Source organism: Pseudophryne corroboree (assembly GCF_028390025.1).
Source record: "Pseudophryne corroboree isolate aPseCor3 chromosome 3 unlocalized genomic scaffold, aPseCor3.hap2 SUPER_3_unloc_52, whole genome shotgun sequence".
NCBI classification, from domain to species: Eukaryota; Metazoa; Chordata; class Amphibia; order Anura; family Myobatrachidae; genus Pseudophryne; species Pseudophryne corroboree.
In genome coordinates, this window is record NW_026967544.1 from 416746 (window position 1) to 488834 (window position 72089).

Consider the following 72089-nt stretch of genomic DNA (forward strand, 5'->3'; position numbering starts at 1 on the left):
ACGTGTGGAGTGTATGCCATTAGTCATTACAGAGAAGGAGGTGTGAGAGTATGAAGCTTTTATAGCGTGTAAAACATATCCCAAAGCTAAACGTGTGGAGTGTATGCCATTAGTCATTACAGAGGAGAAGGTGTGAGAGTATGAAGCTTTTATAGCGTGTAAAACATTTCCCAAAGCTAAACATGTGGCGTGTATGCCATTAGTCATTACAGAGAGGAGGTGTGAGAGTATGAAGCTTTTATAGCGTGTAAAACATTTCCCAAAGCTAAACATGTGGCGTGTATGCCATTAGTCATTACAGAGAGGAGGTGTGAGAGTATGAAGCTTTTATAGCGTGTAAAACATATATCCCAAAGTTAAACGTGTGGAGTGTATGCCATTAGTCATTACAGAGAGGAGGTATGAGAGTATGAAGCTTCTATAGTGTGTAAAACATTTCCCAAAGCACAACATGTGGCGTGTATGCCATTAGTCATTACAGAGGAGGAGGTGTGAGAGTATGAAGCTTCTATAGCGTGTAAAACATTTCCCAAAGCTAAACGTGTGGAGTGTATGCCATTAGTCATTACAGAGGAGGTGTGAGAGTATGAAGCTTTTATAGCGTGTAAAACATTTCCCAAAGCTAAACGTGTGGAGTGTATGCCATTAGTCATTACAGAGGAGGAGGTGTGAGAGTATGAAGCTTCTATAGTGTGTAAAACATTTCCCAAAGCACAACGTGTGGAGTGTATGTCATTAGTCATTACAGAGGAGGAGGTCTGAGAGTATGAAGCTTTTATAGCGTGTAAAACATATCCCAAAGCTAAACGTGTGGAGTGTATGCCATTAGTCATTACAGAGAAGGAGGTGTGAGAGTATGAAGCTTTTATAGCGTGTAAAACATATCCCAAAGCTAAACGTGTGGAGTGTATGCCATTAGTCATTACAGAGGAGAAGGTGTGAGAGTATGAAGCTTTTATAGCGTGTAAAACATTTCCCAAAGCTAAACATGTGGCGTGTATGCCATTAGTCATTACAGAGAGGAGGTGTGAGAGTATGAAGCTTTTATAGCGTGTAAAACATTTCCCAAAGCTAAACATGTGGCGTGTATGCCATTAGTCATTACAGAGAGGAGGTGTGAGAGTATGAAGCTTTTATAGCGTGTAAAACATATATCCCAAAGTTAAACATGTGGAGTGTATGCCATTAGTCATTACAGAGAGGAGGTATGAGAGTATGAAGCTTCTATAGTGTGTAAAACATTTCCCAAAGCACAACGTGTGGCGTGTATGCCATTAGTCATTACAGAGGAGGAGGTGTGAGAGTATGAAGCTTCTATAGCGTGTAAAACATTTCCCAAAGCTAAACGTGTGGAGTGTATGCCATTAGTCATTACAGAGGAGGTGTGAGAGTATGAAGCTTCTATAGTGTGTAAAACATTTCCCAAAGCTAAACGTGTGGTGTGTATGCCATTAGTCATTACAGAGGAGGAGGTGTGAGAGTATGAAGCTTCTATAGCGTGTAAAACATTTCCCAAAGCTATACGTGTGGAGTGTATGCCATTAGTCATTACAGAGGAGGAGGTGTGAGAGGATGAAGCTTCTATAGCGTGTAAAACATATCCCAAAGCTAAACGTGTGGAGTGTATGCCATTAGTCATTACAGAGGAGGAGGTGTGAGAGTATGAAGCTTCTATAGCGTGTAAAACATTTCCCAAAGCTAAACGTGTGGCGTGTATGCCATTAGTCATTACAGAGGAGGAGGTGTGAGAGTATGAAGCTTTTATAGCGTGTAAAACATTTCCCAAAGCTAAACGTGTGGCGTGTATGCCATTAGTCATTACAGAGGAGGTGTGAGAGTATGAAGCTTCTATAGCGTGTAAAACATTTCCCAAAGCTAAACGTGTGGAGTGTATGCCATTAGTCATTACAGAGGTGGAGGTGTGAGAGTATGAAGCTTCTATAGCGTGTAAAACATTTCCCAAAGCTAAACGTGTGGAGTGTATGCCATTATTCATTACAGAGGAGGAGGTGTGAGAGTATGAAGCTTTTATAGCGTGTAAAACATTTCCCAAAGCACAACGTGTGGCGTGTATGCCATTAGTCATTACAGAGGAGGAGGTGTGAGAGTATGAAGCTTTTATAGTGTGTAAAACATTTCCCAAAGCTAAACGTGTGGAGTGTATGCCATTAGTCATTACAGAGGAGGTGTGAGAGTATGAAGCTTTTATAGCTTGTAAAACATTTCCCAAAGCTAAACATGTGGAGTGTATGCCATTAGTCATTACAGAGGAGGAGGTGTGAGAGTATGAAGCTTCTATAGCGTGTAAAACATTTCCCAAAGCTAAACGTGTGGAGTGTATGCCATTAGTCATTACAGAGGAGGAGGTGTGAGAGTATGAAGCTTCTATAGCGTGTAAAACATTTCCCAAAGCTAAACGTGTGGAGTGTATGCCATTAGTCATTACAGAGGAGGAGGTGTGAGAGTATGAAGCTTCTATAGTGTGTAAAACATTTCCCAAAGCTAAACGTGTGGCGTGTATGCCATTAGTCATTACAGAGGAGGAGGTGTGAGAGTATGAAGCTTCTATAGTGTGTAAAACATTTCCCAAAGCTAAACGTGTGGCGTGTATGCCATTAGTCATTACAGAGGAGGAGGTGTGAGAGTATGAAGCTTCTATAGCGTGTAAAACATTTCCCAAAGCTAAACGTGTGGCGTGTATGCTATTAGTCATTACAGAACCTGTCCACACATTAGTATTTGCCAGTGGGAAAGCGGACAGAGACAAGGTAACCCCAGGGTATTTCTTTCAGTTACCATATAAGAAGTATGCATTCCTAGTAATGCCCCTAGTAAAGATGAACTTGGAAATGTTTGATGGACCATGTACAGACCCTTAATACGGGATGAGAAGGATTGAATGAATACTTCACATGACCTAGAACAGGGGTGGGGAACCTCCGGCCCGCGGGCCGTATAAGGCCCGCAAAGCCGTTTGCTCCGGCCCACCTGCTTCTCTCAGTGAGACACGGCGCCGCTCAGTCCGGCGGCAGCATGTCTCAGCTGTCAGAACTGAGAGCGCGGAGGAGAGTGCGGCTGTCGGGTGGGAGCGGCGACGTGTAGGACTTGAAACCAGCCGCCGGTTCGTGAGCCAATCAGAGCTCGCGGACCGGCAGCCAATCAGGAGCCGCGGCTGCCGGTCTGCGAGCTCTGATTGGCTCTCGAACGGGCGGCTGGTTTCAAGTCCTTCACGCCGCCGCCCAACATAGCCGCGCTCTCCTCCGTGTCCCGCCGAAAGGAGCGGTAAGCAGGATGGGACGGGGGGGGGGGGCATCTATACCTGGCACTGGGGGACATCTGTATACCTGGCACTGTGGGGACATCTGTATACCTGGCACTGTGGGGACATCTGTATACCTGGCACTGTGGGGGCATCTGTATACCTGACACTGTGGGGGGGTATCTGTATACCTGGCACTGTGGGGACATCTGTATACCTGGCACTGTGAGGGGCATCTGTATACCTGGCACTGTGGGTACATCTGTATACCTAGCACTGTGGGGACATCTGTATACCTGGCACTGTGAGGGGCATCTGTATACCTGGCACTGTGGGGCCATCTGTATACCTGGCACTGTGAGGGGCATTTGTATACCTGGCACTGTGGGGACATCTGTATACCTGGCACTGTGGGGACATCTGTATACCTGGCACTGTGAGGGGCATTTGTATACCTGGCACTGTGGGGACATCTGTATACCTGGCACTGTGAGGGGCAGTTTTATACCTGGCACTGTGGGGGCATCTGTATACCTGGCACTGTGGAGGCATTTGTATACCTGGCACTGTGGGGGAAATTGTGGATCTGGCACTGCACTATTGGGGGCATATGTGTATCACGTCCCATTTTAACTGCCCACACCCATTTTTTTGGTGCGCGCACACACAGTACCTCTAAGGGGCAGACCTACTGGGGGGCAGGGTCATTTTTTAAGTTGAGAATTTTTGTATGGCCCCCGAAGGATTTTATAAATATCCAAATGGCCCTCGGTAGAAAAAAGGTTCCCCACCCCTGACCTAGAAGCTTGTTAAACTTTTTTTTGTTTTTGTCTCTTGCAGAAATAGAAAACTCTCCATCTGGATAAGACCACTGGTAAACACTAATTCGGCAAATGGGAGGTGGCTGTCTCTGTGCAAATGGACGGGCTCAATAAGGCATTGAGTGTCAGGGTGCAGACTTCTTTGCAAATTGGAAAGGTCATAGTAGCTAATCTTAGAGAGTGTGCTATTAAACATCACCAGAATAGTGCTAGGCGCAGAGAACAACAGGTGGAGAAGTTGAGGATGGCAAGTATACTGGCACATACAGGAAAGACCCATCAGTCCAAACCCCAGATCCCTAATGGTCAATAATATGTTACACTTGTAGGAAGAAGGGCATTTTGCCAGAGATTGTTGGAGTAGTAGGACACATAGTCCATATAGATCCCCTAGACAGAAAACACAAGCCACATTATTAAACACATAGACAGGACCAAGGGACATATAGTAAGGAATCATAAGCCATATAGAAAACACAGATTCGGGTTAATGGGAAGAACAGAATAACACTAATACTAATGTTACATTTCGCTGTTCTAGATGCATGTCCATCACAGGTAGAGGAAAAAAATTAACTCACAGATACCGGGTTCCCTATGAACTTAGGATGGACAGGACATTGGATTGATGGCTGGGATAGTCCCAGTAGAGATAAGACACACAGAATTTTTTTTAAGGAGTAGACCAAGTAGAGAATCACTTCCCCGTAGTGCCCAATCCAGTTGTCAAATTTTTATAAAATCTTCTTCACCTCTACAAACTCATCTGTCACCAACCTCTATTCTGTTTCTCTACAGTTTCCTCTTCATCTTTTGCGTTCACACAGGGTGTATAATACATGGACCCAAGTACAGTTCAAACTCCACATGCCCAGGTCCTTCAGAGTTCTGCCCAAACCCAGTATATCTCAACAGCACGATGACACCAGTATTACTGCAGTGTGCCTTGTCATGCACAAAGGGTGGAGAATGGGAATACTGGTGAAGGGAAATTTTGTATAGACACTGATATGTGTTGGTGAATGGCAAACCTGACATTTTCTTTTTCATTTTCTTCTTCCTTCTCTCCTCTAGAGATGTTTCTTTTTTCTTTTTTTTTCTTTTTGAGTTATGCTCATGTACTCTACATTGCAAACACACGATAGTTAAATTAAGATACAAAAATTTGTGTTCCCTGCAGGAAGAGGCAGTCTGAAGGACAAAGGGGTATGGCCAGGAGTCCACAGGACTGTGGGCAGGTGGACACGGTACGCCAGTAGCCCCCAGAGCATACCTTCCAAGTCTAGCTGAGGTGGCACACAGTCTGACTCATCTAGGCAAAGAGGGTAGGTAGAGGCTGATGAGAGCCTACTGGTGTGTGCCAGGATTCTATTCTCATGCAGCTAAGAGAGCAATGACCTGTCTTACTTGCTTGAGGAAGAATATTGGTAAAGCAATACCAACAGAGCCATCCCATATCCCTCCTGCAGATGGTTCTTTTCAGGAAACATAAATCGACTTCGTACAGTCAGCACCCTTTTAGTAATTATTGTTATGTATTGGTGTGCACTGATGTTTTCTCATACTGGGTAGAGGCATTTCCTGCAGCCACGGATGCTGCTCTGTTTACCGCAAATAAAAACTGCACAGAAATTTGTGTGTAGATAATGGTAGAAGTAGGAGCAAAGCTTGAAATTGTACTATTGTGATCATAGATACTGCCACTAGTATTATGTAGCTTCAGAACCACTCCCAGATCTTCACTCGACGAATCACCCTCTTTGAAATTTGTTTTTGTTTTGGTATTTGTGTCTTGTTGGGTTGTTTTTGGAAGACAACCTCATGTCATGATTGATCCGCACAATGATCAGAAATACACCAATGAGGTGACAGAACAGTACCTTGTTGAGATGAGCCAGCATTTGAGAACTTGACAAAAGAACTTGAAACTGTTGATTGCTGGTATGCCAAATGCTAACTGTATTGATTATGAACCAAGAGACTGTGTGATTGTTCTTACGCTCAGGTTGCCTAATAGACAGGTGGGAAGGACCATACCAAGATTTGGTGACAGCACTAAAGGTTCGTCAAAAGAAAGACTTGGGTCCACTCGTCCCACTACAAGAAGGTCGATGATCCGGAGAGAACTTGTGACAAAGTAGTTTATTGCTCACATTCATCGAGTTTGGGAACTGTGTGTTTGAAGTGAACTGTGTGTTCAAAGAGCAAGGCTGAGAGCAAAGTGAACTATGTGTTCCAAGTGAACTGTGTTTTCAAAGAGCAAGGCAAATAGATCGCAAAAGTATCACCAGAGACTCTGTTCCGTGAAGATTGAGAGACGGCACTGTTGGACACTACCTGAGCGTACTAAAGGACTGCAGAAAGACCAGTCATTGTAATTGATTTGTTATGAACAAGAGTTGTTTTGTTCTATTTCTCTTTTCTTTCTTTCACACTGACAAACATTTTTTTTCAGGACATTCTATTTTTGCGAGTTTTTTTTTAATGAGGAGTCGAGTGTGGGACTGGAACTGGTTCTGTAGGAAGGAGTGATTTCCTTGAAGGATCCCAGGATTAGCCAATCAGTTTGTTAAAATCAGAGAAAAATCAAAGGTCTAGTAGTTATGGAGTTCAGAGGTAATCAGGAACAGACCATGGCTATTCACACATTGCAGATAAAGAGCTCATTAATATATGTGGAAGAAAGGTTTATGAGTGGCTCTCCCCGAACTCCGAAGGTTTATGTTATTTATGTTATTTGTCCAATGATTAAACAGAATTGACATACGTTCCAGAAATGGAAACAATGTTCAGAAAATGATAGGAATATGTAGATCATGAAAATTTTATATGTCACTGTCACAATTTATTTGTGTCTTTTTCACCTACCTAGCAGAACCTCAATCGAATCCAAACATCAGTGTACAAAGACGTAGGTACATGTATGTGTGAAATGTTCAGCGCAAATCAGACATTATAGGCCAAAGCACTGTCCCAGCATACTCTATAGGTTGAATGTTATCCCACACCCAACCAGTGGTCCCGTGACCGCCGAGTGCATATAGAGAATGTCTCGTCCTCCTCCCTGTCTTCCCCAAATATAGTCAAGCGTCTGATTTGCGAAATGCATACATACTTGTGTCTAGGTCACCGATTATGGTATGAAATATATATTTTTTAGGTTAATAATTGATGGCAGTTATTGTTTACTGCCAAAGGGTGGACTGTCAAAGTCAAAAATATTACATAAAGAGAACATACAAACTACACACATTTAAGTGGCTATACTTGCAAATATGCGCAGCGAGCACAGCAATATATGGTAACACATGCATTTACACGGACATGCCACAGAGATGGATTTGACACTTATTTCATACAGTACATAATTATAATATCAAGCGCCAGACATCATGGTGATTTAAAATCACCTAATGAATTAATGTCATGAATGTGTATTATTTGAACGAAACCAGATACACCTGTTATGGTTACTTTTAAAACAACCAGCTTAATGTGTAAATTAATTTGATACTTGTTATGAAGTTGTAGGACATTGCAGCGAATAGTTATGATTATATGTATAAAAGCTAAAATCACTTTGTTAGAACAATGAATGTTACAGTGGAAAGGGAACTCAGGCCAGCCCCTTTTGTCCATCCCCAGGGCTGAACCTGTTCAGCATATACAAAGAAACTAGTGACTGAATGAGAGAGAGTCCGCTGCCCCAGAAACTAGATAATACTCTGCTGACCACACAGGAAAGTTAGTTCCTGTTTCGCTCTAAGAGTTGCTGTTGCCTTTTGGTCTCAGGGAATGATGGAGGAGTTATTGCCAGATCAGTTCCTGTATTTATTTGCAGAGAGAGAGAGAAATTAAGAGGAGGATGCATTGAAATATATGGTATAGTATCGCTGGCATTTAACTGTAACTATATGTAACTGTGTTTTAACTATGTTCTAACTGTTTACTGTGTGAGTTGTATTCATGAAACTATAGGTATACTGTACTTTGTAATATATATTGAATCCATATCCTTTTAACAACAAATATATACATCAATGAGCTTTGGATCTCAGATAATGTGTGGGTATATTGTTTTCTCTTCTGGGATACAGTGTTTTAAGATGTACAGCGCACTTTTATCGTATATGGTAGTAAGAGGTGCAGGCATTTACAATATATATTAGAGCGGGCATTTTAAATATTTGTGAGAAATCAATTTGACATTGTTACCTCCTTTTGAGTACCGACATCCAAGACGGTTTCAATTAACTCACCTTCCACCTCATCCATGACAAGACCCTCCTCTGACTCTTGTAGGATGGGGAGGGGTCTCTAAACCGCCTTGTGCACACTGTTATCTGCTTGCGCAGGCGGTGTTTATTTAACCAGAAATTCCTCCATGGTCTTTGAAAATCCTGCAGCCCATTCTGAATGCTGCTTGCGGGGTTCCACCATCTCCTAAGAAATATCTGCCAGGGCCTGTTCCCCTGACACAGATGGAGCACTGCTCCCGGGTTGTGCGTCCCTTCCCAAACATGAATTGCACACCCCAGAGCTGCCTACCCATGTGCTCTTCTTACTACATTTTGTGCAAACATAATAAGTTTTAGTGTTCTTGGTTGGTGCTTTTGACATGTGGAACCGCACCCCCACAGAGCATCCGTAGTGCTTTCCCCCTTTACTATAGGAAGAGAAAGACCGTAACGGATGATGGAAGAAAAGGTGAACTGGAGTCGCCTGGCTGGATCTCTCTATATAACAAACAAAAATTCCACCAGCTCTGTTGTGACCCTCGCACACCCAACTGTGATTCAGCTTTGATGTCGGGGGGTTGACATCCAGTCGCTTCCCTTTATTTTCTCAGGGTCCTTTTAGTAGAAGTCCCTTGAAAATATAAAGCATAAGATGCAGATTTGAAAATACAGGAAGATCCATTTGCAGCAGAGACCACTATACATATTTTACCAGTAGAGGGAGCAACTCATCTCTTTTTACTAGAGATCCCTCCCTCTGTTTTACCAGGCCAGCTATCTGTCTCCCCACTGAGATGGGCGTACACCCTTCCTACCTCAGTATTGGCGCCTCGTATCCATATTAAAGATGGCCGCAAATGAACATTTTCATAAGCATCATGTTACTGTCCCCCAGCGCATCATGTTTCTGCCCCTCCCCCCCCCGGCCTTCTCACAGACCCAGTGCTCCGCTGCCTGTCTGCATTGTGCTGCTCCACGTATGTACCGCTGCAGCACCTGTGTGGCTGCTATATTACCGCGCAGCACGTCCTACCTACACCGCTGCCGGTCCCAGCGCTCCGCTGCCTGTCTGTATTGTGCTGCTCCACGTCTGTAACGCTGGAGCACCTGTGTGGCCGCTCTATTACCGTGCAGCACGTCCTACCTACGCCGTTGCCAGTCCCAGCGTTCCGCTGCCTGTCTGTATTGTGCTGCTCCACGACTGTACCGCTGCAGCACCTGTGTGGCCGCTATATTACCATGTAGAGCATCCTACCTACACCGCTGCCAGTCACAGCGCTCCGCTGCCTGTCCCAGCGCTCCGCTGCCTGTCTGTATTGTGCTGCTCCACGTATGTACCGCTGCAGCACCTGTGTGGCCGCTATATTGCTGTGCGTGTCCTACCTACACCGCTGCCGGTCCCAGCGCTCCGCTGCCTGTCTGTATTGTGCTGCTCCATGTCTGTACCGCTGCAGCACCTGTGTGGCCGCTATATTACCACGCAGAGCATCCTACCTACACCGCTGCCGGTCCCAGCGCTCCACTGCCTGTCTGTATTGTGCTGCTCCATGTCTGTACCGCTGGAGCACCTGTGTGGCCGCTCTATAACCGCGCAGCACGTCCTACCTACACCGCTGCCGGTCCCAGCGCTCCACTGCCTGTCTGTATTGTGCTGCTCCATGTCTGTACCGCTGGAGCACCTGTGTGGCTGCTATGTTACCGTGCAGCACATCCTATCTATGCCGCTGCCGGTCCCAGCGCTCCGCTGCCTGTCTGTATTGTGCTGCTCCACGTCTGTACCGCTGGAGCACCTGTGTGGCCGCTCTATTACCGCGCAGCACGTCCTACCTACACCGCTGCCGGTCCCAGCGCTCCACTGCCTGTCTGTATTGTGCTGCTCCACGTCTCTACCGCTGCAGCACCTGTGTGGCCGCTATATTACCACGCAGAGCATCCTACCTACACCGCTGCCGGTCCCAGCGCTACACTGCCTGTCTGTATTGTGCTGCTCCACGTCTGTACCGCTGGAGCACCTGTGTGGCCACACTATTACCGCGCAGTGCGTCCTACCTATGCAGCTGACGGTCCCAGCGCTCCGCTGCCTGTCTGTATTATGCTGCTCCACTTCTGTACCGCTGGAGCACCTGTGTGGCCGCTATATTACTGCGCAGCACATCCTACCTACACCGCTGCCAGTCCCAGCGCTCCACTGCCTGTCTGTATTGTGCTGCTCCACGTCTGTACCGCTGCAGCACCTGTGTGGCTGCTATATTACCGCGCAGCACGTCCTACCTACACCGCTGCCGGTCCCAGTGCTCCGCTGCCTGTCTGTATTGTGCTGCTCCACGTCTGTACCGCTGGAGCCCCTGAGTGGCCACTATAATACCATGCAGCACGTCCTATCTATGTCGCTGCCGGTCCCAGCGCTCCGCTGCCTGTCTGTATTGTGCTGCTCCACGTCTGTACCGCTGCAGCACCTGTGTGGCTGCTATATTACCGCGCAGCACGTCCTACCTACACCGCTGCCGGTCCCAGTGCTCCGCTGCCTGTCTGTATTGTGCTGCTCCACATCTGTACTGCTGCAGCACCTGTGTGGCTGCTATATTACCGCGCAGCACGTCCTACCTACACCGCTGCCGGTCCCAGCGCTCCACTGCCTGTCTGTATTGTGCTGCTCCATGTCTGTACCACTGGAGCACCTGTGTGGCTGCTCTATTACCATGCAGCACATCCTACCTACGCTGCTGCCGGTCCCAGCGCTCCGCTGCCTGTCTGTATTGTGCTGCTCCGCGTCTGTACCACTGGAGCACCTGTGTGGCCACTCTATTACCATGCAGAGCATCCTACCTATGCCACTGCCAGTCCCAGTGCTCCGCGTCCATCCCTCTCCCCATCTGTACTCTTTCTCTTCAGTAACCTTCCCCGGCCTTCGCCGCCGTTGGTCCCGCTGAACACTGCATTCTCTGGCCGCGTGTGCCAGCGGAGGGAGCGGGGCGAGCAGGGGATGGCTGCACTTGCATAAAGAACCACTGGGAGCCGGGAGGAATAAAGTGGTGTGGGTGCCGGTTCATGTACGGTCGGGACCCCCTTGTAGTCTATTCCTATATATCCCTTCTCCCTAACACTAGGGCTCTGGATACAACCAGCACTTACTCAGGGTTGGCTGCTGCATTAATCTCTCTGAGCTCCTGGATCTCCTGGAGAGAGATGCAGATCCCTTCAGATGGGATCGTTGTCTCTCTAATCTTAAGGCTTTTGTCCCCCTTGTAATTAGGGTGACGCAGCCTCAGTACTGTGTAATGGAGCAGGAGCTGCTTCTCAGTGCTGTGCCTCCAGCACAATCTTTCAATCTGAGGGATGAGGGTGCGTGAAGGGGGAGGAGCCAGCTGTGCATAACATTTTTAATTTTAGATTGTGCCACACCTCTGGTTGCTAACTTCAAACCCTACTGTATAAGCTGTTCCAGTGCCCCCTAGTGGATGAAAGAGAAATTAAAGTTTTTGAATGACCATATAAGGAGAAATGTGTTTTAGTAAGTAATAGAGGGGACGAGCGGGGGGAGAGCAAGTGGTATTCTCACCCTCATTACACGTAAGCAGTGTGTAACTACTCAGATAGCTAAACCATGTCCATCTCTCAATGCACAGACGATGAGATTTCTGGAAGTGTAAACCTTTTATTAATACTGAAAGAGGACTACTCCTGATTGGCGCTTGTCAGATAACACCCACATAAAACATTATGATTGAGCCATGATTGGTAGGAAATAAGGCATGTGTCTAGTGTTATGTAAAAACAATCTCTGTTTTAATTTAAACAAACACTTAAAATCAAAACACATATAAAATGGAAGTAGATAACACAGAGAATCCTACCAAGATGGTGGCCGGAGCCGCAGGTGTTATATGCAAGGTATACCCGGGAAAGATACCCTGCATAAGGCTCCGGAAGGCGAGATTTTCCCTGTGGTATAAACTGAGTCCAAAAACGTCCTTGGAAGTCCAGAGCACTGGTAGGCAGACACCTTGCCTTATTTCCTACCAATCATGGCTCAATCATAATGTTTTATGTGGGTGTTATCTGACAAGCGCCAATCAGGAGTAGTCCTCTTTCTGTATTGCATATATCCATTTCTATTTTTGGGCTCAACAGGGGAGCTCTGTGACCACCCCTAGGCCAGCTAAAGTCTATACAGCGCATTTTTCTACCTCAACCCCATTTTGACAACTTTTATTAATACTGACTGGAATGATTGTCCATATAATATAGCTGTAGTTCTGCAGAATAGGTCACTGTACATGTAACAGATAAGAGAATAAACAGTACACGGAAATAAGATGTAAGACTCTGGGGTAGAGGAGACGTAACGCAGCTTGTCAGCAACTCATGCGCACATAACGGAGTAGTAACAAACATGGAGGATGAGGGGGGATTATATCTGGGGGCTAATATGAGAAAGTCCATCCAATCACAGGAGAAATATGAAAAATATTCATTTCTAAACCTTTTTTTATATTTTCAGTTTTTTATTTATTTTTGTAAATAAAAGTAATTCAAATTCAAAACAAAAGTTTGTTTTATTTTTACATGCAATAAAGTTATGAAAATAGGGAAATTTTCTTAAAATCCGTAATTTCATTCCGGTAGCTACAAAAGGAAACTTTTTCTGGTAAAATTATTTTTTCTTTAATTAGTAATGTGGAAGAAATAAAAATCAGATATGCAGAACCCGGACTCACAATTTGTGCTGACCGGTGTTATGAAACGACTGCGCGTGTGTACGGAGCATAATGTGCAGGTACAACGCCAAATTCCCCAAATAATCCTGTGCCCAAGCGTTTTCAGGGCAGGTGTGTGACGTCCGCTCCAGCCCCGATCAGCCTGATTCTATCGCACTGTAGGAGTAAGTCCTGACCAGAGGCGGATTTAGAGCTCATGGGGCCCTAGGTAAGACACTGGTGTGGGGCCCCCTCCCTCACACAATCTGTAGCACTATATTTTCCTTCCTGATTCACGCCAATTGCATTATCTGTCACGCAGTTTAGCTGGTGCCATTTTTCTCTATGTAGTTGATCGCGGCTGAAGACAGAAACACGCCCAAAAAAGTCAGTGACACGCCTGCGTTATTGCTCGCCACTCCCTCTTATCTCCCCCAAATGGTCTCTTCCTGTCAATCATTCTACATTGGAATTCTCTTTAAGAGCAGGACAGCAAAGTACCTTGTGCATGAGCAGTCTACAGATAATCACTCAGTTGTGTGAACATCGAAATTGCATACAAATCTGAATCAGGATCTAGGTCTTTTGGAAGTAGACTTAAAGCCTGTCCCATTTAAAGTAAACGGACCTTGGATGAAACCATTTTTTATTTTTGACCAATCATTTTTAGTACAATATTGAAAATGGTTCATATAACGTAATGCACAATACCTGTGATATACACAACCACAATGTAACAGTGAAAAAAACAAACACCGTATTGTGTGCAATAGCGGCTCTCCCCATGCTAGTACACCCCTGTACCAGTTTCCAGTGTCTCCCGGATCTCTGGAGGAGCTGTGTGTCCTTAAAGCTGCTGCTTACGCAGAGGAAGGCGCCAAAATGCCTCTGGTACCGCTCTGAACATTCGCCCCCTATAATGGTGCCGGAGCCGCTGACAATGTTTATACTGGCCAAGTCTCCCACAGTGTGCAGACCTCACAGATTAGCTAGTTTGTACAATCGCTGCAAGTTCTGCACAGGGGGGCTGAAGCGGGTATCCCCGTGGAGGGTCCCGTCCGCCGCCGTGTTGGACCACACCAAGACCCGGGGGCACCGTTTTTTTACTCACCACTCTTCTCACCTTCAGGCAGCATTAGGGGTGTGCGGCGTGCTGCGGTTGTGACCGCCAAGGCGCAGTACCCCACAGAACAACATCCTCTCAGGGCGGTGGTCATGCAGAGGGGAAGTGGCTCTGACACCTTACAGAGGCAGGTAACCGCCCCCCCCCCCCCTAACTCCCACGGTGCAGGTATACTGTTGTCCAGACAGTATACCTAAAATAACAACGTTTAAAACAAAACTGAAGAAAATTTCTCCATAGAAAAGTAAAAAACATAGAGGACATGTACTCAGCACAAAAAATTACCACAGGTGTACAAAGATGGAAAAAGGGGGTGTTTGGCGTTCCGGACTGCCCACTCACCAACCACCTAGCCCAGTACGTGTCCTCTATGTTTTTTAACTTTTCTATGGATGTTTTTTTACTTTGTGCTGATTTTTAATAAACTGTAACCCCCTTTTCTATGGACTTGGAATCTGGTACAGGTTGAGTATCCCTTATCCAAAATGCTCGGGACCAGAAGTATTTTGGATATGGGATTTTTCCGTATTTTGGAATAATTGCATACCATAATAAGATATCATGGTGATGGCACCTAAATCTAATCACAGGATGCATTTATGTGTCATATACACCTTATACACACAGCCTGAAGGTCATTTTAGACAATATTTTTTTATAACTTTGTGCATTAAACAAAGTGTGTGTACATTCACACAATTCATTTATGTTTCATATACACCTTATACACACAGCCTGAAAGTCATTTAATACAATATTTTTAATAACTTTGAGTATTAAACAAAGTTTGTGTACATTGAGCCATCAGAAAACAAAGGTTTCACTATCTCACTCTCACTCAAAAAAGTCCGTATTTCGGAATATTCCGTATTTCGGAATATTTGGATATGGGATACTCAACCTGTATTTGGTTCTTTTTCCTGTCTCCGGTATAAAGAAACCTTGATGTGAGTGTAACAGCTTAAATCATTGTTGAAAAACCATCACTAGCTGATTTCAGTTGAAAGATACCTTTATGTGTTTTCATCTACACTGATAGTGTGAGTTTGGGTACGCACATGTATATACCCACAACTACATCATTTGGGATTTTTCACTTCTAAACTAGGATATATCCATTCAAGAGTGGGTTCCACATAAATATACCATTATATGTTTTGTTTACCATTTCCACGGAGTGAGTACGGTACGCCATCTAGAACCTCCTGATTCACTTCATTCAACACATTTTTTGGAGTCACATCAATCTCTATTGTGGACGTATTACACCATGATGTGTTTTTGTTCTGTTTTATGTTTCCTTTGAGCGTTGATGATCTTACTCAAGATTGAAATCTAGCACAAAGAAGGAACATCTTCATCTCACCTACATTGCTTCCGTCTTACAAGAGGTAAGTATTATTCATTCAGAGCGCTGTGACTTATCTGTATCCACTACTTTTGTGTATTTCGCTGTGGTATTATGACCTCATGAAATTCACTTTGGAGCAAGAGCCAAGGATAAGGTCACAGTGTAATCTGGATCCGGATTCTCCCACTCTTGTGGAAGAGGATGCATTGGAGAGTCTGGATCTGGTAAGTACACACACATTTGTATTGTACCCACACATTATTACATGGAGTTCATTTTTGTTTTATATTGCAGGATATTACACAGGACCTGGAAGTAGAGCCTTCCATGAGCGAGGCAACTGAAGTGGATGACCCAACCCTAGAGCCACAACCCCCGAAACAGCGGAGGTCATCCAGAAACCCACTTCTGCCCCAGCCCAGCTCACAACAGTTTTTTACTCACACCGAGGAGGTTCTTAATAGGCCCCCAGACTTGGAGCAAACATTTGGCAATTACATCGCAGCGGAGATGCAACTGATGAATGAGGATCAAAAGATCTTCAAGCGTCTGGTTCTTGATGCTACCTCACACGTAAATTAATAATCTCTTGATGAGGCGTGTCAGATAACACCTACCAGGCGCTGTCTCCTTATGTGGCAGGAAGCCCTCAACAGATGAGCTGTTTTCCACTGGGACCCATACAGCCCACCCCCTCTTACCATTCCAGCGCGTCGTCCAGTGGTATGTACTTAGACATGCTGAGTACACAGTCCTCTGTACTGGACCATCCTTGTTTTTTACATTTATAATTCTTTTTTTTTTTTCAAACTGTTTTTTTTTTCCGTTGTTTGAAAAATTGTTGTTGCCCTTACCCCAGTCTCTTGCTCCAAGTGTCCTGTATTGAGGTCATTAGTACCACAGCGTTGGTTTCTTGACCTCATTGTCCCGGACTTCTGATCATTGTGATCTATACACTCCTTGTGTTTCTTCTAAAAGCACTGTTCAGAAATCTGCACTTTATCTTCTCTCCCCAATGTATGGTGGCAGCACTGATATTCTGTGGGATACGCCTGATTCCTCTACTAGTTACTGGTGGCATAGTCCTTGCTAAGAAGTCTCTTGTTCTCCTGATAGTCAAAGAATGAAGACCAGAATTGGTGGTTTTCTTCTATTATTTATATATAAAGTTTTGGGTATTTTAAAATTGCGTTGTGTTTTCTTGTTCAATTAATGGCTGTTAATGCAATTGTCATTTTGTGTAACATATTTTTGTAAGAATCAGAGGGTCAGCGAGACGTTATGGAGCCAATGTATCATTTACTATTTGCTGCTAATTCCCCCAAAACAACCGGACCTCCCAAATGTAAGTAGAAGGGACTGCAGCAGGTATCTCCCATACCTTCATACATGGACATTTCCCGGCGAGAGTCAGGTAAGTTGTTTTGTTTTTTTAAATACAACAACCCTAATTCACCTACAAGTAAAAAAAAACAGAACTTTTGAATAGACATAAATTTATTTGAATACAACAAATGATAAAACTATTTAAATAGGCAGAGAGACCCCCCCGTAACATAGCCAAAATTGCACCAGAAATCTTTTGCTTTTAAACGACTTTATTTCATATCTTTAATACACATATTTTATCTATATTTTTAACTTAATAAATACTTTACTCTGCACAACAGCCTATGGGGGTCATTCAGACCCAGCCGCAATAGTGGCCCGCAGCAGTTTACCCGGTGGTGGCAAAATGCACACGCGCAGTGGCCACGCAGACACACACATTGCGGTCACATCCCTGAGGGCTGAACGTGGGCAGGCCGGGAAAATTTTCCGGGGGGATGGGGGGCTGCGTGATGTCACATCTGCGTTCATCTTTGATTGACCCCCTATATTCTTCCAAAGTGCACCTCATATCTGTTACGATCCCTGGTGCTCAGAACACGGAAGATGTTATGAAGTGAGTCCGGAGCACCAGGACGTAATGCTGGAATTGGTGATATAGAACAGGAATAGCCCCTGGCACCCTGCCTCCGTTGTTTTACCCGTGCTGTCAATTCACTCTTGCAGGACTATGGTTTCTTGGGCCCATGGCAGCCGCGTTTGAAGGGCGGATTAGGTCTGCCCAACTCCGATGCCCCCTCAGGTCTTAAAGAGAGACAAAGCGTGAACTGAGACAGGGTAATAACAAGGGGACCTCTAACTGAAACAACTAAAGCCAGGGGCTACTGACTAGCCTAAAACTAAATGTATGCGCGGCTTGCCGCCAAAGGAAGAGAACAACCAAAAGATACCACTGTCCACTCCCGTACACGGCACCGCCGAGTTCCGGGGAGGACAGTGGAAGCGGAAACCTCCGCAAATACACCAGTACAGAATAATGCAATACTAAAGCGGGCTAGGCCGCAACACGCGGCAAAGCCGCCACTCACGAAACCGGGCGAGAACCCCAAACGACAGCCACAGGTTCACGAGGACCAGAAGGATTCCCGGGATCGGCTAAAGAACTCCTGGATACAAGGACACAGGGAGCAGGATGGACCGGATACAGCAGACCCTGAACAGACGTTCACCAGACATAAACAGCATACAGGAAGCTATCACCGGCGTTAGTGTGCGGCACTGAGGAGGCATATAACAGGGAACCCTCCAATAGGAATACAGAGCCTAATTAACAAATGTCGTGCAGCTGCCTTGCTGCACGAGCAGGGGAAAAACAGGTGTGAATGCTTCATTAATGCAACGGAGAACGCGGTCCGCCTGTGGCGTCCCCGTTGCTATGGACCCGGCTGCCCTGAACGCATGGCGTCCTAGCGTTGCCAGGGAGCCGGCGGCTATCGCGCACCCAGCGTCCCGGCGTTGCTAGGCGCCGGGCGGAGACGGACAGGGAGAGAGGCGTGGTGGTCGTGACCGCTGCTGTCAGAGAGCGGGCGAGCACCGCCGCGCCTAACAATATCTAATCTTTTCCAAGTTAATTCAAATGATATGACATCGGTAGCACCAGGATTATCACACAGAACACACATAAAGGCTGACTCAGTAAAATAACAATAACACATACAAGGGAATAATTAGAAATAAGGAAGCAGAATCATCATTAAGTCTAATTATCAACTGATTCTGTGTGGAATACATAAACCTCTTTACTGCCTCCATCAGCCCCTGGTACTGCGGCCATCCACCCTGTCTCCCCCTCTACTACTGCCTCCCCACCCACTACTGCCACCGTCCTGTCTCCCCCCACTACTGCCACCTGCCCTATCTCCCCACTGACACCTCAGCGCTGCTTGGGGACAATATTGCCCACTTAGACACTGCCTCCAGCAGCCCCCGCTACTGCACTACTGCCACCTACCCTGTCTCCCCGACATCTAAGCACTGCTTGGGGATTTATGGTACTGCTAACAGTCCTTCATCAACAGATGGAAGAAAGCAGGGCAGTACAGAGGCAGAAGCTGCTTCTGGTACCATGGTCATGCAAGGCTGGGAGTCAGTAAGATTTAATAGCAGGACTAATTCAGTAAGGATTGCAAATTCTGCTAATTAGCAGTCCTTTTCCTAGCATGCTAAGGGCCGCCCATCGCAGGGCAAAGCCACCCAGAATGCTGACCGCCGCCTCCCCCCCTTGATGAAACAGAAATTGTGATTGCGATTTCTGCTTCATCGTAGAAGTTAGTGAAGCCTCCTGCTGCCGCAGCTTAGCTGCTACCGCAGGAGGCCCGCCAAATTCTTCTCAATCACGGCGGCAGCATGTGATGTCACATAGCCACCGTGATGATGCCCGCTTGTCCACCTCTGCCCTCCATTCACGCCACACCGCCTCCTCCCTGGAAATGGAGCATTGCCCGCTCACCCCAGGTGACTGCCTCTGCCTGACAGGCAATCGCATTTTCTGCAGAAAATGCGGCGCATGCGCAGGATTGGCACTGCGCATGCATCCGCAACTTTTTCTGAATAATTCCATTTTGATCACACTGCGATCCAACCTGAATTAGGCCCAGAGTCACTATCTTACAGGCAGCCGGTGAAGGGAGCAGAGAATGGGTGTTATGTGGCAGGAACGGGCTGGTTAGGTAACAGACTGGCTGCTGCATTCTGTAGAAGCGGTGCAATTCTATTGCTGGGAGACCCAGGTAGAGGGCATTGCAGTAGTCTAAATGGGAGGATACAAGTGCATGTATGACATAGTAACATAGTATCCGAGGTTGAAAAAAAGACAATTGTCCATCGAGTTCAACCTATTTGTGGTGTCCTATGCATGATGATTTGACTAAAATTTCTGACTGATGCTGCTGTCAGCCATTGCATTTTATCCCTATTTATAGTAACTATAATGCATGACTATGCACCATACCCCTGGATACCCTTATTCAATAGGAATTTATCTAACCCATTCTTAAAGGTGTTGACAGATTCTGCCATTACAACTCCCTCGGGCAGGGAATTCCAAACACGTATTGTCCTTACCGTGAAAAAGCCTTTACGCCGTATTGTGCCGAATCTCCTCTCCTCTAACCTGAGCGAGTGTCCACGAGTCCTCTGTGTTGATCTAACCAAAAACAGGTCCCGTGCAAGCTCTGTGTATTGTCCCCTTATATATTTGTAGATGTTGATCATATCCCCTCTTAGTCTCCGCTTTTCCAATGTAAACATGCCTAGTCTTTCAAGCCTTTCCTCATCATGTAGATCTTCTGAGGGAAATAAGTGCTGGAATCTGGCTATGTTCCTCAGATGAGGATCAGATTGTGGCAGATACCTGATGTCTAAGTTACACTCCGCCATCCAGGACACCTAGATTCCGCACGGGATCAGCATTTTGTAACTCTGAACGCCCAAGCATGTCTAGGTTGGTTTGCAAAGCTGAGCTGTAGCCCTGCCCTTTGGTGGTGAACTCCTATCATAATGACATGTTTCACCAGGACTGAGTCACAGCCAACTTGCATCACCCACACCTGGAGCTCAGCTAGACAACCATTTAGGATTGGTACTGGGTTCTCGGTACACGGAGTAAAAGACAGGTCATCTGTATAGCAGTGGCAGATGAGGGCATGACATCTGATTATTTCACCCTGCGGTAGCATGTATATTGCAAAAAGCATAGGAGATAGGATAAGAACCTTGAAGAACAACGCCTGGCAATGATAAGTATACTCCAGAAGATTAAAATGGCTTCTCACCTGTGTGACTTCTCTGATGTGTAACAAGTTGTGATTTCTGTGTAAAACATTTCCCACACTCAGTGCATGGAAATGGATTCTCACATGTGTGACTTTGCTGATGTCTAACAAGATGTGATTTCTGTGTAAAACATTTCCCACACTCGGTACAAGAAAATAGCTTCTCACCTGTGTGACTTCTGTGATGTCTAACAAGAGATGATTTGAGTGCAAAACATTTCCCACACTCAGAACATGGAAATGGCTTCTCACCTGTGTGACTTCTCTGATGTATAACAAGGCGGCATTTCCGTGTAAAACATTTCCCACACTCAGAGCAAGAAATTGGATTCTCCACTGTGTGACTTCTGTTATGACTAACAAGATCTGATTTGTGTGCAAAACATTTCCCACATTCAGAACATGGAAATGGCTTCTCACCTGTGTGACTTCTCTGATGTCTAACAAGATTTGATTTCTGTGCAAACCCTTTCCCACACTCAGGACATTGAAATGGCCTCTCACCTGTGTGACTTCGCTGATGTGTAACAAGTTGTGATTTCCGTGTAAAACATTTCCCACACTCAGTGCAAGAAATTGGATTCTCCACTGTGTGACTTCTGTTATGACTAACAAGATCTGATTTGTGTGCAAACCATTTCCCACACTCAGAACATGGAAATGGCTTCTCACCTGTGTGACTTCTCTGATGTATAACAAGTTGTGCTTTCAGAGTATAACATTTTGCGCACTCAGAGCAAGAAAATGGCTTCTCACCTGTGTGACTTCTCTGATGTTTAACAAGATCTGATTTCCGTGCAAACCATTTCCCACACTCAGAACATGGAAATAGCCTCTCACCTGTGTGACTTATCTGATGTTTAACAACATCTGATTTCTGTGCAAACCATTTCCAACACTCAGGACATGGAAATGGCCTCTCACTTGTGTGACTTCTCTGATGTCTAGCACGTTGTGATATCTGTGCAAAATATTTCCCACACTTAGAACATGGAAATGGTGATGTACTTGTGTGACTTCTCTTATGTGCATCAAGAGTCGTTTTGTATGTAAAACATTTCCCACACTTAGAACATGGAAATGGCTTCTCACCTGTGTGCCTTCTCTGATGTGTAACAAGAGCTGATTTGTATGTAAAACATTTCCCACACTCAGAACATAGAAATGGCCTCTCACCTGCCTTACCTGTCTGTGGGTTAATAAGCTTTGTGTTCTTTGTAAAACAATTGGCATCTATAGAACAGCGAAACTCTGTATCTACTCTCAGAGCTGTAACAGATGCACCAATATCAGAGTGATCAGGAGAACATTTCCCAGGATCAGAGGGATCAGCTGATAGAGTTGGATGTATAATTGGGGTAATGGGGTTATCTCCTGGAGTATCCTGTATACTGTCATTATCTTTTATGTCACAATCCGGGGATAACATTAGATGTCTTTCTGAGATATTCCTGCTTGTGTGTCCATCTGCTGGAAATAAAATACATTATGGATATGTGACATTTTCTGTAACAATATTAATCTTGTAAACAATAGGAGAAGACGACTTTCTGGGACACTTAATTGTAAGTGTGTGTGTATAATAAAACATAACTTTTAATGAAGGCTGTATAATATTGTGTCTCAGACTATCATTGTGTCCACCCTCCTGAGAACACTCACAATAACAAATGTAATATTATAATAAGACTTAGATATATCTCTCTCATGTACTGGTAACTAACCATGAAGTATAAATGGAGATGTAGTCACTCGCCAAGTCCTATGTCAGCACCAATGTAAAACAAAGGATGGGGAACAGATCGTATGAATTGGAGATTCTAGATGAACAATAACATCAGTCATATGAGCTGATAGATCAGAGAAATGTCTCCTAACGTTACTCCTGGAAGCATTGGTAAGGTAGCATTCCTTTATGTGTGTACTCATACGCTGGTAAGCCTGTACATGTGTTACTCACCCTTATATAAGGTATATTGCTACAGCAGAGTAGGTGTGGAACAAGGTATTTTACATGCAATACACCATATGATACCCTGTAATCATCATCTGCTAGGTTATAATCCACTGTTACACCCCCATCATCAGTGTCTTACCTCTATGTTCTCAATAGTAATAAGGATGATGTGTGTACAGTAAGTATGATACAGAGAATTACATATCAGAATCTATACAGCTGCCGCCATACTTCTGCTTCTCATACATGTGCTACTGGCAGCAGTGAACATCTGAGTGAGAGTGCAGGGAAGACAGCAGAGTCTGATGAGAAAGAGATTGGATCTGTCTTTGCAGGGATGTACCACACCTGTCACCCCTGTTAGTATATAAAATAATAAATAAGAGGGGCCTGAGTCCATCCAGACGTTCTTTCTGGAGCTTTCATTACTACGTGGCTTCTTATCTACCCTACCTGATAGCTCTCAGCCACCACTGGGACCAAGACCCAATCTATTAAATACCCCACTTCTCCTGCCTTAAAGCCGCTCACTCCGCTCAGTCCGGGCACCGTTCACTGCTGCAGCCTAGTGACGCAGCTGAAGCCATGGGCTGTATTCTGGAGCTAAGTGTGCCCAGTATTTCCTGCACACTCCGAATACCTGACTTGGAGGCGCTTTTTCCTAAGATGGAAGTACTTGCTCTTCCGCTACTGCTGGGGACAGAACGCACAGTCACCGGAGCCCGGCAGTGATATTGGAAAGTGAGGTGATGATCAAGCACTCTTGCTCCGTTGCCCTTTCTCCGAATTCCACTTGCCGATCTGCTAAGGTATCTGTTTCGCCCCACCTGGGACGTTGGACGTCTGGCCCTGCTAGGTATGAAACATGGCTGCCGCTAGTAGAGAGGGTGGCGCTTGTGGGTCTCACCGGTTCTGTACGAACGTCCACTGGTAGGCCGCCCTCTTCAACGCCAACGCCCTTAGCACTCTACCTTCGCCCGGCGGGACTCCTCCAAGCTCACGAGTGCTGCCCTCATGACGCTTCTGGACACATTGAAAGGGATATCCACACCCTTTCTCCTGATACACAATCTCCAGATCGTCCTTGGACATTCCGCTGAAGTCCGCCATCTTGTGCATTCTCCCGCACTGCAGTTACTCCTCTCCTGAGTAACCCGGCTTCACTAATCAGGTGACCAAAACGCCACCTAGGATTAACCCACCGCTATGCCAGCAATTTCTGTGACCAGACGGTTCTGTACAAATGCACTCGCCCTGCCTCGCGTCCCGCCCCAGTCACAGAATGGATGTTTAGGTCACATGAGATCTGGCCAATTAGGGGATTCCCACTTACTGTCAGTAACCGCCTACTACTGACTCCACCCACTGCGCAGTGGGCGGGTACTGCACTGGCACCTCCAGACTCCTTATTGCCATGGAGTCTGGAACCATGGTACTGCTCTGTCTGCGTCGACACGCTGTCTAACCATTAGTCGCTGGACTAGGCCTCTGCACGGTAGCTGGTGGGAGGCGGAGCTTGGAGACGCTGAGTGCACCCTGGACAGCTGGAAAACAGAACTATGTTTGGTATAGCTCTGCAGGTCACAAGATGAAGCGGTCATCTTGAGGAAGATGTTTATTCACGCAAACAGTCTTAAGAAAAAAAGACTCTTGCGTATTGCTAGGGGCAACATCAATACAGCACGATGTTTACAGCAGAGTGAAAATGGTATAATACCACTGGAGGCTCACAGGGCTCCTCTTTTTATCTTACTCCAATACACATATCACAGGGGGTACCCACCGTGCTGTTCTCAACCAATCATTGCTTACCCATGTGATGTGCATGCCTTGGCCACATGCACAGCTACCATTGTCCTCTATGGACGGTGGGGAGTAGTCACTCTCCTTTGACCGTCCCATTCTGGAGGGTTGGTATCTGCCCTGGTGACGCTCAGTCTAGGCTGGGGGAAGTTTTCCCATCTAAACTACTTCCAGGAATCTGCCCGGGTACCCAGCTCACCATCTCCAGCCTAAACTTGGGCTCCAGAGATGGGCAGCCTAGATCCCCGATCAGGGTTTCCTGCCCACCGAAGGTGATCCCTATGGAGCTCCAGAAAACCACTCGTTTTGTTTTAAAGCTGAGCTGCCCCTCTCTCTCCCCATGATACTTCCATGTGGGAGGCTAGAGAGGAAGGCATTCCATTTTGGGGGAAAAGTACTGGGGGAATCGAGCCTGCACAGTAATGGATTCCCCCCTCCTGGGACACACAACCAAGTGAGTGCATTTCACTTTGAACACAATTCAAATACACATTGTTGCTTAAATATAACCTCACCATACTATATCTATCTATACATACATACACACACACACACACACACACACACACACACACACACACACTGTTCGCAAATACGCACTATAGCGCATATTTTACCCAGATCAGAGGACGGGGACTCACTTTTCAAAAACGTGTGGGTCCCCGAGGACGCGCTCCGCTGCAGACAATTCCTGGCTCTCAATTGACTGCGCTTCCTGCCTGTAAAGAGGAGGTGGAGCCTTACCACTACCAGTCCCCTGACAGTGCCTCCCCCTACTGATCACATGCAGCCGCAGCTTCACACGGGGGCCGGGCAGAGAGTGAAGATGGCTCTGTGGCTGCTCTACGCTGTGCTGCAGGTGTGAGGTGAGCGCCGGTAACAGTGTAAGTAGCCTAGGAGCGGGTGGCTGAACTTGGGTGGTGGCTTTCCTTGCATGCCTTGTGTGTCTTCTGGGAGTGTCATGGGCTTGTAAACCGACCTCAGTGGTTGTTTCAGGCATCCACTACAGTAAGTTTCCCTGATATTCCCAGCGCCATTCACAACTAGACCAAGCTAAGGATCTATGAGAATATAACATGAATCTATTGTGCAGGCACTGCTGCTACCTGTGGTACACCCGCTACTTCTGGGATCAGCCTGTCAAGCTGCCACAATGGAATGATAGCCTTCCTTATTCAAAATCCCTTTTACCTTGTACAAATCTCCCACTTTACCAGCACCAAAGCCGCTCCAGACCATCACATTACCTCCACCATGCTTGACAGATGGCATCAGGAACTCTTCCAGCATCTTTTCACTTGTTCTGAGTCTCACAAATGTTCTTCTGTGTAATCCAAACACCTCAAACTTCGATTCATCTGTCATTAACACTTTTTCCAAGCTTCCTCTGTCCAATGTCTGTGTTCTTTTGCCTATATCAATCTTTTCCTTTTATTGGCCAGTCCTTTTATTGCCCATATGAATCTTTTCCTTTTATTGGCGTTTTCTTTGCCACTCTGCCTAGAAGGCCAGCATCCCGGAGTCACCTCTTCACTGTAGATGTTGACACTGGCGTTTTGTGGGTACCATTTAATGAAGCTGCCAGTTGTGGACCTGTGAGGCATCTATTTATCAAACTAGAGACTCTAATGTACTTTTCTTCTTGCTCAGTTGTGCACCGGGGCCTCCCACTTCTCTTTCTGCTCTGGTTAGAGCCTGTTTGTGCTGTTCCCTGAAGGGAGTAGTACACACAGTTGTAGGAAATGTTCAGTTTCTCAGCAAGTTCTCGCATGGAATAGCCTTCATTTCTAAGAACAAGAAAAGACTGTCGAGTTTCACATGAAAGTTCTCTTTTTCTTGCCACTTTCAGAGTATAATCGAACCCACAAATGTGATGCTCCAGACACTCAACTAACTCAAAGATAGCTCAGTGTTACAGCTTCTCTAACGAGCAAACCCGTTTTCAGCTGTGCTAACATAACTGCAGAAGGGTTTTCTAATCATCCATTAGTCTTCTACTGCGATTAGCAAACACAATGTACCATTAGAACACTGGAGTGATGGTTGCTGGAAATGGGCCTCTATACACCTATGTAGATATTCCATTACAAACCATACGTTTGCAGCTAGTACAGTCATTTACCACATCAACAATGTATAGAGTGTATTTCTGATTAATTTAATGTTATCTTCATTGAAAAAAACAGTGCTTTTCCTTAAAAATAAATAAATGTCTAAGTGATCCCAAACTTTTGAATGGTAGTGTATGATCTGGTGCATCTGAAGATGTGAACCGGACCACTAGCTCAGGAGATCCAATTGAAATGTTCTGGCATGGAACCTTCCATACTGGATCACCTCGTATGAGGCTAACATCTTTCCCAACAATCTTATGCAAAGATGGATGGAGATCCGATTCGGTCGTAGAACCGCTCGGACCACATCCTGGAGCGTCCTTGCCTTGTCCTCTGGGAGGAACCCTTTCTGAGCCACTGTATCCAGAAACATTCCCAGGAACAGGAGCCACTGAGGCCAGGCCGAAGGGTAGCACCTGGAACTAGTAGTGATCATTCAAGCAGGGCAAACCGTAGGAAGGCCTGGTGAGGCGGCCAAATCGACATATAGAAATAAGCATCCTTTATAATCAAACAAAACCCATGAACTCCTGTTCTTCCAGACCCACAATCATTACTCACAAGGATTCCATTGTGCACTTGAAAACCTTTAGTCAAGGATTTTAGGTTCAAAATGGGTTTTACCGAACCGTTCGGTTTTGGTACCACAAACAGGTTGGAGTAGTAACCCTTTGCCTGTTGTTGTAGTGGCACTGGAACAATGACTTGGGACTGGGCCTACTTTATTTGTGGCGGCGGGAAGCTGCTTTTAGTGGGTCCTTAAGCGCGTGTGCGGCTTCCGGAGGTCGGGGGCCGGGTGTTGCGGCGGGTAGTTGCTGCAGCAGAGCCCTCTGGCGGTGACTCTGTCTCAGGAAGTCGAGGCCGGAGCTGGGTTAGCTAAAGTGCTGCAGCTGAGAATGTCCCCAGTGCTGGGGGTGGCCATGTTGGAGACCTGAGATCTGCCAATGAAATCCACACTCTGTATCCAGCCAATCCAGTGTAGTCTTACCTTATAAAGGGGGGGCTGGCTCAGGGAGAGAGTGCCAGTGTTTCAAGTTACTTTCCTGTGAAAGGTGCTCCAGCTCTGTGCTCCCAGGCTGCTCCTGGTGCCCCGGTTCCGGCTGCTATCATCTGTCCATGACCTTTCACTGCTGCAGTCCTGTCGCTTAACCCGTCGCCACTCATGGAGGCGCTCACGGGGCTACCGGTCGTTAAGGGGCTTCGGGTGCTAAACAGTGGTTCCTGTGAGCATCTTGCAAGCTCAAGCCAGTCTTCACTTCTTCCAGATAGGAGTTCTTCAGCCTCACTTTCCAAGCCCAAGCCACAGTCTTCATTTCTTCAAAGACAGAGTTTATCAGCCTCGTCTACCAGTCACAAGCCACAGTCTTTCAGTTCATCAAAAACCCAGTCTCCTTCAGCCTGGACTACCAACCACAAACCACAGTCTTTCAGTTCCGCAATACCGGTGATCTTCAGCGCCATTCCTCACCTCGTTTAATCATAGACTTCAGTTCATTATTTTGTGTCTTTCAATTCCTCAAGTATCGGTGTACAGTTGTTTCTTTATTAAAAACACTGTTATCCTTCTACAGAGTTCTCATTCTTTTTATGCCCTCCAGCCAACTCTAACACCCACTAGGCCTCCACCTCATGAGGAAGAACTACATTCAACCTACTCGTCTACTTCCTACACAGTCAGCTGTCCTCCCAGCCCAAGCTCGATCGTCGGAACCCCAATCTCCGCCGAGCATGACAATGCAGTTGAGATCCCCTATGGATTGGGGGGGGACACCATCATGCTGAGGCCCTAGTGGAAGCTGAACTGGTGCTTTGTTACCGAGAACCTGTGGCGGCTGGTCTTGTCTCTGGTGCCTCTCGCCATGTTTGAGGTGCCTCCGGCTCTTGATCTGAACCTGGCAGTCCATAAGGACTGGGTAGACCTCCCTGGGTAGGAACGCCTAGCCAGCGGGGCCCCAGTGGGGAGAAAAGTGAATTTACCTGCAGTATCCTTTGAAATCCATGTATCCAACTCATCCCCAAATAGCCACTCCCCTGAGAAAATAGGATTTTAATACCTACCGGTAAATCCTTTTCTCTTAGTCCGTAGAGGATGCTGGGGACACTTCAAGAACCATGGGGTATAGACGGGATCCGCAGGAGACATGGGCACTTTAAGACTTTAAAAGGGGTGTGAACTGGCTCCTCCCACTATGCCCCTCCTCCAGACTCCAGTTATAGGAACTGTGCCCAGGGAGACGGACATTTCGAGGAAAAGGGATTTATTTTGATTTAAACTAAGGTGAGATACATACCAGCTCACACCTCAAGCATGCCGTACAACATGGCATTTAACCCAACGCATGCAACGGCATGAACAACATCAGCAACAGGCTTACTATAAACGCAACACAACACGTGTGCAACCATAACCAATGACTGCAGATACAGTACGCACTGGGATGGGCGCTCAGCATCCTCTACGGACTAAGAGAAAAGGATTTACCGGTAGGTATTAAAATCCTATTTTCTCCTACGTCCTAGAGGATGCTGGGGACACGTTAAGAACCATGGGGTTTATACCAAAGCTCAAGAACGGGCGGGAGAGTGCGGATGACTCTGCAGCACCGATTGACCAAACTAGAGGTCCTCCTTAGCCAGGGTATCAAACTTGTAAAACTTTGCAAAAGTGTTTGAACCCGACCAAGTAGCTGCTCGGCAAAGCTGTAATGCCGAAACCCCCCGGGCAGCCGCCCAGGATGAGCCCACCTTTCTGGTAGAATGGGCCTTCACCGATTTCGGTAACGGCAATCCAGCCGTAGAATGAGCTTGCTGAATCATATTACAGATCCAGCGTGCAATGGTCTCCTTGGAAGCAGGAGCCCCAATTTTGTTGGGATCATACAGGACAAACAGAGCCTCCGTTTTCCTAATCTGAGCCGTTCTGGCTACATACGTTTTCAAAGCTCTGACCACATCGAGAGACTTCGAATCCGCTAAGGCGTCAGTAGCCACTGGCATCACAATAGGTTGGTTCATGTGAAACGATGACACCACTTTCGGCAGAAATTGCTGACGAGTTCTCAACTCCGCTCTATCTTCATGGAAGATCAAATAGGGGCTCTTGTGAGACAAAGCCGCTAATTCAGACACCCACCTTGCAGAGGCCAAGGCCAACAGCATGACCACTTTCCAAGTGACGATCCCATGGTGCCACCGGGGGCACAAAGGGAGGTTGGATGTGCAGCACGCCTTTTACAAAAGTGTGAACTTCCGGAAGGGAGGCCAATTCTTTTTGAAAGAAAATGGACAAGGCCGAAATTTGTACTTTAATTGAGCCTAATTTTAAGCCCGCATCCACACCTGCTTGCAAAAAATTGAGAAAACGGCCAAGCTGAAATTCTTCAGTAGGAGCCTTCTTGGATTCACACCAAGACACATTTTCTCCAAATACGATGATAATGTTTCGCCGTTACTTCATTTCCAGCCTGAAGAAGTGTGGGAATGACTCCACTGGGAATACCCTTTCGGGCTAGGATCCGGCATTCAACCTCCAAGCCATCAAACGAAGCCTCGGTAAGTCTTGGTACACGCACGGCCCCTGCTGTAACAGATCCTCTCGTAGAGGAAGAGGCCAGGGATCTCCTACGAGCAATTCCTGAAGATCTGGATACCAGGCCCTCCTTGGCCAGTCTGGAACAATGAGAATTGCATGAACCCTTGTTATTCTTAAGATCTTTATCACTTTTGGAATGAGTGGAATCGGAGGGAACACATATACCGACTGAAACACCCACGGTGTCACTGGGACGTCCACCGCTATTGCTTGAGGGTCCCTCGACCTGGAACAATATCTCGGAAGTTTCTTGTTGAGGCGAGACGCCATCATGTCTATTTGAGGAGTTCCCCAACGACTTGTCAATTCTGCAAAGACCTCTTGATGAAGACCCCACTCTCCTGGATGGAGATCGTGTCTGCTGAGGAAGTCTGCTTCCCAGTTGTCAACACCTGGAATGAAGACTGCCGATAGAGCGCTTACATGCCTTTCCGCCCAGCGGAAAACTTTTGTGGCCTCTGCCATTGCTGCTCTGCTCTTCTTTCCGCCCTGGCGGTTTATGTATGCCACTACTGTTATGTTGTCCGACTGAATCAGGACGGGCAGATCGCGAAGAAGATGTTCCACTTGTAGAAGGCCGTTGTAAATGGCCCTTAATTCCAGAATGTTTATGTGTAGACAAGTTTCCTGGCTTGACCATTTTCCCTGGAAATTTTCCCCCTGTGTGACTGCACCCCAGCCTTGGAGACTCGCATCCGTGGTCACCAGGATCCAGTCCTGGATCCCGAACCTGCGTCCCTCTAGGAGGTGAGAGCTGTGCAGCCACCACAGGAGTGAGATTCTGGTCTTGGATGACAGGATTATCTGTCGGTGCATGTGTAGATGGAACCCGGACCACTTGTCCAACAGGTCCCACTGAAACACTCTGGCATGGAATCTGCCAAACTGAATGGCCTCATAGGCCGCCACCATCTTCCCCAGCAACCGAGTGCATTGATGAATCGACACTCTTGCTGATTTCAGAATCTGTTTGACCAGGTTCTGAATTTCTAGAGCCTTTGCCACTGGAAGAAAAACTCTCTGTAATTCCGTGTCCAGAATCATACCTATGAACAACAGACGTGTCGTCGGAACCAAATGCGATTTTGGCAAGTTTAGGAGCCAACCATGTCATTGGAGAGCGTAATGTTCTGCAGTAATTGTTCCTTGGACCTGTACTGTACCTCAAAGCCGTCACTGAAGTCTTCTGATCTTCTACTCACCTGTCTTCTGACTTGTGGCTCTGCAAGGGGGGTGACGGCGGGCTCTGGGAACAAGCATCTAGGCGTACCTAGCGATCAGACTCTCAGGAGCTAATGGTGTCCTGTAGCCAAGAAGCAGAGCCTTGAAACTCACAGAAGTAGGTCTGCTTCTCTCCACAAATAGGTTGGAGTAGTAACACTTTCCCTGTTGTTGTAGTGGCACTGGAACAATGACTTGGGACTGGACCAACTTTAGGATGGCCTGTTGCAGCGTAACTCGTGTATCCTCCAAAACTGATAAGCTTGATTTGAAAAATCGTTGGGGAGGAGCGCTGCTGAACTCCAGCTTGTAGCCCTGAGAAATGAGGTCCTTTACCCAGGTATCCTGGCAGGAGCTTTCCCAAATGCGGCTGAAGTGACGCTATCGAGCTCCCACCTTGAGATCCCATCAGGGTGTGGGGGCACCATCATGCTGAGGCCCTAGTGGAAGCTGAACTAGTGCTTTGTTACCGAGAACCTGCGGCGGCTGGTTTTCTTGTCTTGCCTCTAGTGCCTCTCGTCGCGTTTGAGGCGCCTCTGGCTCTTGATCTGTATCTGGCAGTCCGAAAGGACGGGGTAGATGGCCCTAGGTAGGAAAGCCTAGCCGGCAGGTCCCCAGAGGGGAGAAAATAAGATTTTACTCACCGGTAAATCTATTTCTCGTAGTCCGTAGTGGATGCTGGGAACTCCGTAAGGACCATGGGGAATAGCGGCTCCGCAGGAGACTGGGCACATCTAAGAAAGATTTAGGACTACCTGGTGTGCACTGGCTCCTCCCACTATGACCCTCCTCCAGACCTCAGCTAGGATACTGTGCCCGGAAGAGCTGACACAATAGGGAAGGATTTTGAATCCCGGGTAAGACTCATACCAGCCACACCAATCACACCGTATAACTCGTGATATTATACCCAGTTAACAGTATGAACATAATAGAGCCTCTCAACAGATGGCTCAACAATAACCCTTTTAGTTAGGCAATAACTATATACAAGTATTGCAGACAATCCACACTTGGGATGGGCGCCCAGCATCCACTACGGACTACGAGAAATAGATTTACCGGTGAGTAAAATCTTATTTTCTCTGACGTCCTAGTGGATGCTGGGAACTCCGTAAGGACCATGGGGATTATACCAAAGCTCCCAAACGGGCGGGAGAGTGCGGATGACTCTGCAGCACCGAATGAGAGAACTCCAGGTCCTCCTCAGCCAGGGTATCAAATTTGTAGAATTTAGCAAACACGTTTGCCCCTGACCAAGTAGCAGCTCGGCAAAGTTGTAAAGCCGAGACCCCTCGGGCAGCCGCCCAAGATGAGCCCACCTTCCTCGTGGAATGGGCTTTTACTGATTTATGATGCGGCAGTCCAGCCGCAGAATGCGCCAGCGGGATTGTACTACAAATCCAGCGAGCAATAGTCTGCTTAGAAGCAGGAGCACCCAGTTTGTTGGGTGCATACAGGATAAATAGCGAGTCAGTTTTTCCGACTCTAGCCGTCCTGAAAACATAAATTTTCAAGGCCCTGACTACGTCCAGTAACTTGGAATCCTCCAAGTCCCTTGTAGCCGCAGACACTACAATAGGTTGGTTCGATTGAAAAGCCGATACCACCTTAGGGAGAAACTGGGGACAAGTCCTCAATTCCACCCTATCCATATGGAAAATCAGATAAGGGCTTATACCTGACAAAGCCGCCATTTCTGATACACGCCTGGCCGAAGCCAAGGCCAACAACATGACCACTTTCCACGTGAGATATTTCAGATCCACGGTTTTAAGTAGCTCCATGATTTTAGGAATCTCAACACCACGTTGAGATCCCAAGGTGCCACTGGAGGCACAAGTTGGGGCTGAATATGCAGCACTCCCTTTACAAATGTCTGAACTTCAGGCAGTGAAGCCAGTTCTCTCTGGAAGAAAATCGACAGAGCCGAAATCTGGACCTTAATGGAAGCCAATTTTAGGCCCATAGTCACTCCTGACTGTAGGAAGTGCAGAATTCGACCCAGTTGAAATTCCTCTGTTGGGGCCTTCCTGGCCTCATACCAAGCAACATATTTTCGCCATATGCGGTGATAATGTTTTGCGGTCACATCTTTCCTAGCCGTAATCAGCGTAGGAATGACTTCCTCCGGAATGCCTTTTTCCTTTAGGATCCGGTGTTCAACCGCCATGCCGTCAACGCAGCCGCGGTAAGTCTTGGAACAGACAGGGCTCCTGCTGCAGCAGGTCCTGTCTGAGCGGCAGAGGCCATGGGTCCTCTGAGATCATTTCTTAAAGTTCTGGGTACCAAGCTCTTCTTGGCCAATCTGGAACCACGAGTATAGTTCTTACTCCTTTCCTTCTTATTATTCTCAGTACCTTGGGTATGAGAGGCAGAGCAGGGAACACATACACCGACTGGTACACCCACGGTGTTACCAGAGCATCCATAGCTATCGCCTAAGGGTCCCTTGACCTGGCGCAATATCTTTTATAGCTTTTTGTTGAGGCGCGACGCCATCATGTCCACCTGTGGCCTTTCCCAAAGGTGTACAATCATTTGGAAGACTTCTGGATGAAGTCCCCACTCTCCCGGGTGGAGGTCGTGTCTGCTGAGAAGATCTGCTTCCCAGTTGTCCACTCCGGGAATGAACACTGCTGACAGTGCTAACACATGACTCTCCGCCCATCGGAGAATCCTTGTGGCTTCTGCCATCGCCCTCCTGCTTCTTGTGCCGCCCTGTTGGTTTACATGGGCGCCCGCCGTGATGTTGTCCGACTGAATCAGTACCGGCTGGTTTTGAAGCAGGGGTTTTGCTTAACTTAGGGCATTGTAAATGTCCCTCAGTTCCAGAATATTTTTGTGTAGGGAAATCTCCTGGTTTGACCATAGTCCCTGGAAGATACTTCCCTGTGTGACTGCCCCCCAGCCTTGAAGGCTGGCATTCGTGGTCACCAGGACCCAGTCCTGTATGCTGACTCTGCGGCTCTCTTGAAGATGAGCACTCTGCAGCCACCACAGCAGAGACACCCTAGTCCATGCAGACAGGGTTATCAGTTGATGCATCTGATATGCGACCTGGATCACTTGTCCAACCGGTTCCACTGAAAAGTTGCATGGAACCCATCAAATGGAATTGCTTCGTAGAAAGCTACCATTTTTCCCATGACTCGCGTGCAGTGATGCACCGACACCTGTTTTGGTTTCAGGAGGCCTCTGACTAGAGATGACAGCTCCTTGGCCTTCTCCTCCAGGAGAAACACTTATTTCTGGTCTGTGTCCAGAACCATTCCCAGGAATAGTAGATGTGTCGTAGGGACCAGCTGTGACTTTGGAATATTTAGAATTCAACCGTGCTGTTGTAGCACTTCAGAGATAGTGCTACCCCTACCAACAACTGCTCCCTGGACCTCGCCTTCATCAGGAGATCGTCCAAGTATGGGATAATTTAAAACTCCCTTTTTTTCGTAGGGGTATCATCATTTCGGCCATTACCTTGGTAAATACCCTTGGTGCCGTGGACAGGCCCAACGGCAACGTCTGGAATTGGTAATGACAATCCTGTACCACAAATCTGAGGTACTCCTGGTGAGGATGGTAAATGGGACATGCAGGCAAGCATCCTTGATGTCCCGATATACCATGTAATCTCCCTCGTCCAGGCTTCCAATAATCGCCCTGAGCGATTCCATCTTGAACTTGTATTTTTTTATATATGTGTTCAAGGATTCCAATTTTAAAATGGGTCTCACCGAACCCTCAGGTTTCGGTACCACAAACATTGTGGAATAGTAACCCCGGCCTTGTTAAAGGAGGGATACCTTGATTATCACCTGCTGGAAGTACAGCTTGTGAATTTCCACCAGTACTACCTCTGAGGGCAGCAGGCAAGGCTGATTTGAGGTAACGGCGAGGGGGAGTCGTCTCGAACTCTAGCTTGTATCCCTGTGATACAACTTGCCGAACCCAGGGATCTACCTGTGAGCGAGCCCAGAGGACGCTGAAGTTCCCGAGACGCGCCCCCACCGCACCTGGCTCCACCTGTGGAGTCCCAGTGACATGCGGTGGACTCAGAGGAAGCGGGGGAAGATTTTTGTTTCCCTCTTCCCTTGTCTCTGGGCAGAAAGGAAGCGCCTTTGACCCGCTTGCTTTTCTGAAGCCGAAAGGACTGTACTTGATAATACAGTTTTCTTAGGCTGTGAGGAAACCTGAGGTAAAAAAAAATTCTTTCCCAGCTGTTGCTGTGAATACGAGGTCCCAAAAACCATCCCCAAACAATTCCTCACCCTTATAAGGCAGAATCTCTATGTGCCTTTAAAATCAGCAACACCTGTCCACTGCCGGGTCCCTAATACCCTCCTGGCAGAATGGACATTGCATTAATTCTGGATGCCAGCCGGCAAATACCCCTCTGTGCATCCCTCATATATAAGACGACGTCTTTTAATATGCTCTATGTTAGCAAAATATTATCCCTGTCTAGGGTATTATATTATCAGACAGGGTATCAGACCACGCCGCAGCAGCACTCTCCATGCTGAGGCAATTGCAGGTCTCAGTATAGTACCTGAGTGTGTAAATACAGACTTCAGGATAGCCTCCTGCTTTTTATCAGCAGGCTCCTTCAAAGTGGCCGTATCCTAAGACGGCAGTGCCACCTTATTTGACAAACGTGTGAGCGCCTTATCCACCCTAGGGGATATCTCCCAACGTGACCTATCCTCTGGCGGGAAAGGGTACGCCAACAGTAACTTTTTAGAAATTACCAGTTTCTTATCGGGGGAACCCACGCTACTTTACACACTTCATTCATTCATCTGATGGGGGAACAAAACACTGCCTGCTTTTTCTCCCCAAACATAAAACCCTTTTTTAAAAGTACTTGGGTTAATGTCAGAAATGTGAAACACATTTTTTATTGCCGGGATCAAGTCACGGATGTTCCTAGTGGATTGTGTATATGTCTCAACCTTGTCGACACTGGAGTCAGACTCCGTGTCGACATCTGTGTCTGCCATCTGAGGGAGCAGGCGTTTTTGAGCCCCTGATGGCCTTTGAGACGCCTGGGCAGGCGCGGGCTGAGAAGCCGGCTGTCCCACAGCTGTTACGTCATCCAGCCTTTTATGTAAGGAGTTGACACTGTCGGTTAATACCTTCCACCTATCCATCTACTCTGGTGTCGGCCCCACAGGGGGCGACATCACATTTATCGGCATCTGCTCCGTCACCACATAAGCCTCCTCATCACACATGTCGACACAGCCGTACCGACACACCGCACACACACTGGGAATGCTCTGACTGAGGACAGGACCCCACAAAGCCCTTTGTGGAGAAAGAGAGAGAGTATGCCAGCACACACCAGAGCGCTATATAATGTGGGGATTAACACTATAACTGAGTGAATTTTCCCCAATAGCTGCTTGTATATATAATATTGCGCCTAAATTTAGTGCCCCCCCTCTCTTTTTAACCCTTTGAGCCTGAAAACTACAGGGGAGAGCCTGGGGAGCTGTCTTCCAGCTGCACTGTGAAGAGAAAATGGCGCCAGTGTGCTGAGGGAGATAGCTCCGCCCCTTTTTTTGCGGACTTTTCTCCCGCTTTTTAATGGATTCTGGCAGGGGTATTTATCACATATATAGCCTCTGGGGCTATATATTGTGATATATTTGCCAGCCAAGGTGTTTTTATTGCTTCTCAGGGCGCCCCCCCCCCCCAGCGCCCTGCACCCTCAGTGACCGGAGTGTGAAGTGTGCATGAGTAGCAATGGCGCACTGCTGCAGTGCTGTGCGCTACCTTGGTGAAGACTGATGTCTTCTGCCACCGATTTTCCGGACCTCTTCTTGCTTCTGGCTCTGTAAGGGGCCCGGCGGCGCGGCTCTGGGACCGGACTCCGAGGCTGGGCCTGTGTTCGATCCCTCTGGAGCTAATGGTGTCCAGTAGCCTAAGAAGCCCAAGCTAGCTGCAAGCAGGCAGGTTCGCTTCTTCTCCCCTTAGTCCCTCGCTGCAGTGAGCCTGTTGCCAGCAGGTCTCACTGAAAATAAAAAACCTAAAACTAACTTTTTTCTAAGAAGCTCAGGAGAGCCCCTAGTGTGCATCCAGCTCGAGCCGGGCACAGGATTCTAACTGAGGTCTGGAGGAGGGTCATAGTGGGAGGAGCCAGTGCACACCAGGTAGTCCCAAAGCTTTCTTTAGTTGTGCCCAGTCTCCTGCGGAGCCGCTATTCCCAATGGTCCTTACGGAGTTCCCAGCATCCACTAGGACGTCAGAGAAATGTGGATTTCCCCGCAGTAACTTTTGAAATCCACGTATCCAACTCAACCCCGAATGGCCACTCCCCTGAGAAAGGAAGACTCCACACTGCGCGTAGAATCTGCGTCCGTTATCGACTGACACAGCCACAAAGCTCTGCGTCCCGACACTGCCATGGCAGTACTCCTAGTATTAATAGAGAGTCACACAGAACGCATTGCCACCCAGCCTGCCTGTAAAATAATAAACTTAAAACATAAAAAACCCAGAAAAACTCCCAGGAGCTCCCCTAGCTGTGACCGGCTCCTCCGGGCACATTTTCTAAACTGAGTCTGGTAGGAGGGGCATAGAGGGAGGAGCCAGCCCACACTATTAAATTCTTAAAGTACCCTTGGCTCCTAGTGGACCCGTCTACACCCCATGGTACTAAATGGAACCCCAGTATCCTCTAGGACGTAAGAGAAATAGACTTTAGTGTAGTCTCTATTTTCCTTTAATGCAGAGGAGCCAGGGACTGGTAATAGCACTTTCTTTGATAGGCGAGAGACTGATACGCCTACTGTCGTGGGCTCTCCCAGTGTTTCCTGCCTTCTGGAGTAAATGGGAAAGTGTGCAGAAACCGATTTGTCACCTGGTATTTTTTATCAGGATTTTTCCAGGTTAACTTAAACATGTCATCTAGTTCCTTAGAATCAGGGAAAGTGACACTAATTTCTTTTTCTGTGCTAAGAAAAACGACTGCTGTATGGCAGAAGGTGAGTCCTCTGTAATAGGATCCCATTCCTCCCCTCCTCATGTACCTCGTCCTCAGATTCTGAGAGTAACTCAGGCAGCCCACGTTTATGTGGCCCTGAACTAGGGAGAAGGGGCTGTTTATCATCTGCCCTTGCAGCTAGGTCTGCTACAGCCTGCTGTATTTGTTGTGTCTTTTGATTATTAGCAGTGAGCTGGGATGACATGTCCGCCATCATAGTTTTTATGGCACTGAGCAAGGATGGTTCCTGACCCTTACCCCCAGTCTACTCACTAACTTGGGAGGACTGGCTGCATTGTTCACATGAGAGGGAACCAGCCGCAGAGGGAGAGAATCTGGTGTGACATACACTGCATAATTAGTGTTTTACCATGTTTACAGCAGACACACACTCGCACACACACACACACACACACAGACAAGTATACTGAACAGCAAGCCTGCCCACACGGGTATGTATCTGTTAAGCGCCTTGAGTCCTATTGGAGAAAGAGCGCTATATAAATAAAATTATTATTATTATATAATAATAATTATAATTATTATAATTATTATTATTATTATTATTATATGTGAGGAAACACAGAGAGAGGAACAGCACACCCAGGCCCAGCAGACTCAGTGAGGCTGCAGGCTGTCTGTATCACGGTATAACACCGGTCTCTTGTCCTTGTCAGGACACTATAGTGTGTATAATAGCGGCTCTCCCCTTATTTACACCCCTGTACCAGTTTCCTGTGTATCCTGAGTGTCTGCAGGAGCTGTGTGTCCTTGCTGCTGCAGCTGTAAGCAGAGGAAAGAGCCAAAACGCCAATGGTCCCGCTCTGAGGAAGCTCCGCCCCCTGTAATGGCGTCGGAGCTATACATTTATTTATACTGACAAATGTCTCCTAACAGGTGTAAAACGTAACATGAATGCCTGTTTCCACCACCGCTGGCCAGTGTACGCAGGGGGGCTATAGCGGATCCCTCCGTAGAGAATCCGTATGCCGCCCATGATCGCGCCGCAGCAAGAGCCAGGGGACCACGCTAGAGGGGCCCCCGGTTTGTACTCAACACTCTTCTCACCTCCCGGCATTGTTAGGGGTGTGCGGCATGCTGCGATTGCGTTTGGTAAGGCGCAATGCCCTGCGGTACCAACAACCTCTCAGGATGGTGGTCCTGCAGCGGGGAAGTGGCTCTGACTGCTCAGATCTCTGGGCTAGTAACACACAGTGACATGATGTGAGGGGGAGAGCAGGAGTATAATATAGGCTGATGGCTCCTGATGTATGAGATACACCAGAGAGTGTGGGGAGGAGACTGGTCAGATCTCTGGGCTGGTAACACACAGTGACATGATGTGAGGGGGAGAGCAGGAGTATAATAGGGACTGATGGCTCCTGATGTATGAGATACACCAGAGAGTGTGGGGAGGAGACTGGTCAGATCTCTGGGCTGGTAACACACAGTGAAATGATGTGAGAGGAGAGCAGGAGTATAATAGGGGCTGATGGCTCCTGATGTATGAGATACACCAGAGAGTGTGGGGAGGAGACTGGTCAGATCTCTGGGCTGGTAACACACAGTGACATGATGTGAGGGGGAGAGCAGGAGTATAATAGGGGCTTTTGGATGTAGTATGGCATGCCGGCGGCCGGGCTCCCGGCGACCAGCATACCGGCATCGGGAGCCCGACCGCCCGCATACCGACAGCGTGGTGAGCGCAAATGAGCCCCTTGCAGGCTTGCTGCGTTTACGCGTGCCACGCTATTTATTCTTCCTCCAGGGGGGTCGTGGACCCCCACGAGGGAGAATATGTGTCGGTATGCCGGGTGTCGGGATTCCGGCGCCGGTATACTGTGCGCCGGGATCCCGACATTCGGCAACCAGAAAACCACCCGGGGCTGATGGCTCCTGATAAATGACATACACCACAGAGTGTGGGGAGGAGATTGGTCAGATCTCTGGGCTGGTAACACACAGTGACATGATGTGAGGGGGAGAGCAGGAGTATAATAGGGGCAGATGGCTCCTGATGTAGGAGATACACCAGAGAGTGTGGGGAGGAGACTGGTCAGATCTCTGGGCTGGTAACACATAGTGACATGATGTGAGGGGGAGAGCAGGAGTATAATAGGGGCTGATAGGTCCTGATGTATGAGATACACCAGAAAGTGTGGGGAGGAGACTGGTCAGATCTCTGGGCAGGTAACACACAGTGACATGATGTGAGGGGGAGAGCAGGAGTATAATAGGGGCTGATGGCTCCTGATGTATGAGATACACCAGAGAGTGTGGGGAGGAGACTGGTCAGATCTCTGGGCTGGTAACACACAGTGACATGATGTGAGGTGGAGAGCAGGAGTATAATAGGGGCTGATGGCTCCCGACTCCCCCACTGGGCAGATACATTTCCCTCATTAGTTTGTACTGACAGAGGAGGGTGTAGGATAACAGATTGTTGTAGTGACTGAGGAAGGAGAATATGTGACTCTTTTCTGTAATAAGTGTTTATTACTCACCTGTGCTGATATCTATAGGGATCTCCTCCTCTTTACACTGCTGATCACCCCTCACATACGTCTCTTCTTCTCCCCCTGTATCTTCTGCCCTCATATCAGTCACAGACGTCTCTTCTTCTCCCTCTGTATCTTCTGTCTTCATATCAGTCACATACGTATCTTCTTCTCCCTCTATATCTTCTGTCTTCATATCAGTCACATACGTATCTTCTTCTCCCTCTTTATCTTTTGGCTTCATATCAGTCACATACGTCTCTTCTTCTCCCTCTGTATCTTCTGCCCTCATATCAGTCACAGACGTCTCTTCTTCTCCCTCTATATCTTCTGTCTTCATATCAGTCACATACGTATCTTCTTCTCCCTCTTTATCTTTTGGCTTCATATCAGTCACATACGTCTCTTCTTCTCCCTCTGTATCTTCTGCCATTATAACAGTCACATACGTCTCTTTTTCTCCCTCTTTATCTTCTGCCTTTATATCAGTCACATACGTCTCTTCTTCTCCCTCTATATCTTCTGCCTTTATATCAGTCACATACATCTCTTCTTCTTCCTCTATATCTCCTGTCTTTATATCAGTCACATACGTCTCATCTTCTCCCTCTGTATCTTCTGCCATTATAACAGTCACATACGTCTTTTTTTCTCCCTCTATATCTTCTGTCTTTATATCAGTCACATACGTCTCTTCTTCTCCCCCTGTATCTTCTGCCTTTATATCAGTCAGATATGTCTCTTCTTCTCCCTCTATATCTTCTGTTTTAATATCAGACAGACGTTCTACCTAAAAAAAAACAACACTATAATGACATTTGCATACAGTCAGATTAAACGGAGGTGAAATAGTATAATATCAGTGTATAAGACACACAGCTTCTCTACAGATCATATAGTGACAGTAACTTTGGTATATTGGGGAGACCCTAAATCCCACCTACCTGATCCTCCTGTGGGATCCTGTGATTCTCCTCTGTACAATCCTGGGAATACAGAGGACGGGGACATCTCTCTGGGGTATCTCTGTTACTGGGCCCATCTGTAGGAGACACACAGTGACTGAGTACAGTGTATATATGTGATTATCAGATGATGTGTGTATATAGGGGCCCCCATACCTGCTCTCCCCTATACAATACATGACAGTCTCCTCTTACCCAGTGATGTGAGGGGCCGGTGATTCTCCATCATCACGTCCTTGTATAGACCCTTGTGTTCCTCTATATACTCCCCCTCCTGTATGGGGACATAGACAGTGACATCCTGACACCTTATAGGAATATGACACACACAGTGATACAGTCATCGTCCAGACACATCCCCTGGTGTTACAGTATAATGCCCCATTCCCAGCAGTCACCTCTCCAGTCATCACCCAGACACATCCCCTGGTGTTACTGTATAATGTCCCATTCCCAGCAGTCACCTCTCCAGTCATCATCCAGACACATCCCCTGGTGTACTCTGTATAATGTCCCATTCCCAGCAGTCACCTCTCCAGTCATCATCCAGACATGTCCCCTGGTGTTACTGTATAATGTCCCATTCCCAGCAGTCACCTCTCCAGTCATCACCCAGACATGTCCCCTGGTGTTACTGTATAATGTCCCATTCCCAGCAGTCACCTCTCCAGTCATCACCCAGACATGTCCCCTGGTGTTACTGTATAATGTCCCATTCCCAGCAGTCACCTCTCCAGTCATCACCCAGATACATCCCCCGGTGTTACTGTATAATATCCCATTCCCGGCAGTCACCTCTCCAGTCATCACCCAGACACGTTCCCAGGTGTTACTGTATAATGTCCCATTCCCAGCAGTCACCTCTCCAGTCATCCCCCAGACACCTCCCCTGGTGTTACTGTGTAATGCCCCATTCCCAGCAGTCACCTCTCCAGTCTTCACCCAGACACATCCCCTGGTGTTACTGTATAATGTCCTATTCCCAGAAGTCACCTCTCCAGTTATCACCCAGACACGTCCCCAGGTGTTACTGTATAATGCCCCATTCCCAGCAGTCACCTCTCCAGTTATCACCAAGACACATCCCCTGGTGTTACTGTATAATGCCCCATGCCCCGCAGTCACCTCTCAAGTCATCACTCAGACACGTCTCCCGATGTTACTATATAATGCCCCATTCCCAGCAGTCACCTCTCCAGTCAGCAGCTAAATGACCCTGTTGGTGAGTTCCAGGACCTTCTGGTCACTATGTCTCTCATGTATCAGTGAGTGAGGAGGCAGCGTGATGGGGCTGTGGGTCCTGCTTAGTCCACCTGACACACGAGGATGGCTGTTGGGTGTCTCACACTCACCAGATGTCTTCTTCACTAGTGTGTAACCCTGCGAAATGGGGGAGACATCAATATCACTGTAAATACTCCCAGACACCCCCAGTCATGTCCCTGTATTATATATATATATATATATATATATATATACGTGATGTCACTGTGATGCTCCCAGATCCCCTCACCTCCCCAGTCATGTCCCTGTGTTATTACTATAGATATAACTGGTGCCACTGTGACACTCCCAGATCTCCTCACCTACCAGTCATGTCCCTGCATTATTACTATAGACATAGGTGACGCCACTGTGACACACCCAGATCCCCTCACCTCCCCAGTCGTGTCATTGTAATGATACGATCATACTGTAAATTTTGGATACTAATGTTTCAACAATAAATGGATACAAAGTATTTAGAAGAAACAATAATGGTGAATTGTATCTGTTAAAGAAAACAATTTAGTATTATCCTTTATTTATATGGTGCCATAAGGGATCCGCAGCGCCCATTACACAGTACATAAACAAATGAGTAAAAAAAAAAACACTTAAGAGTTTGAGACAATATAGGACAAATACAAGGTATATACAGAAATCCCGGGGTTAGGTGCCATCAAAGGGAGTATGGAGTATAAGATAGTGTAAGTAAGAGAAGGCAAGGCACATGATGGAGAAGAACCTGCTCTTATGAGCTTACAATCTAAACAGTGAAGGGCTAACAGACCATGGTGACATAGAAGGGGTAGACTGTGAGCGTGGACAAGAGGGTTAGTAGGACAGTTGGCTGGGGTTGGTGAAGAAGTGGGTCTTGAAAGCACAATTTAAGTTTTGTAGAGAGGTGGAGAGTGGGATGGGGAGAGGTAGAGAATTCCAGAGATAGGAAGCAGCACGTGAGATATCCTGTAGGTAGGAGTGGGAGGAGGTAATCAGTTGGCAGGAGAGGCGGCGTGCATTAGTAGAGTGAAGAGGACGGATGAGAGTGTACAGAGAGATGAGGTTTCAGATGCAAGAGGGAGAAGAGTGGGTGAGGGCTTTGAATGTGAGAAGCTTGAATTGTATTCTGAAGGGGAAGGGGAGCCAGTGAAGGTCCTGCATGAGAGGAGAGGTGGATGTTGTACGTTTGGTGAGAAAGACGAGATGGGCAGAAGCATTGAGGATAGATTGGAGTTGAGAGAGGTGTATGTCAGAGATGCCAGAAAGGAGATTACAGTAGCCCAATCTGGAGATGACCAGTGAGTGGATGAGGGTCTTAGTAGCATTCTAGGTGAGAAAGGATGTGATCCTGGAAATGTTTTTGAGATGGAAAATAGGATTTTAATTACCTACCGGTAAATCCTTTTCTCGTAGTCCGTAGAAGATGCTGGGGTCCACATTAGTACTATGGGGTATAGACAGGTCCACCAGGAGCCACGGGCACTTTAAGAGTTTAATAGTGTGGGCTGGCTCCTCCCTTTATGCCCCTCCTACCAGACTCAGTCTAGAAACAGTGCCCGAGGAGACGGACAACTTCGAGAGAAGGATTTTACACAGATAGTGGCGAGATTCACACCAGCTCACACATACAAGGCAAACCAAGCTAACCGGCTTGAAAACTCAGCAACGGCTGAACAATATTACTTAGCCAAGTAAGAAAACCAGTACTTAACCAAGAAAAAAGCAGTACTGAACTAAACAATCACTGCAGGACCACGAAGCGCTGGGCGGGCGCCCAGCATCCTCTATGGACTACGAGAAAAGGATTTACCGGTAGGTAATTAAAATCCTATTTTCTCTTATGTCCTAGAGGATGCTGGGGTCCACATTAGTACCATGGGGATGTACCACAGCTCCCAGTACGATAGGGAGAGCGCAGAGGCTCCTGCAAAACTGAATGAGCAAACTGTAGGTCCTCAGAGGCCAAAGTATCAAACTTGTAGAACTTAGCAAACGTGTTCGACCCTGACCAAGTAGCCGCTCGGCAAAGCTGTAAAGCCGAAACGCCCCAAGCAGCTGCCCAGGAAGAACCCACCTTATGAGTAGAGTGGGCCTTAACAGATTAAGGACACGGCAATCCTGCCGTAGAATAAGCATGCTGGATAGTAAGCCTGATCCAGCAAGAAAACGTCTGCTTAGAAGCAGGACACCCAATCTTACTGGGAGCATGTAGGACAAACAAAGAGTCCGGTTTTCTGTGACGAGAAGTTCTTTTCACAAAACTCTTCAAAGCCCTCACAACATCTAAGGACTTTGAGGTAATTGAGGAGTCAGTAGCCACTGGCACCACAATAGGTTGGTTGATATGAAAAGCCGACACAACCTTAGGAAGAAACTGCTGACACGTCTGGAGCTTCATGGAAAATTAAGTACGGGCTCTTGTAAGACAAAGCCCCCAGTTCAGACACACACCTAGCAGATGCCAATGCCAACAGTGTGACCACCTTCCAAGTGAGAAACTTGACCTCAACCTCTTTTAGAGGCTCGAACCAATCTGATTGCAGGAACTGCAACACCATGTTAATATCCCAAGGTGCCGTAGGAGGCACAAAGGGAGGCTGGATGTGAAGGACCCCTTTCAATAAAGTCTGAACCTCAGGGAGGAAAGCCAATTGTTTCTGGAAGAAAATGGACAAGGCCGAAATCTGGACCTTTATGGAGCCCAAAACGCATGCCCACATCCACCCCTGCTTGCAGGAAGAGGAAAAACCGCCCAATTTGAAACTACACTGTAGAAAACTAATTGGATTCACACCAAAAATAAGAATTTACTCACCGGTAATTCTATTTCTCGTAGTCCGTAGTGGATGCTGGGGACTCCGTAAGGACCATGGGAATAGACTGCTCCGCAGGAGACTGGGCACATCTAAAGAAAGATTTAGTACTATCTGGTGTGCACTGGCTCCTCCCCTATGACCCTCCTCCAAGCCTCAGTTAGGACACTGTGCCCGGAAGAGCTGACACAATAAGGAAGGATTTTTGAATCCCGGGTAAGACTCATACCAGCCACACCAATCACACCATATAACTCGTGATAGGAACCCCGGTTAATAGTATGATAACAATGGAGCCTCTGAACAGATGGCTCGCAATAACAACCCCGATTTTGTAACAATAACTATGTACAGGTATTGCAGACAATCCGCACTTGGGATGGGGGCCCAGCATCCACTACGGACTACGAGAAATAGAATTACCGGTGAGTAAATTCTTATTTTCTCTGACGTCCTAGTGGATGCTGGGGACTCCGTAAGGACCATGGGGATTATACCAAAGCTCCCAAACGGGCGGGAGAGTGCGGATGACTCTGCAGCACCGAATGAGAGAACTCCAGGTCCTCCTCAGCCAGGGTATCAAATTTATAGAATTTAGCAAACGTGTTTGCCCCTGACCAAGTAGCAGCTCGGCAAAGTTGTAAAACCGAGACCCCTCGGGCAGCCGCCCAAGATGAGCCCACCTTCCTTGTGGAATGGGCTTTTACAGATTTAGGCTGCGGTAATCCCACCGCAGAATGCGCCATCTGAATAGTGCTACAAATCCAGCGCGCAATAGTCTGCTTCAAAGCAGGAGCACCCAGCTTGTTGGGTGCATACAGGATAAACAGCGAGTCAGTTTTCCTGACTCTATCCGTCCTAGAAACATACGTTTTTAGGGCCCTGACTACGTCCAGTAACTTGGAATCCTCCAAGTCCCTAGTAGCCGCAGGCACCACAATAGGTTGGTTCAGGTGAAACGCCGATACCACCTTTGGGAGAAACTGAGGACGAGTCCTCAACTCTGCCCTATCTGTATGGAAAATTAGGTAAGGGCTTTTACATGACAAAGCCGCCAATTCCGATACACGCCTTGCCGAAGCCAAGGCCAATAACATGACCACCTTCCACGTGAGATATTTCAAATCCACAGTCTTAAGTGGTTCAAACCAATGTGATTTCAGGAACTCCAAAACCACATTGAGATCCCAAGGTGCCACTGGGGGCACAAAAGGAGGCTGAATATGCAGAACTCCTTTGACAAAAGTCTGAACTTCAGGCAATGAAGCCAGTTCTTTTTGGAAGAAAATAGACAGGGCCGAAATCTGGACCTTAATGGACCCCAATTTGAGGCCCAACGTCACTCCTGCTTGTAGGAAATGCAGGAATCGACCCAGTTGAAATTCCTCCGTTGGGGCCTTCCTGGCCTCACACCAGGCAACATATTTCCGCCAAATGCGGTGATAATGTTTTGCAGTGACATCCTTCCTGGCTTTGATCAGGGTAGGGATGACTTCATCCGGAATGCCTTTTTCTTTCAGGATCCGGTGTTCAACCGCCATGCCGTCAAACGCAGCCGCGGTAAGTCTTGGAACAGACAGGGTCCCTGCTGCAGCAGGTCCTGTCTGAGTGGCAGAGGCCAAGGGTCCTCTGACAGCATCTCTTGAAGCTCCGGGTACCAAGCTCTTCTTGGCCAATCCGGAACCACGAGGATAGTTCTTACTCCTCGCCTTCGTATTATTCTCAGTACCTTTGGTATGAGAGGCAGAGGAGGAAACACATAGACCGACTGGTAAACCCACGGTGTCACTAGAGCGTCCACAGCGATCGCCTGAGGGTCCCTTGACCTGGCGCAATATCTTTTTAGCTTTTTGTTAAAGGCGGGACGCCATCATGTCCACCTGTGGTATTTCCCAACGGTTCACCAGCAGTTGGAAGACTTCTGGATGAAGTCCCCATTCTCCCGGGTGGAGGTCGTGTCTGCTGAGGAAGTCTGCTTCCCAGTTGTCCACTCCCAGAATGAACACTGCCGTCAGTGCTAACACGTGATTTTCCGCCCATTGGAGAATCCGTGTTGCTTCCGCCATTGCCCTCCTGCTTCTTGTGCCGCACTGTCTGTTTACATGGGCGACCGCCGTGATGTTGTCTGACTGGATCAGTACCGGCTGATTTTGAAGCAGGGGCCTTGCTTGGCTTAGGGCATTGTAAATGGCCCTTAGCTCCAGAATATTTATGTGAAGTAAACTCTCCTGAGTTGACCACAGTCCTTGGAAGTTTCTTCCCTGAGTGACTGCACCCCAGCCCCGAAGGCTGGCGTCCGTGGTTACCAGGACCCAGTCCTGTATTCCGAATCTGCAGCTCTCTAGTAGATGAGGACTCTGCAGCCACCACAGTAGCGACACCCTGGTCCTTGCAGACAGAGTTATCCGCTGCTGCATCTGGAGATGGGACCCCGACCATTTGTCCAACAGGTCCCACTGGAAGATCCTTGCATGGAATCTTCCGAATGGAATTGCTTCGTATGAAGCTACCATTTTTCCCAGGACTCGTGTGCATTGATGTACCGACACCTGTCCTGGTTTTAGGAGGTTTCTGACTAGAAATGACAACTCCTCGGCTTTTTCCACTGGAAGAAACACTTTTTTCTGGTCTGTGTCCAGAATCATTCCCAGGAACAGAAGACGTGTCGTCGGGACCAGCTGTGACTTTGGGATATTGAGAATCCAGCCGTGCTGTTGTAGCATTTCCCGAGAAAGTGCTATCCCCACTACCAACTGTTCTTTGGACCTCGCCTTTATCAGGAGATCGTCCAAGTATGGGATAATTGAAACTCCTTTCTTGCGAAGGAGTATCATCATCTCGGCCATTACTTTGGTAAAGACCCTTGATGCCGTGGACAACCCAAACGGCAGCGTCTGGAACTGATAGTGACAGTCCTGTACCACGAATCTGAGGTACTCCTGGTGAGGAGGGTAAATGGGGACATGCAGGTACGCATCCTTGATGTCCAGGGAGACCATGTAATCCCCCTCTTCCAGGCTCGCAATAACCGCCCTGAGCGATTCCATCTTGAACTTGAAACTTTTGATATAAGTGTTCAAGGATTTTAAATTTAAGATGGGTCTCACCGAACCGTCCGGTTTCGGTACCACAAACATTGTGGAGTAGTAACCCTTTCCTTGTTGAAGGAGGGGTACCCTGACAATCACTTGCTGTGAATACAGTTTTTGAATAGCCACCAACACTGCCTCCCTGGCAGAGGGAGTTGCCGGTAAGGCAGATTTCAGGAAACGGCGAGGGGGAGACGTCTCGAATTCCAGCCTGTACCCCTGAGACACTACTTGAAGGACCCAGGGATCCACCTGTGAGAGAGCCCACTGTGCGCTGCAATTCCTGAGACGGGCCGCCACCGTACCCGGGTCCGCCTGAGCAGCCCCAGCGTCATGCTGTGGACTTACCGGACGCAGGGGAGGACTTCTGCTCTTGGGAACTAGCTGTGTGTTGCAGCTTTTTTCCTCTACCTTTGCCTCTCGGCAGAAAGGATGAGCCTCTAGCCCTCTTGCTTTTCTGGGGCCGAAAGGACTGTACCTGATAATACGGTGCTTTCTTTTGTGGTGGGGCAGCCTGTGGCAAAAATGTCGATTTCCCAGCAGTAGCTGTGGAAACGAGATCTGAAAGACCATCCCCAAACAGTTCCACCCCCTTATAGGGCAGAACTTCCATATGCCGCTTCGAGTCGGCATCGCCTGACTATTGCCGAGTCCACAACCCTCGTCTGGCGGCAATGGACATGGCGCTTATTTTTGATGCCAGCCGGCAAATATCCCTCTGTGCATCACGCATGTATAAGACTGCGTCTTTTATATGCTCTATTGTCAGCAAAATATTGTCCCTATCCATAGTATCAATATTATCCGACAGGGAATCTGACCACGCAGCGGCAGCACTGCACATCCATGCCGAAGCAAAGGCTGGTCGCAATATAATGCCTGAGTGTGTGTATATAGCTTTTAGGGTAACCTCCTGCTTTCTATCAGCAGGTTCCTTCAGAGTGGCCATATCCGGAGACGGTAGTGCCACCTTTTTTGATAAGCGTGTGAGCGCTTTATCTACCCTAGGTGGTATTTCCCAACGTGACCTATCCTCTAGCGGGAAAGGGTACGCTGCCAATAACCGTTTAGAAATAATCAATTTCTTATAGGGGGAAGTCCACGCTTCCTCACACACCTCATTTAATTCCTCAGATGCAGGAAAAACTACTGGTAGTTTTTTCTCACCAAACATAATACCCTTTTATGTGGTACCTGGGGTATTATCATAAATGTGTAATACATTTTTCATTGCCTCAATCATGTAACGGGTGGACCTATTGGAGGGCACACTAGTCTCATCGTCGTCGACACTGTAGTCGGTATCCGTGTCGACATCTGTGTCTGTCACCTGAGGTAGCGGGCGTTTTAAGGCCCCTGATGACAACTGAGACGCTGGAACAGGCACAAGCTGAGTAGCCGGCTGTCCTATGTCGTCAAACCTTTTATGTAAGGAGTTGACACTTTCACGTAATTCCTTCCATAAGTCCAACCACACAGGTGTCGACCCCGCAGGGGGTGACATCACATTCACAGGCATTTGCTCTGCCTCCACATCATTTTCCTCATCATACATGTCGACACAGCAGTACCGACACACAGCACACACAGGGAATGCTCTGACAGAGGACAGGACCCCACAAATCCCTTTGGGGAGACAGAGGGAGATTATGCCAGCACACACCAGAGCGCTATATATCACAGGGATATCACCTATGCAGAGTGTTTTCCCTTATAGCTGCTATATATTTATATACTGCACCTAAATTTAGTGCCCCCCCCCTCTCTTTTTTACCCTTTCTGTAGTGCAGGACTGCAGGGGAGAGCCAGGGAGCGATCCTTCCAGCGGAGCTGTGAGGGAAAATGGCGCCAGTGTGCTGAGGGAGATGGCTCCGCCCCTTTCTCGGCGGGCTTTCTCCCGCTTTTTTAGTAAGTCTGGCAGGGGTATTTTTACACCTATATAGCCCCTGGGGTTATATATGGTGTTAGTTCGCCAGCCAAGGTGTAAATATTGCTGCTCAGGGCGCCCCCCCCCCATCAGTACCGCAGTGTGTGGTGTGCATGAGGAGCAATGGCGCACAGCTGCAGTGCTGTGCGCTACCTTGGAGAAGACAGAAGTCTTCAGCCACCTATTTCCTGGACCTTCTTGCTTCTGGCTGTAAGGGGGACGGCGGCGCGGCTCCGGGAACGGACAACGAGGTCGGGTCCTGTGTGCGATCCCTCTGGAGCTAATGGTGTCCAGTAGCCTAAGAAGCCCAAGCTACCACCAGTTAGGTAGGTTCGCTTCTTCTCCCCTTAGTCCCTCGAAGCAGTGAGCCTGTTGCCAGCAGGTCTCACTGTAAATAAAAAAACCTAAACTATACTTTCTTTCTAGGAGCTCAGGAGAGCCCCTAGTGTGCATCCAGCTCAGCCGGGCACAATATTCTAACTGAGGCTTGGAGGAGGGTCATAGGGGGAGGAGCCAGTGCACACCAGATAGTACTAAATCTTTCTTTAGATGTGCCCAGTCTCCTGCGGAGCCGTCTATTCCCATGGTCCTTACGGAGTCCCCAGCATCCACTAGGATGAAACACATACTTTTTCCAAATGCGATGGTAATGTTTAGACGTTACTCCTTTCCTAGCCTGGATCAGGGTAGGAATAACCCTGTTCAGAATAGCTTTTCGAGCTAAGATCAGGCGGTCAACCTCCATGCCGTCAAAGGTAGCCGCGGTACAGCTTGATAATCGAACGGCCCCTGTTGTAGAAGGTCCTCTCGAAGAGGAAGAGGCCTTGGATCTTTCAGCAGTAACTCCAGAAGATCCGCGTACCAAGCTCGTCTTGGCCAGTTTGGAGCAATGAGAATCGGCTGAACTCTTGTTCTTTTTATAACTTTTAAAAACTTTGGGATGATTGGAAGTGGAGGAAACACATACTCTGACTGGAAGATCCACTGAGTTACCAGTGCGTCCACCGCCACTGCCTGTGGGTCTCTTGACCTGGAACAGTACCAGCAAAGCTTCTTGTTGAGGCGGGAGGCCATCATGTCTACTTGAGGGACGACCCAAAGACTTGTCACCTCTGCGAACACCTCGGGGTGGAGTCCCAACTCTCCTGGATGGAGATCGTGCCTGCTGAGGAAGTCCGCTTCCCAGTTGTCCACTCCCGGAATGAAGATTGCTGACAGCGCCATCGTGTGCCTTTCTGCCCAGAGAAGGATCTTTGATACCTCTGCCATTGCAGCTCTGCTCTTCGTTCCGCCTTGTCGGTTTATGTAGGCCACTGTCGTTACATTGTCTGACTGCACCTGAATGGCCTGATCTTGCAGAAGATGTGCCGCTTGTAGAAGACCGTTGTACACGGCCCTTAGTTCCAGAATGTTTATTGGAAGGATGGATTCCAGACTTGACCACCTTCCTTGGAAGTATTCCCCTTGGGTGACCGCGCCCCAGCCTCTGTGACTTGCATTCGAATTGCATTAGAAGGATCCAGCTCTGAATCCCGAACCTGCGGCCCTCGAGAAGGTGAGGCATATGCAGCCACCAGAGGAGTGAAATCCTGGCTTTCGGCGACAAATTCTCTGGTGCATGTGTAGGTGAGATCCTAACCACTTGTCCAGGAGATCCAGTTGGAAGGACCGTGCATGAAATCTTCCTTACTGTAGAGCCTCGTAGGAGGCCATCTTCCCTAGAAGGTGAATGCACTGATGAACCGATACCCGGGCAGGCTTCAAGACCTCTCGGACCATATTCTGTATCACCAACGCTTTCTCCACCAGTAGAAATACCCTCTGCACTTCCGTGTCGAGGATCATCCCTAGGAAAGACAATCTCCTTGTTGGCTCCAAATGTGACCTTGGAAGATTCAGGATCCACCCATGATCCCTGAGTAGTCGAGTTGTGAGAACAATGGACTGTAACAATTTCTCCCTGGACGATGCTTTTATCAGCAGATCGTCCAGATATGGAATTACGTTCACTCCCTGCTTGCGGAGGAGTAGCATCCTCTCTGCCATTACCATGGAGAACACCCTCGATGCCGTGGATAGGCCGAATGGCAGCGCCTGGAACTGATAGTGACAGTCCAACAGAGCAATTATGAGATATGCCTGGTGTGGTGGCCAAATTGGAATGTGAAGGTACGCATCCTTGATATCCCGTGATACCAGGAATTCCCCCTCCTCTAGACTGGAGATCACCGCCCTCAGAGATTCCATCTTGAACTTGAATTCCCTCAAATAAGGATTTAACGATTTGAGGTTCAATACTGGTCTGACCGAACGGTCCAGTTTCGGTACCATGAATAGGTTGGAGTAAAAACCCTTGTTTACCAGAAGAGGTGGAACTGGAACAATGACATTTGCCTTTTCCAATTTTTTAAGGGCTTCCTGCAGGATAGCCCTTTCTGTCAGCAAAGCTGGTAAACCCGATTTGAAGAATCTTTGAGGTGGGAGTTCTTGAAACTCCAGTCTGTACCCCTGGGATACAATATCTTGCACACAAGGGTCCAGGCCTGAGGACACCCAGACCTGACTGAAATTTCGCAGACGAGCTCCCACCTGTCCGATCTCCAGGCTGGGAGGTCCACCGTCATGCTGAGGATTTTGAGGAAACAGAAGCCGGCTTCTGTTCCTGGGAACCTGTCGGTGCAGGTTTTCTGGATTTTCCCCGAACACTTCTGAAGAAGTTGGAAGAGGCTTTGGACTTCTTAACCTTTGCGGTCCGAAAGGACTGCATCGTAGACGTAGAAAAGGACTTCTTTGCCGTCGGAGTGGCTGAGGGAAGGAAGGTTAACTTACCCACGGTTGCCGTGGAGATCCACGCATCAAAAGCCTCCCCAAATAAAGCCTGACTGTAAAGGGTAGGTTCTCCACACTCTTTTTGGATTCCGCATCTGCAGACCATTGGCGCAGCCAGAATCCCCTGCATGCTGAGACAGCCATGGAAGACGTCCGTGCATTCAGATTACCAAGGTCCTTCATGGCCTCCACCATGAAACCTGCAGAATCCTGTATGTGACGTAAAAACATTTCAACGTCACTTTTGTCCATAGTATCTAAATCCTCTAGTAAAGTGCTGAACCACTTTACTATGGCTTCAGAAATCCATGCACAAGCGATGGTGGGCCTTAGTGCCACTCCTGACGCAGTGTATATGGATTTGAGCATAGTCTCAATCTTGCGGTCTGCTGGCTCTTTCAAAGCGGTAGACCCGGGGACAGGTAATACCACCTTTTTAAGCAAACTAGATACAGAAGCATCTACTATAGGGGTGTTTTCCTTTTTCCTATCCTCTTCATTGAAAGGAAAGGCAACAAGAACCCTCTTTGGGATCTGGAATTTTTTCTCCGGGTTTTCCCAGGATTTCTCAAATACGTTTAATTGCTTAGACGTAGGGAAGGTAAGGGAGACTTTCTTATTGACAGTAAAATAAGCCTCCTCGACCTGTTTAGGAACTTTGTCAGTGATATGTAAAACATCCCGTATAGCCTCAATCATGAGTTGCACCCCCTTAGCAAGGGAGGCCTCCCCCCTCAGTATATTCCCATCACCGTTCCCTGTATCAGAGTCGGTATCCGTGTCGACTTGCATTATTTGGGCAAGAGCACGCTTTTGAGGGCATATACCAGGGGATTTAGATTAGGTAGTGGGAGTTGAATACGACAAAACCTCTACAGATTGTTTTAAAACCTGTGTTTCAGTCTCATAATGAGATATCCTAGATGAAATCTGGGATATCATCCCCTTAATAGAAGCCACACACTGGGGTTCAGATTCAGAAGGCTGAGACAGTACATTGCAGTCCTGAGTACATGGAATAGACTCCTCTGGAGAAGATAAACACTCTGCAGCAAAAGACACAGAGTCCTTAGACATGGTAATGTGAGATATATAACACACACAGGAAAATGTCAGGCACAGTTTCCCCAAATACCTTCAGAGAGACACAGAGTTCAGGAGCCAGCACACACAGCGCCCCAGTAGGCAGCTGACTGAGAAACCTTAATAGATTACTCAGTTAATGTTGTAAATAAAACACTCTCCCCCCTTCTACACCCCCTGGTACCGTACAGGAAAGCTGAAGTGATGTGGAGGGCAGCGCTCCCTGTCAGCGTGTCTGTGTTTGATCTGCAGGGAGAAAATGGCGCTGAAGAGTGCTGGATCCGCTCTGAGGAGAAGCTCCGCCCCCTTACGTCTTCCCACACTTTTAAATCTTTATACTGGCCTGAGGTAATAAACGCTGGCAGTAGACAGAGTCACTGAAAGCTAGTGACCAGTTTGTAGGGTATAGTGCTGGCCCAGGGCGCCCCTCACAGCGCCGCACTGTCTGCCTCTGAGCCCTCCGGAGCGCAGCGTCAGCGCTGTGCTCCTACCCTGATGCCGCCATTCTCACCGGCTACCCGCTTGTCAGGTCACCGGTGTCCTACTCACCACCACGATCTTCTGGCTCTGTAAGGGTGTGGCGGCATGGTGCGGGGGCGAGCGATCTATCCCCTCTGGAGCTCAGTGTCCTGTCAGCGGAGATAGTGGCTCAGTCCCCGCAGGGCGGACACTACTCCCCCCTTAGTCCCACGAAGCAGGGAGGCTGTTGTCAGCAGCCTCCCTGTAAAATAATAAACTCTAAAATTAAACTTCATTAGAAAAGCTCTGTAGAGCTCCCCTAGCTGTGACCAGCTCCCCTGGGCACATTTTCTAAACTGAGTCTGGTAGGAGGGGCATAGAGGGAGGAGCCAGCCCACACTGTTAAACTCTTAAAGTGCTCCTGGTGGACCCGTCTATACCCCATGCTACTAATGTGGACCCCAGCATCCTCTAGGACATAAGAGTAAATAAAAATAACAACAGGACACCACAGGCTGCTCCCCCTGTATAATAATAACAACAACAACAACAACAACAACAACAACAGGACACCGCAGGCCACTTCCCCTGTATGATGATGATGATAACAACAACAGGACGGTTGGTTCTATATCGGAGGGGCTGAAGGGACCTTGTGACGTATTGAGGGGAGGAGCTACGTCACCAGGGGGAGGAGCTACGGGCGAACAGGGTCCCGAAAAGTACCCTCGCGGGCTCGCTTCGCTCGCCACGCTTCGGGCACGGTGGCTCGCTCCGCTCACCACCTAATTACTAAAGGTAATAGTTGGTGGCGTGGATTGTAGAGGAACTATCCCGCTGGCCTAGCTCCTCCCCCTTGCGTCGTAACTCCTCCCCCTTACGGAAAAGGTCCCTTAGCCCACTTGATTCTAGCATCTACCACAACAGGACACCACAGGCTGCTTCTCCTGTATAATAATAATAACAACAACAGGACACCACAGGCTGCTTCTCCTGTATAATAATAATAACAACAACAGGACACCACAGGCTGCTCCCCCTGTATAATAATAATAAAAACAACAGGACACCGCAGACAACTCCCCCTGTATAATGACAACAACAGGACACCGCAGGCCGCTCCTACTGTATGATGATGATGATGATAATAAAAACAACAATACACCACAGGCTACTTCTCCTGTATAATAATAATAACAACAACAACAGGACACCACAGGCTGCTCCCCCTGTATAATAATTATAATACCAGGACACCACAGGCTGCTCCCCTTGTATAGTAAGACGCCATTACCTGATCTCTACGGACACTGAGGCTTCCTTTGTGTGGAAAGAAATGCAGTGACCGGAAATAAGGTGGACCGCACAGGCCGGAAGTAAGAGTAAGGTGGACCGCACAGGCCGGAAGTAAGGTATGATTGGCAGAGGCTGCTTCCTGGTTACTGGGCCCTCCCCTCCTAAACCCCGCTCTCGGTAATGACTTATACCATACATGTCCTCAGACGGCGGACATTTTCTTGTAGACCAGTCAGGCAGCAGTTGCAGCAGCAATAGGATCCCTGGCCGTGTAGTGACGTCAGGAGCGGCGGCCATTTTCCCCTGGTCTGAGCTCCGCCTTCCTTCTATCATTCCCACAAGGCAGCAGGAGCAGAGAGCAGCCATTGCTGTGTCTGGCAGCAGGTAATGATATTATTATTATTATTCTATAGGCTGAGCAGCTCTGGTGTCAGGTTCTGTACTACAGGGGGAGCAGCCTCTGGTGCCTTGTTATAGTGCAGCTGGAGCAGCCTCTGGTGCTGCATTATCCCTGTACAGGTGGCTGACATTCTAGTGTCCTGTTACCGTAATACAGGTGGCGCAGACCCCGTCGTTACCGTAATACAGGTGGCGCAGACCCTGCCGTTACCGTAATACAGGTGGCGCAGACCCTACCGTTACCTTAATAGAGGTGGTGCAGGTGGCGCAGACCCCGCCGTTACCGTAATACAGGTGGTGCAGACCCCGCCTTTACCGTAATACAGGTGGTGCAGACCCTGCCATTACCGTAATACAGGTGGTGTTGACCACGCCTTTACCGTAATGCAGGTGGCGCAGACCCCGCCATTACCGTAATACAGATGGCGCAGACCCCGCCGTTACCGTAATGCAGGTGGCGCAGACCCCACCTTTACCGTAATACAGGTGGCGCAGACCCCGCCGTTACCGTAATGCAGGTGGCGCAGACCCCGCCATTACCGTAATACAGGTGGCGCAGACCCCGCCGTTACCGTAATACAGGTGCCGCAGACCCCGCCGTTACCGTAGTACAGGTGGCGCAGACCCCGCCTTTACCGTAATACAGGTGGTGCAGACCCCGCCTTTACCGTAATGCAGATGGCGCAGACCCCGCCGTTACCGTAATACAGGTGGCGCAGACCCCGCCGTTACCGTAATGCAGGTGGCGAGACCCCGCCTTTACTGTAATACAGGTGGTGCAGACCCCGCCATTACCGTAATACAGGTGGCGCAGACCCCGCCTTTACCGTAATACAGGTGGCGCAGACCCCGCCTTTACCGTAATGCAGGTGGCGCAGACTCCGCCGTTACCGTAATACAGGTGGCGCAGACGCCGCCGTTACCGTAATGCAGGTGGCGCAGACCCCACCTTTACCGTAATACAGGTGGCGCAGACCCCGCCATTACCGTAATGCAGGCGGCGCAGACCCCGCCGTTACCGTAATACAGGTGGCGCAGACCCCACCGTTACCGTAATACATGTGGAGCAGACCCCGCCGTTACTGTAATTCTATACATGAGACATTACAGGGCTCTGTCCTGTGGCATTGTAGTATGTAGGGGTAGCAGCCTGTGTTGTCTTGCTATACAGAGATAGGGCCCTGTATTTTATTACTATACAGAGAGAGTGGCCAGTGTTGTATTAATATACAGGGGAGCGGCATGTGTTGTCCTACTCTACAGGGGGAGCGGCCTGTGGCATCCTCCTATACATGGGTAGTGGATTGAGACATCCTACTATACAGGGGGAGCAGCCTGTGTTGCTCTATTATACAGGGGGAGGGGCCTGTGGTGTCTTGTTACTATTATTATATAGGGTGAGCGGCAATTATTGTCTTTCTATACAGGGGAGCGGCCTGTGTAGTCATAATATACAGCGGTAGCATCCTGTGCTGTCATAGTATACAGGGGGAGCCTGTGTTGTCATAATATACAGGAGGAGCGGCCTGTGCTGTCATAATATACAGGGGTAGCATCCTGCGCTGTCATAGTATACAGGGGGAGCGGCTTGAGTTGTCATAATATACAGGAGGAGCGGCCTGTGCTGTCATAATATACAGGGGTAGCATCCTGCGCTGTCATAATATACAGGGGGAGCGGCTTGAGTTGTCATAATATACAGGAGGAGCGGCCTGTGTTGTCATAATATACAGGGGTAGCATCCTGCGCTGTCATAGTATACAGGGGGAGCGGCCTGTGTTGTCATAATATAAAGGGGGAGTGGCCTGTGCTGTCATAGTATACAGGGGGAGCGGCCTGTGCTGTCATAGTATACAGGGGGAGCGGCCTGTGCTGTCATAGTATACAGGGGGGAGCGGTCTGTGTTGTCATAGTATACAGGGGGGAGCGGCCTGTGTTGTCATAGTATACAGGGGGAACGGCCTGTGCTGTCATAGTATACAGGGATAGCATCCTGTGCTGTCATAGTATACAGGAGGAGCGGCCTGTGCTGTCATAATATACAGGAGGAGCGGCCTGTGTTGTCAAAGTATACAGGGGTAGCATCCTGCGCTGTCATAGTATACAGGGGGGAGCGGCCTGTGCTGTCATAGTATACAGGGATAGCATCCTGTGCTGTCATAGTATACAGGAGGAGCGGCCTGTGCTGTCATAATATACAGGAGGAGCGGCCTGTGCTGTCATAGTATACAGGGGGAGTGGTCTGTTTTGTCATAATATACAGGGGTAGCATCCTGTGCTGTCATAATATACAGAGGGAGCGGCCTGTGTTGTCATAATATACAGGGGTAGCATTCTGTGCTGTCATAATATACAGAGGGAGTGGCCTGTGTTGTCATAATATACAGGAGGAGCGGCCTGTGCAGTCATAATATACAGGGGTAGCATCATGCGCTGTCATAGTATACAGGGGGAGCGGCCTGTGTTGTCATAATATAAAGGGGGAGTGGCCTGTGCTGTCATAGTATACAGGGGGAGCGGCCTGTGTTGTCATAGTATACAGGGGGAGCGGCCTGTGCTGTCATAGTATACAGGGGGAACGGCCTGTGCTGTCATAGTATACAGGGATAGCATCCTGTGCTGTCATAGTATACAGGGGGAGCGGTCTGTGTTGTCATAGTATACAGGGGGAGCGGCCTGTGTTGTCATAGTATACAGGGGGAACGGCCTGTGCTGTCATAGTATACAGGGATAGCATCCTGTGCTGTCATAGTATACAGGAGGAGCGGCCTGTGCTGTCATAATATACAGGAGGAGCGGCCTGTGTTGTCAAAGTATACAGGGGTAGCATCCTGCGCTGTCATAGTATACAGGGGGGAGCGGCCTGTGCTGTCATAGTATACAGGGATAGCATCCTGTGCTGTCATAGTATACAGGAGGAGCGGCCTGTGCTGTCATAATATACAGGAGGAGCGGCCTGTGCTGTCATAGTATACAGGGGGAGTGGCCTGTTTTGTCATAATATACAGGGGTAGCATCCTGTGCTGTCATAATATACAGAGGGAGCGGCCTGTGTTGTCATAATATACAGGGGTAGCATTCTGTGCTGTCATAATATACAGAGGGAGTGGCCTGTGTTGTCATAATATACAGGAGGAGCGGCCTGTGCTGTCATAATATACAGGGGTAGCATCCTGCGCTGTCATAGTATACAGGGGGAGCGGCCTGTGTTGTCATAGTATACAGGGGGGAGCGGCCTGTGTTGTCATAATATACAGGGGGGAGCGGCCTGTGTTGTCATAATATACAGGGGGAGCGGCCTGTGTTGTCATAATATACAGGGGGAGCGGCCTGTGTTGTCATAGTATACAGGGGGTAGCGGCCTGTGTTGTCATAGTATACAGGGGGAGTGGCCTGTGCTGTCATAGTATACAGGGGGAGTGGCCTGTGCTGTCATAGTATACAGGGGGAGTGGCCTGTGCTGTCATAGTATACAGGAGGAGCGGCCTGGGTTGTCATACTATACAGGGTGTCTAGGCCGGAGCCTAAGCCCCCCAAGTAGTGTCCCCTTCACCCCGAGAGACTGCGGGACCAGGAGCCAAATTGTTGGGACATGACTCGCTGGTTTTGCCGCTTGAATTGGGGGGAGGAGTGTGGCCGGAGACCCCCTCAGCCACATGTGTATTGGCAGCCGCGGCGCTGTAGGGGTTAACCCTCAGCTGCCCAACGCCATTTTAATGGAGGAATTGGTGCTTGGCGCCAGGTTTTGTAAATGCATGTTGAATGATGTGTTTAACATGTTATATGTAGTGCTCTGTGCACGGTTGTAGGATCGCATGTTTACATCTATTTATATTTAAGATGTGGTCACATGTATATGTAAAGTGGTATGGACTGGTATGGGATTGGAACCTGTATTTATGTATGTAGCTGGTTTGATTGATATACGAATTCTGAATGGTATATGCAGGAAGAATGAGGAACATTTGTTTGGGAAATCAAATGCAAACCGTATTTTGAAGCTATGTGATAAATGTATCATAGGCGAATTGTAAACTCCCTGGTGGTAAGAAACACCAAAAAAAAAGCAGCGCTAATGTGATATTAATAAATAAGAATTTACTTACCGATAATTCTATTTCTCGTAGTCCGTAGTGGATGCTGGGGACTCCGTCAGGACCATGGGGAATAGCGGCTCCGCAGGAGACAGGGCACAAAAGTAAAAGCTTTAGGATCAGGTGGTGTGCACTGGCTCCTCCCCCTATGACCCTCCTCCAAGCCTCAGTTAGGATACTGTGCCCGGATGAGCGTACACAATAAGGAAGGATTTTGAATCCCGGGTAAGACTCATACCAGCCACACCAATCACACTGTACAACCTGTGATCTGAACCCAGTTAACAGCATGATAACAGCGGAGCCTCTGAAAAGATGGCTCACAACAATAATAACCCGATTTTTGTAACAATAACTATGTACAAGTATTGCAGACAATCCGCACTTGGGATGGGCGCCCAGCATCCACTACGGACTACGAGAAATAGAATTATCGGTAAGTAAATTCTTATTTTCTCTGACGTCCTAAGTGGATGCTGGGGACTCCGTCAGGACCATGGGGATTATACCAAAGCTCCCAAACGGGCGGGAGAGTGCGGATGACTCTGCAGCACCGAGTGAGAGTACTCCAGGTCCTCCTCAGCCAGGGTGTGCCCCTGACCAAGTAGCAGCTCGGCAAAGTTGTAAAGCCGAGACCCCTCGGGCAGCCGCCCAAGATGAGCCCACCTTCCTTGTGGAATGGGCATTTACATATTTTGGCTGTGGCAGGCCTGCCACAGAATGTGCAAGCTGAATTGTACTACACATCCAACTAGCAATCGTCTGCTTAGAAGCAAGAGCACCCAGTTTGTTGGGTGCATACAGGATAACAGCAAGTCAGTTTTCCTGACTCCAGCCGTCCTGGAAACCTATATTTTCAGGGCCCTGACAACATCTAGCAACTTGGAGTCCTCCAAGTCCCTAGTAGCCGCAGGTACCACAATAAGCTGGTTCAGGTGAAACGCTGACACCACCTTAGGGAGAAACTGGGGACGAGTCCGCAGCTCTGCCCTGTCCGAATGGACAATCAGATATGGGCTTTTGTGAGACAAAGCCGCCAATTCTGACACTCGCCTGGCCGAGGCCAGGGCCAACATCATGGTCACTTTCCATGTGAGATATTTCAAATCCACAGATTTGAGCGGTTTAAACCAATGTGATTTGAGGAATCCCAGAACTACGTTGAGATCCCACAGTGCCACTGGAGGCACAAAAGGGGGTTGTATATGCAGTACTCCCTTGACAAACTTCTGGACTTCAGGAACTGAAGCCAATTCTTTCTGGAAGAAAATCGACAGGGCCGAAATTTGAACCTTAATGGATCCCAATTTGAGGCCCATAGACACTCCTGTTTGCAGGAAATGCAGGAATCGACCGAGTTGAAATTTCTTCGTGGGGCCTTCCTGGCCTCACACCACGCAACATATTTTCGCCACATGTGGTGATAATGTTGTGCGGTCACCTCCTTCCTGGCTTTGACCAGGGTAGGAATGACCTCTTCCGGAATGCCTTTTTCCCTTAGGATCCGGCGTTCAACCGCCATGCCGTCAAACGCAGCCGCGGTAAGTCTTGGAACAGACATGGTACTTGCTGAAGCAAGTCCCTTCTTAGCGGCAGAGGCCTGAGTCCTCTGTGAGCATCTCTTGAAGTTCCGGGTACCAAGTCCTTCTTGGCCAATCCGGAGCCACGAGTATAGTTCTTACTCCTCTACGTCTTATAATTCTCAGTACCTTAGGTATGAGAAGCAGAGGAGGGAACACATACACCGACTGGTACACCCACGGTGTTACCAGAACGTCCACAGCTATTGCCTGAGGGTCTCTTGACCTGGCGCAATACCTGTCCAGTTTTTTGTTCAGGCGGGACGCCATCATGTCCACCTTTGGTTTTTCCCAATGGTTCACAATCATGTGGAAGACTTCCGTGTGAAGTCCCCACTCTCCCGGGTGGAGGTCGTGCCTGCTGAGGAAGTCTGCTTCCCAGTTGTCCACTCCCGGAATGAACACTGCTGACAGTGCTATCACATGATTTTCCGCCCAGCGAAGAATCCTTGCAGCTTCTGCCATTGCCCTCCTGCTTCTTGTGTCGCCCTGTCTGTTTACGTGGGCGACTGCCGTGATGTTGTCCGACTGGATCAGCACCGGTTGACTTTGAAGCAGAGGTCTTCCTAGGCTCAGAGCATTGTAAATTGCCCTTAGCTCCAGTATATTTATGTGGAGAGAAGTCTCCAGACTTGACCACACTCCTTGGAAATTTCTTCCCTGTGTGACTGCTCCCCAGCCTCTCAGGCTGGCATCCGTGGTCACCAGGACCCAGTCCTGAATGCCGAATCTGCTGCCCTCTAGTAGATGAGCACTCTGCAGCCACCACAGAAGAGACACCCTTGTCCTTGGAGACAGGATTATCCGCTGATGCATCTGAAAATGCGATCCGGACCATTCGTCCAGCAGATCCCACTGAAAAATTATTTCATGAAATCTGCCGAATGGAATCGCTTCGTAAGAAGCCACCATTTTTCCCAGGACTCTTGTGCATTGATGCACTGACACTTGGCCTGGTTCTAGGAGGTTCCTAACTAGCTCGGATAACTCCCAGGCTTTCTCCTCCGGGAGAAACACCTTTTTCTGGACTGTGTCCAGAATCATCCCTAGTAACAGCAGACGTGTCGTCGGAATCAGCTGCGATTTTGGAATATTTAGAATCCACCCGTGCTGTCGTAGAACTACTTGAGATAGTGCTACTCCGACCTCCAACTGTTCTCCGGACCTTGCCCTTATCAGGGGATCGTCCAAGTAAGGGATAATTAAGACGCCTTTTCTTTGAAGAAGAATCATCATTTCGGCCATTACCTTGGTAAAGACCCGGGGTGCCGTGGACAATCCAAACGGCAGCGTCTGAAACTGATAGTGACAGTTCTGTACCACGAACCTGAGGTACCCTTGGTGAGAAGGGCAATTTGGGACATGGAGGTAAGCATCCTTGATGTCCAGGGACACCATATAGTCCCCTTCTTCCTGGTTCGCTATCACTGCTCTGAGTGACTCCATCTTGATTTGAACCTTTGTATGTAAGTTTTCAAAGATTTCAGATTTAGAATAAATCTCACCGAGCCGTCTGGCTTCAGTACCACAAATAGTGTGGAATAATACCCCTTTCCTTGTTGTAGGAGGGGTACTTTGATTATCACCTGCTGGGAATACAGCTTGTGAATTGTTTCCAATACTGCCTCCCTGTCGGAGGGAGACGTTGGTAAAGCAGATTTCAGGAACCTGCGAGGGGGAGACGTCTCGAATTTCCAATCTGTACCCCTGGGATACTACTTGTAGGATCCAGGGGTCCACTTGCGAGTGAGCCCACTGCGCGCTGAAACTCTTGAGACGACCCCCCCCCACCGCACCTGAGTCCGCTTGTACGGCCCCAGCGTCATGCTGAGGACTTGGCAGAAGCGGTGGAGGGCTTCTGTTCCTGGGAAGGGGCTGCCTGCTGCAGTCTTCTTCCGTTCCTCTACCCCTGGGCAGATATGACTGGCCTTTTGCCCGCTTGCCCTTATGGGGACGAAAGGACTGAGGCTGAAAAGACGGTGTCTTTTTCTGCTGAGATGTGACTTGGGGTAAAAAGGTGGATTTTCCAGCTGTTGCCGTGGCCACCAGGTCCGATGGACCGACCCCAAATAACTCCTCCCCTTTATACGGCAATACTGCCGTTTGGAATCTGCATCACCTGACCACTGTCGTGTCCATAAACATCTTCTGGCAGACATGGACATCGCACTTACTCTTGATGCCAGAGTGCAAATATCCCTCTGTGCATCTCGCATATATAGAAATGCATCCTTTAAATGCTCTATAGTCAATAAAATACTGTCCCTGTCAAGGGTATCAATATTTTCAGTCAGGGAATCCGACCAAGCCGCCCCAGCGCTGCACATCCAGGCTGAGGCGATCGCTGGTCGCAGTATAACACCAGTATGTGTGTATATACTTTTTAGGATATTTTCCAGCCTCCTATTAGCTGGCTCCTTGAGGGCGGCCGTATCTGGAGACGGTAACGCCACTTGTTTTGATAAGGGTGTGAGCGCCTTTAATTTTCTATCGGGGGAGACCCACGCATCATCACACACTTCATTTAATTTATCTGATTCAGGAAAAACTACAGGTAGTTTTTTCACACCCCACATAATACCCTTTTTTGTGGTACTTGTAGTATCAGAAATATGTAACACCTCCTTCATTGCCCTTAACATGTAACGTGTGGCCCTAATGGAAAATACGTTTGTTTCTTCACCGTCGACACTGGAGTCAGTGTCCGTGTCTGTGTCTGTGTCGACCGACTGAGGTAATGGGCGTTTTAAAGCCCCTGACGGTGTTTGAGACGCCTGGACAGGTACTAATTGGTTTGCCGGCCGTCTCATGTCGTCAACCGACCTTGCAGCTTGTTGACATTATCACGTAATTCCCTAAATAAGCCATCCATTCCGGTGTCGACTCCCTAGAGAGTGACATCACCATTACAGGCAATTGCTCCGCCTCCTCACCAACATCGTCCTCATACATGTCGACACACACGTACCGACACACAGCACACACACAGGGAATGCTCTGATAAAGGACAGGACCCCACTAGCCCTTTGGGGAGACAGAGGGAGAGTTTGCCAGCACACACCAAAACGCTATAATTTTACAGGGACAACCTTATATAAGTGTTTTCCCTTATAGCATCTTAATATGTAATAATATCGCCACAAAAATGCCCCCCCTCTCTGTTTTAACCCTGTTTCTGTAGTGCAGTGCAGGGGAGAGCCTGGGAGCCTTCCCACCAGCAGTTCTGTGAGGGAAAATGGCGCTGTGTGCTGAGGAGAATAGGCCCCGCCCCCTTTTCGGCTGGCTTCTTCTCCCGTTTTTCTGACAACCTGGCAGGTGTTAAATACATCCATATAGCCCCAGGGGCTATATGTGATGTATTTTTAGCCAGCATAGGTACTTTCATTGCTGCTCAGGGCGCCCCCCCCAGCGCCCTGCACCCTCAGTGACCGTTGGTGTGAAGTGTGCTGAGAGCAATGGCGCACAGCTGCAGTGCTGTGCGCTACCTTAAGAAGACTGGGAAGTCTTCAGCCGCCGATTTCTGGACCTCTTCTCTCTTCAGCATCTGCAAGGGGGTCGGCGGCGCGGCACCGGTGACCCATCCAGGCTGTACCTGTGATCGTCCCTCTGGAGCTAATGTCCAGTAGCCTAAGAAGCCAATCCATCCTGCACGCAGGTGAGTTCACTTCTTCTCCCCTAAGTCCCTCGTTGCAGTGAGCCTGTTGCCAGCAGGACTCACTGAAAATAAAAAACCTAACTTAAACTTTTACTCTAAGCAGCTCTTTAGGAGAGCCACCTAGATTGCACCCTTCTCGGCCGGGCACAAAGATCTAACTGAGGCTTGGAGGAGGGTCATAGGGGGAGGAGCCAGTGCACACCACCTGATCCTAAAGCTTTTACTTTTGTGCCCTGTCTCCTGCGGAGCCGCTATTCCCCATGGTCCTGACGGAGTCCCCAGCATCCACTTAGGACGTCAGAGAAATAATACATATGAAAGATTGAGAGATAAAAAACTTCACATTTAATAAGGTAACAAATTAAACCACATTAAAAACATGTACCGAGCTCATAAAAATCAATTAAAACTGAGGGTCTCAATTTAACTGCCTATATCAGTGTAATCTGTTCCTGTTGCAATAAACTGGGTTTGCAGATGGGTGAGGTACGTGAGAATAGACTGACGGCGCAGTCTCACCAAACAACTTTACCAGAGCCGCTAGAGGTGTAGTCCCATGAAAATGTCCCTGGAATGGTTCAAATAACCAGGTTTAGGGTCCTCATTATGACGCGGTGTCCTCTTTTAGGTATAAAGAGTCGGTGATGCTCCAGAACTTGTATCACCACGATTTTTCTGATGATGTCAAAGTCCAGTGTTGGTCCGGATATACACAGGCAGTGATGGTTAAATGGATAGTGACCCACGGATACTCCTGACGCGTTTCGCTGCAGGCACTGCAGCTTTATCAAAGGTGGTTTGAACAAGTGAGCTGGTCAGATATTTATACCCTTAGTAATTAGTAAACATTCTACAGCTGTTCACTCAATCCTTCTAATTCATCAAAATACTGTACGTAACATACATAGTTCTCTTTATTCAGATTATAAATATGATCCTAGGACAGACTCAGATGATAGAATAGAATAAACTCTAAGTGAATTCCGTATATTGAATAATCACTTCTGGGTTCTTAATCTTATCTCACTTCACTTAAGTGGTAAGTATTGATTTGGGTAGGTATTCAGACAAGAAGTTCGGATTTAAGTAAATATTTTAAGTACATTTTTTACAAGGACTGGAGATGAAGAGAAAATGTAGTGTCCTATTAACAATATTATCTGTTACTCACAGATTTATTTAAATCACTGATAAATTAAATGTCATATCTGGGCAACATTTAAGCTGGCCATACATCAGGACGATATCTTTCCAACCAGCCAACTAGTTGGCTGGTTGGAAAGATAATGTGGCAGTGTGTGGGAGCAAACGATTATCAGCCGTTTGCTCCCACACGCTGAAAAACGGACAGAAACGGTCTGTCCAACTAGTTGGGAAAATCAAACCTGTTTGATTTTCCCAACCAATCGTTCAGGTGTAGGGGAAACTTTCCCCCCAACTGAACGATAAGTAGGCGGACACTGCCTGCCAGTGTCCGCCTTCTGCGCCGGCAGCATGAAAAGCCCCCCCCCCCCCCCCATTACCTGTGACAGCGGGCTGTGCAGTGCGGGGCCTGAAAAGGGGGTGGAGCTACAGCGGCACAAGGGGGCGGAGCTACACGGAATAGAGGGGCGGAGCTACACGGGACCAGACAGCTTTGCAGTGACGGCCAGCCAGACTTGGTAAGTGGAGGGTGAGAGAGACGTGAGTGTGTGTGTGTGTGTGTGTGTGTATATGGTGGGGTGTGTGTGTGTGTGTGTGTGTGTGTGTGTGTGTGTGTGTGTATATGGTGGTGTGTGTTTGTATATATGTGTGTGTGTGTGTGTATGGTGGGGGTGTTTGTGTGTTTGTATATATGTGTGAAGTGTGTGTGTGTGTGTGTGTGTGTGTGTGTGTGTGTGTGTGTGTGTGTGTGTGTATGGTGGAGGTGTGTGTGTGTATATATGTGTGTGTGTGTGTGTGTGTGTGTGTGTGTGTGTGTGTGTGTGTGTGTGTGTGTGTGCATGGTGGGGTGTGTGTATATATGTGTGAATTGTGTGTGTGTGAGGTATGTCTGTGTGTGCGCGCTTTATGGATGCCACTGCTGGGGGGGCCATTACATGCAAGGACGCTACTACTATAGGGGGGGCATTACGTATAAGGACGCTACTATTGCTGGGGGGGGGCATTACATATAACGATACTACTGCTGGGGGGGCATTATGTATAAGGATGCTACTACTACTGGGAGGGCATTACATATAACGATGCTACTACTACTGGGGGGGGCATTATGTATAAGGAGGCTACTAATACTGGGGGGGCATTACATATAAGGACGCTACTACTGGGGGGGCATTATGTATAAGGAGGCTACTAATACTGGGGGGGCATTACATATAAGGACGCTACTACTGGGGGGGCATTATGTATAAGGATGCTACTACTACTGGGAGGGCATTACATATAACAATGCTACTACTACTGGGGGGGCATTATGTATAAGGAGGCTACTAATACTGGGGGGGCATTACATATAAGGACGCTACTACTGGGGGGGCATTATGTATAAGGACTCTTACTACTGGGGGGCATTATGTATAAGGACGGTGCTACTACTACTGGGAGGGCATTATGTATAAGGATGCTACTACTACTGGGGGGGCATTATGTATAAGGATGCTACTACTACAGGGGTGGCATTACGTATAAGGACTCTGGATCAGATGAGTATAATTATCTTTTATTTTCAGGTACCCGTGGATTCTACTTGGAGAAGAGGACCGACTGCTTCGTGTCAACATAGGTAAGTATGTGTGTGTCGGCAGGTGTGAAATAAAGTTTTACTGTCACGGTGTGTGTCTCCTGTTTTTATTTGGGTATTTTTTTTCCATTAGAACTACAGGTACCAGCGGGCCCGTTTTTCTCCCGCATGCTGGTACTTGTGGTTCTCCAAGTACCAGCTTGCGGGGGAGGTTTGCTGGGATTTGTAGTACTACTGGAAAAAACAATATTCTTTCAATTTTCTCAAGGCAATCAGCCCCCCATCCGCAGCCTTTGGATGGGGGGGACAGCCTTGGGCTTCACCCCTGGCCCTTGGGTGGCTGGAGGGGGGACCCCTTGATTGAAGTGGTCCCCACTCCCCCAGGGTACCCCGGCCAGGGGTGACTAGTTGGATATTTAATGCCATGGCCGCAGGGTACTGTATAAAAGTGACCCCCGGCTGTGGCATTATCTGTCCAGCTAGTGGAGCCCGATGCTGGTGTAAAAAATACGGGGGACCCCTACTCTTTTTGTCCCCCGTATTTTTTGCACCAGCACCAGGCGCAGAGCCCGGTGCTGGTTTTAAAAATACGGGGGATCCCCTGTCCGTTTTTCCCCCGGATTTTTAGAACCAGGACCGGCTCGAAGAGCCCGAGGCTGGTTATGCTTTGGAGGGGGGACCCCACGCCATTTTTTTTCGGGCTTTTCCCATTCCATTTAAAAAAAAAAAAAAATATATATATATATATATATATATATATATATAATAATCTTTTAAAAAATATATAAATAATACTTGTGCCTCCAAAAAAGAGGGCACCAGGCAAGCTGTACATTTTACTACATTGGGAGTGCCGCATATCTACATCTTTTATATATATATATATATATATATATATATATATATATATTTGCCTTGGCAGCCCAACTATGCTGGTATCCATAGTTCAGTATAAAAATTAGTAAATCTAATAAATGTATGGTGGTGAAAGAAAAGCCCAGTTTCACTGAAAAAAAGACACTTTTGCATGTTTTGAAATGAAAAAACAAAACGGAAGAACTGTAGGCAGGCACTGTCCGCCTACTTCGGTGACATCACAAGTTGGACAGAAGTTGGAAGGTTGGTTGGTCTGATGAAAAGTTGGTTAGATGTGTGGAGCACTGGTAAAAAGTTGGTGAGATGTGTGGGGCACTGTTTTAGTTGAACAGACAAGTTGGATGGTTGGAAGTTTGGAGTGTTGGAGAAAAGTTGGTCTGATGTATGGCTAGCATTAGTAGTGCAAATCTTATCAGGAAGGTAAGTATTCATACAGATAAGTATTCAGACACAAGGTTCAAATTTAAGTGGGTATTCAAACAAGGGATTTTGGTCACTCCAAGGCATACTATATGTCTCAATTAGCTGAAATAATGAATGAAGAGATATTTATTACTGGTATTATTGTACCACCTAAGTGATATTAAATTAGGTAGAGATATCTGTCTATTGCCAGTTGTAGTTAGTTTTGTCATCTGTCTGTAAAACTGTCAGTGACATACCTTATAACAATATAATTCACAGAAAAAAAAGGAGGGTAGGAGGGGATCAGTATGTAATATGCTGATATATACTTTAGTGTATCACAGTGAGCAGTGATGAAATATTAAGATACCCATGTTCTACATCACATAGTATTAGGAAGAAGTGAGAGGTGAATAGAGTGATTCAGTTAATGTGACATTCTAGTAATGGTAAAATGTTGATTTCTCGTATTTTTAAATAACGTCGTCAGAGGAATTGAAGAAAATAAGGTGAAGGTGAAATCATGCATGACAGAAAACAAAAATAGTGTAAAAACCCAGTGTATTGAAACAATAAACCGTGACGACATTGGTGTGGATAATGCATCGTCTTGGCTATCTGCCAGGATGTATAAATGTATTTCTCTGACGTCCTAGTGGATGCTGGGAACTCCGTAAGGACCATGGGGAATAGCGGCTCCACAGGAGACTGGGCACAACTAAAAGAAAGCTTTTAGAGTACCTGGTGTGCACTGGCTCCTCCCACTATGACCCTCCTCCAGACCTCAGTTAGATTTTTGTGCCCGGCCGAGCTGGATGCACACTAGGGGCTCTCCTGAGCTCCTAGAAAGAAAGTATATTTTAGGTTTTTTATTTTACAGTGAGACCTGCTGGCAAGAGGCTCACTGCAACGAGGGACTAAGGGGAGAAGAAGCGAACCTACATGCTTGCAGCTAGCTTGGGCTTCTTAGGCTACTGGACACCATTAGCTCCAGAGGGATCGACCGCAGGACCCGTCCTTGGTGTACGTTCCCGGAGCCGCGCCGCCGCCCCCCTTACAGAGCCAAAAGCAAGAAGAGGTATGGAAAATCGGCGGCAGAAGACTTCAGTCTTCACCAAGGTAGCGCACAGCACTGCAGCTGTGCGCCATTGCTCCTCATGCACACCTCACACTCCGGTCACTGATGGGTGCAGGGCGCTGGGGGGGGGGGGGGGGGGTGCCCTGAGCAGCAATATTAAGACCTTGGCTGGCAAAATAATCACAATATATAGTCTCAGAGGCTATATATGTGATAAATACCCCTGCCAGAATCCATAAAAAAGCGGGAGAAAAGTCCGACGAAAAAGGGGCGGAGCTATCTCCCTCAGCACACTGGCGCCATTTCTCCCTCACAGCTCCGCTGGAAGGAAGCTCCCTGGCTCTCCCCTGCAGTCTGCAACTACAGAAGGGTAAAAAAGAGAGGGGGGCACTAAATTTAGGCGCAGTATAATAATTATAGCAGCTATAAGGGGATATAATTCAGTTAGTCCCTCTATTATATAGCGCTCTGGAGTGTGCTGGCATACTCTCTCTCTGTCTCCCCAAAGGGCTTTGTGGGGTCCTGTCCTCTGTTAGAGCATTCCCTGTGTGTGTGCGGTGTGTCGGTACGGCTGTGTCGACATGTTTGATGAGGAGACTTATGTGGAGGCGGAGCAGATGCCTATAAATGTGATGTCACCCCCTGCGGGGCAAACACCTGAGTGGATGGACTTATGGAAGGAATTACGTGCAAGTGTCGACTCCTTACATAAAAAATTTGACGACATGCCAA

At 47.9% G+C, this 72089-nt stretch overlaps 1 protein-coding gene across 1 annotated transcript; it reads right to left on the reverse strand.

Moving 5' to 3' along the window:
• Nucleotides 1-18728: 18728 nt before the first annotated feature.
• LOC134984418 (zinc finger protein 260-like) lies at nt 18729-41563 on the reverse strand. Its single transcript, XM_063950002.1, has 2 exons — nt 40831-41563; nt 18729-22118 (listed from the first exon to the last, which is right to left on the reverse strand). Exons 1-2 carry the CDS (start codon nt 41447-41449, stop codon nt 20635-20637), a joined length of 2103 nt encoding a protein of 700 aa, XP_063806072.1. The 5' UTR covers nt 41450-41563; the 3' UTR covers nt 18729-20634.
• Nucleotides 41564-72089: the final 30526 nt, after the last annotated feature.

Coding starts and splice junctions, on each gene's coding strand:
- LOC134984418 (XM_063950002.1), bottom strand. CDS start 41,449: ATGGCAGAAGATACAGAGGGAGAAGATGAGACGTATGTGACTGATATA. Junction 22,119..40,830: donor CCCTATAGATATCAGCACAG/GTGAGTAATAAA, acceptor TATTTCCAGCAG/ATGGACACACAAGCAGGAAT.